The sequence below is a fragment of the Pongo pygmaeus genome, chromosome 6 (assembly GCF_028885625.2).
Source record: "Pongo pygmaeus isolate AG05252 chromosome 6, NHGRI_mPonPyg2-v2.0_pri, whole genome shotgun sequence".
Classification (NCBI taxonomy): Eukaryota; Metazoa; Chordata; class Mammalia; order Primates; family Hominidae; genus Pongo; species Pongo pygmaeus.
The window spans coordinates 10,486,832-10,550,832 of record NC_072379.2 but is presented as its reverse complement, the minus strand read 5'-3'; the positions used below and the strand labels follow the sequence as shown (position 1 = coordinate 10,550,832).

At 49.5% G+C, this 64,001-nt stretch overlaps 2 protein-coding genes and 1 non-coding gene across 5 annotated transcripts; all 3 read left to right on the top strand.

Moving 5' to 3' along the window:
* Positions 1 to 7,127: 7,127 nt before the first annotated feature.
* Positions 7,128 to 15,282, top strand: IFT22 (intraflagellar transport 22). 3 transcript variants are annotated; one of them, XM_054496467.2, is made up of 5 exons: positions 7,128 to 7,296; positions 9,919 to 9,995; positions 10,738 to 10,827; positions 12,426 to 12,628; positions 13,682 to 15,282. In XM_054496467.2, exons 1-5 carry the CDS (start codon positions 7,258 to 7,260, stop codon positions 13,828 to 13,830), a joined length of 558 nt encoding a protein of 185 aa, XP_054352442.1. In that variant the 5' UTR covers positions 7,128 to 7,257; the 3' UTR covers positions 13,831 to 15,282. The 3 variants fall into 3 exon arrangements, with proteins under 3 accessions (XP_054352442.1, XP_054352443.1, XP_054352444.1); XM_054496468.2 differs by lacking the exon at positions 10,738 to 10,827 and having other exon boundaries at positions 7,140 to 7,296; XM_054496469.2 differs by lacking the exon at positions 9,919 to 9,995 and having other exon boundaries at positions 7,166 to 7,296.
* A 26,772-nt stretch (positions 15,283 to 42,054) lies between these two features.
* LOC129040900 (zinc-alpha-2-glycoprotein-like) lies at positions 42,055 to 45,848 on the top strand. The gene is made up of 2 exons (XM_054495786.2): positions 42,055 to 42,149; positions 44,083 to 45,848. The coding sequence occupies exons 1-2, from the start codon at positions 42,074 to 42,076 to the stop codon at positions 44,352 to 44,354; spliced, it is 348 nt and encodes a 115-aa protein (XP_054351761.1). The 5' UTR covers positions 42,055 to 42,073; the 3' UTR covers positions 44,355 to 45,848.
* A 15,213-nt stretch (positions 45,849 to 61,061) lies between these two features.
* On the top strand, positions 61,062 to 61,165 carry LOC129041747 (U6 spliceosomal RNA). The gene has a single exon (XR_008503903.1). It is a non-coding gene; the product is annotated as a U6 spliceosomal RNA (small nuclear RNA).
* The last annotated feature ends 2,836 nt before the right edge of the window (positions 61,166 to 64,001 follow it).

Sequence of the window (64,001 nt, the reverse complement as noted above, 5' to 3'; positions counted from 1 at the left end):
CCCAGCACTTTGGGAGGCCAAGGCAGGCGGATCGCTTGAGTTCAGGAGTTAGAGACCATCCTGGGCAACATGGCAAAACCCCATCTCTACAAAAAATTTAAAAATTAGAGGCTGAGGCGGGCGGATCACGAGGTCAGGAGATCGAGACCATCCTGGCTAACATGGTGAAACCCCATCTCTACTAAAAATACAAAAAATTAGCCAGGCGTGGTGGCAGGCGCCTGTAGTCCCAGCTACTTGGGAGGCTGAGGCAGGAGAATGGCGTGAACCCGGGAGGCGGAGCTTACAGTGAGCCGAGATTGCACCACTGCACTGCACTCCAGCCTGGGGGACAGAGTGAGACTCCATCTCGAAAAAATAAATAAATAAATTAGCTGGGCATGGTGGCACGTACCTGTGGGAGGCTGAGGCACAAGGATTGCTTGAACCTGGGAGGTGGAGGTTGCAATGAACTGAGATCATGCCACTGCACTCCAGTCTGGGTGGCAGAGACAGACCCTGTCTCAAAAAAAAAAATGCAATGGGAAAATTCTGTGGGTGTGGAGACATTAGTCAAAAGCATCATGAGGCCGGTCATGGTGGTTCACACCTGTAATCCCAGCACTTTGGGAGGCCACCTGGGGCAGATCACCTGGGGTCGGGAGTTTAAGACCAGCCTGACCAACATGGAGAAACCCTGTCTCTACTAAAAATACAAAATTAGCCAGGAGTGGTGGCACATGCCTGTAATCCTAGCTACTCAGGAGGTTGAGGCAGGAGAATCACTTGAACCCAGGAGGTGGTGGTTGCAGTGAGCAGAGATCGCGCCATTGTATTCCAGCCTGGGCAACAAGAGCGAAACTCCATCTCAAAAAAAAAAAAAAAAAGCATCACAAAAATATTCTAAAGGCCTGTGAGTGCTATAAGTGATCATAGCTATCAGATATCAACCATCTGTCACATGCCGGGAATTAGACTAAGTAACTTGCATGCTTCAGCACATTCAATCCTCGTAACCATCCTATAGGATTTGTTTTAGGAGCCTCGTTTTACTTTATTTTGTTTTATTTTATTTTTGAGACAGAGTCTCTCTATTGCCCAGGCTGGAGTGCAGTGGCACGATCTTGGCTCACTGCAACCTCTGCCTCCTGGGTTCAAGCAATTCTGGGATCCCCATTTTAGTGAGAGAAAAACTGAGGCTTGGCTAATTTTATAATTTTTTTTTTTTGAGAGGAAGTTTTGCTCTTGTCGCCCAGGCTGGAGAGTGCAGTGGTGCAATCTTGGCTCACTGTAACAGTTACCTCCTGGGTTCAAGAGATTCTCCTGCCTCAGCCTCGCGAGTAGCTGGGATTACAGATGTGTGCCACCACGCCCGGCTAATTTTTGCATTTTTAATAGAGACGGAGTTTCACCATGTTGGCCAGGCTGGTCTTGAACTGCTGACCTTGTGATCTGCCCGCCAGCCTCAGCCTCCCAAAGTGCTAAGATTATAGGTGTGAGCCACTGTGCCAGGTGTAAACCTCTTTTCTTTATAAATTACCCAGTCTCAGGTATGTGGTTGTTTCGTTTGTTTGTTTGTTTTGTTTTGTTTTGTTTTGAGACAGGGTCTCGCTGTTGTTGCCCAGGCTGGAGTGCAATGGTGCAATCTCAGCTCACTGCAACCTCCACCTCCTGGGTTCAAGTGATTCTCCCGCCTCAGCCTCCCGAGTAGCTGGGATCACAGGCATCTGCCACCACACCTGGCTAACTTTTGTATTTTTAGTAGAGACGGGGTTTCACCATGTTTGCCAGGCTGGTCTTGAACTGCTGGCCTCAAGCGATCTGCCCGCCTTGGCCTCCCAAAGTTCTAGAATTACAGGTGTGAGCCACCACACCCGGCCTCACTCACCTAATTTCAAATTGTCTTACTCCAAAATTGGTACTCTTACCATGGCACAACACCGCCCCCCAAAATCCCTTCTACAGGACACGGCCAAAAGCAGGCTATAGGCTGCTGGTCCAACCATATCCCTGTTTCGCTGCTTTGCCAAAAGCTTTATCTTCAGTAGGCTGGGAAATATTTTTTATATTCAAAGCATAACTCAGGCTTTCTAATGAGAATTGATGAAAAGTAATTTTTACATCATTGATTTTGTCCTAAACCAAACTTGCTGGGCATCATCTCTGGCTAGAGCTTTATTCGTTTTTTTAAATTAAAAAAAAAAAAAGATGACAGCATTCATAGGGGACAAAATATTTCCAGGTTACAAACCATTTTGTGAAATTCCTGTCTTCAAGAGTTGAACGGAAAAGGTTCAAATCCTCCCATTGCAGGAGAAGGTAATTGAAGGGCATTTGATTCCCTTGAGTCACGGGAAACCCACAATTTATTCTTTAGTAATAAAAACTGCATGTGTAAGCATTGAGACCATGGACGGTCAACTCAAATTAAAGATTTTATGGCTGGGGGTTATTAAATCTTTTCAACAATTTATAGAAGGGATTTGAAATATGTCAAACTTGTTTCTTTAGGGTTTTTGCAAGAGAAAGATTTTATTGCATTGAATCACAGAAGGAGGAGAAAAATGACTCTGAGTTCACCCAGTTCTCACCCCCGCTAATGATCTATTGCTCACTTTACAATCAAAGCCTGGGTATTAAGCTGAGGTCTGAAGTCAACCTCTTCCAATTAAAATGAAAGTCATAAAGCAAAAGTATTTCAATAATTTACAATAATCATCCCAAATATATACGGCACATATATTGAAGAAATGTAAAGCATTTCATATTTTTTATTTCTCTCACCTGGACCAAAAACTAAAGGTTCTTAGCAAGATTAAGGGAACATTCATTAACTTAAATATTTATAGAGTAAATGAATATGTATGTGTTTCTATGTGTGTGTTATGAAGGGGAAGATGAAACTGGCACTTCTTTAATCTTTTTTTTTTTTTTTAGGTGGAGGCTCGCTCTGTTGCCCAGGCTGGAGTGCAGTGGCATGATCACAGCTCACTGCAAACTCTGCCTCCTGGGTTCAAGTGATTCTCCTGCCTCAGCCTCCTGAGTAGCTGGGACTACAGACGTGCACCACCACACCCAGCTAATTTTTGTATTTTTAGTAGAGACGGGGTTTCACCATATTGGCCAGGCTGGTCTCGAACGCCTGACCTCAGATGATCCACCCACCTCAGCCTCCCAAAGTGCTGGGATTACAGGCATGAGCCACCGCACCTGGCTTTATCTTATTTTTTTGAGTCAGAGTCTCGTTCTGTCGCTGAGGCTACAGTGCAATGGCACGATCATGGCTCACTGCAGCCTCAAGCTTCTAGGCTCAAGCGATCCTCTCACCTCAGCCTCCCCAGTAGCTGGGACTACAGGCATTCCACCATACCTGGCTGATTGTGCGTGCGTGCATGCGTGCGTGCGTGCGTGCGTGCGTGCGTGCGTGCGTGCGTGCGTGTGTGTGTGTGTAGAGACAGGGTCTTGCTTATTGCCCAGGCTGGTCTCAAACCCCTGGTGTCAAGTGATCCTCCCACCTCAGTCTCCCAAAGTGCTGAGATTACATGCGTGAGCCACTGCACTGGCCCAGAACCAACACTATTGAGCGCCTGTGGTGTACCAGGCTTAGCGTTGTGATCAGTGGACCCAAACACCAATGAGACCCTTCAGTGAAGGCGTGTGTTTTTAAGAAATGTAGCACACAAACTACCTCCCAGTGCAATGAAGTAAACGGTGAGGTGAGGAAGCCTGGACTCTGGACCTGGCAAGAGGCAAAACCATTACTGTACATAGAGGGGAAATGGCATCTTTACACATAGAAAGGAGAACCAGGCTGGGCGCGGCGGCTCACGCCTGTGATCCCAGCACTTTGGGAGGCCAAGGCGGGCGGATCCCATGAGGTCAGGAGTTTGACATCAGCCTGGCCAACATGGTGAAGCCCTGTTGCTACTAAAAATACAAAAATTAGCCAGGCATGGTGGTACGCGCCTGTAATCCCTGCTACTCTAGAGGCTGAGGCAGGATAATCACTTGAACCAAGGAGGCAGAGGTTGCAGTGAGCCGAGATCTCGCCACTGCACTCCAGCATGGGTGACAGAGTAAGTCTCCATCTCAAAAAAAAAAAAAAGAAAAAAAGAAAAGAAAGGAAAACTGGAGCTGCTGAAAGCCCATGGTTCCTGCCTCCTCCCTAATATCATTTAGTATACTCATCACTTTGCCTTACCGTAATAGCTCCATTTGCAAATGAAAATTAAACTGTACATGGGGCTGGGCTCAGTGGCTCAGGCCTGTAATCCCGGCACTTTCAGAGGCTGAGGCGGGCAGATCAGAAAGGACTTGAGGTCGGGGGTTCAAGACCAACCTGGCCAACATGACGAAACCCCGTCTCTACTAAAAACACAAAAATTAGCTGCGCGTGGTGGCACGTGCCTGTAATCCCAGCTACTCAGGAGGCTGAGGCAGGAGAATCACTTGTACCTGGGAGGTGGAGATTGCAGTGAGCCGAGATCACACCATTGCACTCCAGCCTGGGCAACAGAGCGAGACTCCATCTCAAAAAATAAAATAAATAAAATTAAAATAAAAATAATTTAAAAACCTGTGTATGGGAATGTGCATGGGAAAACACTTGACAAGCTGCACTCTGCAGGTTGGTCTCCCCATCTGGCCTAGAATCTACCAGGACGAAGAGACTGTGCAGAACCACCTCCAGAACCCAGCACCTACCTCTGTGTCTGGCACCAGTTCTCTCAAAGCCAGAGCCAGAGACCTAAGAGTGTATGTCTCCTGCCAAAAGTAGGAGGGGCAAAATTTCCCCCAGTTTTCCCAGGTGTGAAAAGGAACAACTTTTTTTTTTTCATTTCCTTGGATTTCTGATACTTTAATTTTTTTAATACATAGAAAAGAATGTATACAATATATGGTGATTATGAAGCAATAGTAATAAAATAACCCCCTGGGAACACGTAGGGGCGCCAAAAAAGAAAGGAAGGGCTCACAGAAAGACAGATATTTCAAAAAGATGCAGAAACCGGCCTGAAGACATTCCCAGTGGCCATATCAACAGCAATTTGAGGATCAAAGTGAACCCAGATTGTAAACCAGTGTATAAAACAGGAAAGCAGACCCAGGCGAGTTGGCTCACACCTGTAATCCCAGAACTTTGGGAGGCTGAGATGGGAGGATTGCTTGAGGTCCAGGAGTTCGAGACCAGCCTGGGCAACATGACAAGACCCTATCTCTACAAAAAATAAAAACTTAACCAGATGTGGGGCACGTGCCTGTAGTCCCAGCTACTTGGGAGGCTGAGGTGGGAGGGTCTCTTGAGGCAAGGAGGTCGAGACTGCAGTGAGCTATGATTGCACCACTGCACTCCAGCCTGGACGACAGAGCAAGACCCTGTCTCAAAAAAAAAAAAAACAACAGGGTACATTTTAAAATGAGGACTGGCCGGGTATGGTGGCTCACACCTGTAATCCCAGCACTTTGGGAAGCTGAGGCAAGTGGATCACAAGGTCAGTAGTTCGAGGCCAGCCTGGCCAACATGGTGAAACCCCATCTCTACTAAAAATACGAACATTGGCCTGGCATGGCAGAGTGTGCCTGTAATCTCAGCTACTCGGGAGGCTGAGGCAGGAGAATCGCTTGAAACCAGAAAGCAGAGGTTGCAGTCAATCAAGGTGGCGCCACTGCACTCCAGCCTGGACAACAGAGCAAGACTTTGTCTCAAAAAAATAAAATAAAATAAAATAAATAAAATAAAATAAAAATAAATATATATATAAATTTAATCAATCAACAACGACATCTTGAAATTGAGAACTCTTCCTTACTGTTCACTCAGCAGTTATTTATTTTTATTTATTTATTTATTTAGAGACAGAGTCTTGCTCTGTCACCCAAGCTGGAGTGCAGTGGTGCCATCTCGGCTCACTGCAACCTCTGCCTCCTGGGTTCACGTGATTCTCCTGCCTCAGCCTCCTGAGTAGCTGGGATTACAGGTTCGTGCCACCACACCCGGCTAATTTTTGTATTTTTGGTAGAGACCGGTTTCACCATGGGAATGTGCATGGGAAAGCACTTGACAAGCTGCACTCTGCAGGTTGGTCTCCCCATCTGGCCTAGAATCTACCAGGACGAAGGGACTGTGCAGAACCTCAAGTGATCCACCTGCCTCGGCCTCCCAAAGTGCTGGGATTACAGGCCTGGGCCACCGCGGCCAGCCAAGCAGTTCTTTTCAATACAAAGACTATGTTACTATGTTACCGAAGGTTAAAGATTTGATAGGGAGTTGATGACTAGAAATTTTTGTCATTTCAGCCCTTTTGTGGGCTAGCATATTTTGTACCGGCACTCTCGGCACACAGACATTTAATATCATGGCTTATCCGAAATTCTGACTTGACTCTGTATTTTCAGACTGACCTAACTAATTGAATTCAGCAGAAATGTTTCTAGACACCTGCACTGACTAAACGATTCCAGTCATCATCTCTGGTTTCTCCTAGGTCAGACGAATTGATAGTGAGTGGTGAATCCTTTTACAGAAACCAGACTTTCACCTGATTTTTTCTAAGCTGTGCCACGGCAGTGATAAATTGGCTCCCAAGTGGACGGCCACAGTGATATCATGCCACAGTGATAAAGGAGTCAAGGCCTGGTTCCAAGGCCAGCTTGGCACTTGTATGGCCTGTCTGAGCTCTCGGGATTATTGGGAGAAACAAAGGTTTGGAAACGGCCATTCCGCCCCCTCCTGGAGTCTTGCTTTCCGCGTCTCTACCGAGACTGGTGGAACGGGCCTGCAGTCCCAGAATTTTGGGAGGTGGAGGTGGGAGGATCATTTCAGCCCAGGAGTTCGAAAACAGCCTGGGCAACAGCAAAACCCAGTCTTACAAATACAAAAATTTTAAAAATTAGTCGGACGTGATGGCGCGTGCCTGTAGTGCCAGCTACTCGGGAGGCTGAGGCAAGAAGGATCGTTTGAGCCCAAAAGTTGGAGGTTGCAGTGAGCCGAGATCGCGCCACTGCGCTCCAGCCTGGGCGACAGAGTAAGACCCTGTCTCTGAAATACAGGCCAATCCCGCAGAACCGCGTCTGCAGCCCGGGCTTTGTGGCTTCTTTCCGACCCCCTCCCAGTCGCAGACGCGCCCGCTTTCCGCCCCGCGCGCCGGAAGTGGCCGAGTCCCGTCGGCCCCTGCGGGCCGCTCGCCGTCGCCGTGGAAACGAAAGAGGCCAAGTAGCGCTCCGCCCTGACACGCCGGCTCCGGTGGGCTCCAGCCGGCTACGCCGCGGCGGACAACGATGCTGAAGGCCAAGATCCTCTTCGTGGGGCCTTGCGAGGTGAGTCCGGGCCCGGCGCGGCAGAGGGAGCGGGGAGCAGGCCTCGGGGCCTGGGCGAGCGCAGGTCCCCACCCGTCTGATCTGCGGCTTGCTCCAGGAGGCGGGAACCTGGGCCCACCGCGCCCATCCCGGCTGGCGCCCCTGCCCTTTCTGTGAACTCCGTGCTTTCAGACCTTGATTCCAACCACTGCCCGGAGGAGGTAGTGGAGGCGAGCCCGGTGTTAATGAGCCCCGAAGGCCCAAGGTACTGAGTGGCATCATTGGAACCACAGCCTAGGTTAACAGAAAGAGTTGCCCCCGGGATCCCCCTAATGAATGCGTCTGTGGGTCTGGACTTTTGTTTGAGACAGGTTGTCGCTGTGTCATCCAGGCTGGAGTGCAGTGGTGTGATCATATCTCACTGCAGCCTCGACTTCCCTGGGCTCAAGCAGTCCTCCTGCCTCAGACTCCTGAGTACCTGGGACTACAGGCGTGCACCACCACGCCCGACTAAATTTGTTGTTTTTGTTTTGTTTTGTTTTTTTGAGACAGAATAATCTCGCCCTGTCACCCAGGCTGGAGTGCAGTGGCATGATCTTGGCTCAGTGCAAACTCCGCCTCCCGGGTTCAAGCGGTTCTCCTGCCTCAGCCTCCTGAGTAGCTGGGATTACAGGCCCACACCATTACCCCTGGCTAATTTTTGTACTTTTTGTAGAGCTGGGTTTTCACCTTGTTGGCCACGCTGGTCTCTAACTGCTGACCTCAAGTGATCCGCCCGCCTCGGCCTCCCAAAGTGCTGGGATTATAGGGATGAGCCACCGCGCCTGGCCTTGATTTGTTAATTATTAGTAGAGACAGGATCTTGCTATGTTGCCTAGCACCTAGGCTGGTTTCCAACTCTTGGGCTCAAACAGTCCTCCCGCCTCAGCCTCTCAAAGTTCTGGGAATACAGGCGTGAGCCATTGCTCGAGGCCTGGGCGTTGTACTATATGGTCCTGGAACCATTGGCTATTAATGTGTGTGTTGGGGGCCCGGTAGTGGGGATCACATCTACATGTATACTTCACATCATCCACAGAAATAAAGCTCAGATGGACTACAGCTAAATGCGTTTAAAACAAACAAACAAAAAAGCCCGGGCACGGTGGCTCATGCCTGTAATCCGAGCACTTTGGGAGGCCGAGGCGGGCGGATCACGAGGTCAGGAGATCGAGACCATCCTGGCTAACACGGTGAAACCCCGCCTCTACTAAAAATACAAAAAAATTAGCCGGGTATGGTGGCGGGTGCTTGTAGTCCCAGCTACTCGGGAGGCTGAGGCGTGAACCTGGGAGGTGGAGCTTGCAGTGAGCCGAGACTGTGCCACTGCACTCCAGCCTGGGTGACAAAGCAAGACTCCGTCTCAAAAAATAATAATTAAAAAAAAACGCAGCTGGGTGCAGTGGCTCATGCCTGTAATCCCAGCACTTTGGGAGGCCAATGCAGGTGGATCATCTGAGGTCAGGAGTTCGAGACCAGCCTGAGTAACATGGTGAAACCCCATCTGTACTAAAAATACAAAAATTTGCTGGGCTTGGTAGTGCATGCCTGTAATCCCAGCTACTCGGGAGTCTGAGGCAGGAGAATCGCTTGAATCCAGGAGGCAGAAGTTGCAATGAGCCAAGATCACGCCATTGCACTCCAGCCTGGGGAACAAGAGCGAAACTCCATCTAAAAATAAAAAAATAAAACCTGTAGAAGTCTTAGGCCAGGCGCAGTGGCTAACACCTGCCAGCACTTTGGGAGGCTGAGGTAGGGAGACCACTTGAGCTCAGGCATTCAAGACCAGCCTGGGCAACATAGGGAAACCCCATCTCTACAAACAATACAAAAATTAGCCAGGCGTGGTGGTGCACACCTGTAGTCCCAGGTGGCTCAGGAGGCTGAGGCAGCAGGATCACTGGAGCCCTACAGATCAAGGCTGCAGTGAGCTATGATCACATTGCTGTACTCCAGCCTGGGCAACAGAGCAAGACCTTGTCTCAAAAAAAAAAAAAAAAGCAATGTGTATTACTCATATAATCGAGATGGACAAACAGCTCCATGTGAGATTATGAGACAGCTAGCCACAAGTCCCCAGGCTGACTTTGATCCTCTCTGTGACCTAAAAGAACTCCTTGGCTGGGTGCAGTAGCTCATCCCTATAAACCCAGCACTCTGGGAGGCCCAGGCAGGTGGATCACCTGAAGTCAGGAGTTCGAGACCAGCCCGAGAAACCTGGTGAAACCCCGATTTCTACTACAAATACAAAAGTTAGCCTTGCGTGGTGGCAGGCGCCTGTAATCCCAACTACTCTGGTGGCTGAGGCAGGAGAATCGTTTGAACCCGGGGGTTGCAGTGAGCCTAGATCACAGCCTGGGCAATAAGAGTGAAACTCTGTCTCAAAAAATAAAATCTCCTTAATCTCATGCTTCCGGGGCCCCAGACCAGGCTGTGCCCACTGCACTAGAGCAAGACAGTGAGGTCGTAACCACCCTAGTGATCTCAGGGTGCCCATGACCTATGACTGCACCACACCGGGTTCCAGGCCACCTCTTGGGGTCATTTTTTCGGTTTCCTTTTCTGCCTTTCAGCAAAGACCTTTATTTGCACTCATTTTCACAGAGTGGAAAAACTGTTTTGGCCAACTTTCTGACAGAATCTTCTGACGTCACTGAATACAGCCCAACCCAAGGAGTGAGGTGAGCCCTGACAAATCTGTGTCCCAAAGAGTGTCCAACTGGCTGGGCAGGGAGGCTCATTCCTCTAATCCCAGAGCTCTGGGAGGTCAAAGCGGGAGGATCTCCTGAGGCCTGGGCAATATAGGGAGACCCCGTCTCAACTAAAAATAAAACATTAGCCAGGTGTGTTGGCATGTGTCTGTAGTCTCAGCTACAGGGTAGGTTGAAGCAGAAGGATCATTTGAGGCCAGGAGTTGGAGGCTGCAGTGAGCTATGATTGTGCCACTGCACTCCAGCCTGGGTGACAGAGTGAGACCCTGTCTCAAAACAAAATTAATAATAAAACAATTTTAAAAGACTGCCCAACCATCACCCACCTCCTACTTTTGTTGCTGTTGGCATTCCAAAAGTGTAATGCAGCCTCATTATTGGTGCTGCTACTGTTCTTTTTTTTTTTGAGATGGAGTCTCATCCTGTCGCCGAGGCTGGAGTGCAGTGGCACGATCTGGGTTCACTGCAACCTCCGCCTCCCAGGTTCAAGCAATTCTCCTGCCTCAGCCTCCCCAGTGGCTGAGATTACAGGTGCACACCATCATGCCCGGCTAATTCTTTTATTTTTAGTGTAGCAAGGGTTTCACCATGTTGGCCAGGCTGGTCTCGAACTCCTGACCTCAAGTGATCTGCCCGCCTTGGCCTCCCAGACTGTTGAGATTACAGGCGTGAGCCACTGCACCCAGCCTACTGCTCTTCTTTTTCCTTTTAGGATCCTAGAATTTGAGAACCCGCATGTTACCAGCAACAACAAAGGCACGGGCTGTGAATTCGAGCTATGGGACTGTGGTGGCGATGCTAAGTATGTTTCCTTTAAAGAAAGTCACTTCATCAAATGGTTTAAAAATTAGCTGCCCAAGCCAGGGGCGGTGGCTCACACCTGTAATTCCAGCACTTTGGGAGGCCAAGGTGGGTGGATCACCTGAGGAGAAGAGTTCAAGAGCAGCCTGGCCAACGTGGCGAAGCTCCATCTCTACTAAAAATACAAAAAATTAGCCAGGCTTGGTGGCGGGCACATGTAATCCCAGTTGGGAGGCTGAGGCAGGAGAACTGCTTGAACCCAGAGGCGGAGGTTGCAGTGAACCCAAGAAGTTCAAGCAGAGGTTGCTTGAACCCGAGAGGCAGAAGTTGCAGTGAGCCGAGATCGCACCATTGTACTCCAGCCTGGGCGACAGAGCTGGATTTCTAGCTCAAAAAACAAAACAAAACAAAAAAATCAGCTGCCCACCAGGCACCATGAAGTTGGGCCTAGCATGTTTCCTGGCACGTATGAGGAGCTTGATAAATTATTTGCTGCCATGCATTGCTTTATACGCTTTAGTGATTAGGTTATGATGCAGTTAGAAGTCATCAACCTTGGCCAGGCGCAGTGGCTGACGCCTGTAATCCCAGTACTTTGGGAGGCTGAGGCAGGCAGATCACCTCAGGTCAGGAGTTCAAGACCAGCCTGCCCAACATGATGAAACCTCATCTTTAAAAAAAAAAAAATAGGGGCCAGGCACCATGGCTCACACCTGTAATCCGTTGCTTTGGGAGATCACCAGAGCTCAGGAGCTTGAGACCAGCCTGGCCAACATAGCGAAACCTTGTCTCTACTAAAAATACAAAACTTAGCCCAGTACAGTGGTGTGTACCAGTAATCCCAGCTGCATCAGGAGACTGAGGCACGAGAATCGCTTGAACCTGGGAGGTGGACGTTGCGGTAAGCCAAGATTGTGCCACCGCACTCAAGCCTGGGCGACAGAGCCAGACTCTTGTCTCAAAAAATAATAATAATAATAATTTTTTTTTAATGAAGAAATCATCAACCTTTACAAAAAATAAAATTGACCTGATGTGGTGCACACCTGTAGTCCTAGCTACTCAGGAGGCTGAGGCAGAAGGATCACTTGGGCCCACATTGGAGGCTGCAGTGAGCTATGATCCCACAACTGCACTTCAGCCTGGGACACAGAGCAAGACCCTGTCTCTTAAAAAAAGTCATCTACCAATTTTTTTTTAAATTTTTTTTATTTTTTTGAGATGGAGTCTCACTCTGTCACCCAGGCTGGAGTGCAGTGGCACGATCTCTGCTCACTGCAAGCTCTGCCTCCCGGGTTCACGCCATTCTCCTGCCTCATCCTCCCGAGTAGCTGGGACTACAGGCACTCACAACCACACTCGGCTAACTTTTTTGTATTTTTAGTAGAGACGGGGTTTCACCATGTTAGCCAGGATGGTCTCGATCTCCTGACCTTGTGATCGCCTGCCTCGGCCTCCCAAAGTGCTGGGATTACAGGTGTGAGCCGCCACGCCCAGCCGTCATAGACCAACTTTTAATACTAAGATATTCTTTTTAAAGTCCACAGTTAGAAACCAGAATGACCTAACTTTCCCTCTTGTTCCTTTTCTTCCTCGCAGGTTCGAGTCCTGCTGGCCAGCCCTGATGAAGGATGCTCATGGAGTGGTGATCGTCTTCAATGCTGACATCCCAAGCCACAGGAAGGAAATGGAGATGTGGTATTCCTGCTTTGTCCAACAGCCGTCCTTACAGGACACACAGTGTATGCTAATTGCACACCACAAACCAGGCTCTGGAGATGATAAAGGAAGCCTGTCTTTGTGTAAGGAAACTGGAATTTCTCTTCCTCTTTTGTCTTGAATGTTTTGGACACCTACATATTGTCCGATGTCCTAGAAACCAGCAGCTCTGTCCAGTTACTGAGCACCTACTGTACCCTAGACAATTGTTGCCCTCTCCATGTGAGTCCACTCTGTCTCTACTAAAAATACAAAAATTAGCCAGGCATGATGGCAGGCGCCTGTACTCCCAGCTACTCAGGGGGCTAAGGCAGGAGAATTGCTTGAGCCCAGGAGGCGGAGAATGCAGTGAGTTGAGATCTCACCACTACACTCCAGCTTGTGTGACAGGGCGAGACACCATCTCAAAAAAAAGAAAAAGAAAAAGGCCGGGCGCGGTGGCTCACGCCTGTAATCCCAACACTTTGGGAGGCCAAGGTGGGCGGATCACTTGAGGTCAGGAGTTCTAGACCAACCTGGCCAACACAGTGAAACCCCATCTCTACTAAAAATACAAAAATTAGCCAGGGGTGGTAATGCATACCTGTAATCCCAGCTACTCAGGAGGCTGAGGCAGGAGAATCACTTGTACCTGGGAGGTAGAGGTTGCAGTGAGCTGAGATTGTGCCGTTGCACTCCAGCCTGGACAACAAGAGTGAAACTCTATTTCAAAAAAAAAAAAAGAGTAGAATACAGAGTGGGAAAATCCTTGTAGCTATTCTTGGGTACAACTAGGGGGGCACTCTTTCTGAAAGAACTTTTCTGGAAAAAACCTCCAATTCACATAACACACATCCCAGAGGTGACACAGTCATCCTGAAAAAGAACTCACAAAATATTCAGAAACAAAATGAGAATAATAGAGAATCTATTCCTTTCTGGTTTAAGAACAGAAGACCTGGAAAGTGGTTCGTAAGGTTTTCATCCTGTCGCCAGGGGGCAGTATAGCAAACCCGTTCTCTGTTCTCTGGTGTCAAGGAAGACAACTTGATCTGTGAACTTCAGAAAGTTAAATTTCTTCTAGAAGTTTCATTGGGAGCTGTAAAGGGCCCCTCATGGAAACTCTTTGCCTAATTAACCTTATCTTCATTTTCAAGCGCCACCCTTGAACAAGCTGAAGCTGGTGCACTCAAACCTGGAAGATGACCCTGAGGAGATCCGGATGGAATTCATAAAGTATTTAAAAAGCATAATCAACTCCATGTCTGAGAGCAGAGACAGGGAGGAGATGTCAATTATGACCTAGCCAGCCTTCACCTGGGACTGCCACATCCCCAGTGAAATCAGCATGTTTCTCGGTGCAGATCTGAAATCACATCCAGCTCCTGATGTTTTCTTCTCCCTCTGACTGCAGAGGAAGTGTTCCTACCTGCAGGAAGGCACCTGTCACGCAGGGCGTTCACTCAGACCATCTGTGCTCTGTCCTGAGTTCAGTTGAGAAAATCCTATTATCGAATTTGGATTTCCTGGCCCCAGAACTTCCCAAAGACCTGTAAAATGGAGGGATTTACCGCCTCACATATGTCCAGTTATACAGTTTGTGGAATTGTAACCGTCGCAGCCCAATGATACAACAGTAGTTTAATCGTGTATTGGCTTGAATGTGATTTTCATTCCTTGATTCACCCAACAAATGCCGACTGGCTGAGCACCTGCTGTGTGTGCACTGCTGTTCTAGCTGCTGACCGTAGACAGCATAAATGAAAAAGACAGAAATCCCCACCGTCGTGGAACTCATTCCATTTTCCTAAATGTTAGTTTGGTGCAAAACTAATCGTGGTTTTTGCCATTTTTAATTTTTAATGGCAGAAGCCACTATTACTTTTGCACCAACCTAACAGGCTGATTCAGAAACTTGAGTGCAATGTCTTGGATATGCAAAAAAGAAAATCAAAATGCATTCTTCATTCTCTGTAAGAGTTCTAGGCGGGGCGTGGTGGCTCACACTTGTAATCCCAGCACTTTGGGAGGCCGAGGTGGGTGGATCATGAGGTCAGGAGATTGAGACCATCCTGACCAACATGGTGAAACCCCATCTCTACTAAAAATAGAAAAATTAGCTGGATGTGGTGGTGTGTGCCTGTAATCCCAGCTACTTGGGAGGCTGAGGCATAAGAATTGCTTGAGCCTGGGAGGCAGAGGTTGCAGTTAGCCAAGATCACGCCACTATACTCCAGCCTGGGCAACAGAGCAAGACTCCATCTCAAAAAAAAAAAAAAAAAAGAGTTCTAGCCCAGGAGCGGTGGCTCACACTTGTAATCCCAGCACTTTGGGATGCCAAGGCAGGCAGATCACTTGAGGCCAGGAGTTCAAGACCAGCCTGGCCAACATGGCAAAACCCCATCTCTACTAAAAATAGAAAAATTCACAGGGTGTGCTGGCACACGCCTGTAATACCAGCTACTCAGGTGGCTGAGGCATAAGAATTGCTTGAGCCTGGGAGGCAGAGATTGCACGGAGCCGAGATTGCGCCACTATACTCCAGCCTGGGTGACAGAGACCTTGTCTCAAATAAATTAAGTTATATTAAATGTTTAAAAAGAGGTCTAAGTAAGTTTCATATGCTGCCCTCCCTCAGATAATGAGGGAACCTGGGGTACTTAAAATGCCAAATGAACGTATACTTGATCTTTATTCATAGATTTTGTATTTGAGAATTTGCCTACTCATTAAAATATGTTTGTAACCCCCAAATCAATACTGTGGCACTTTCTCAGTTATTCGCAGACACACAGAGTGACAAAAACTTTGAAGTGCCTGGCTGGGCGTGGTGGCTCACACCTGTAATCCCAGCACTTTGGGAGGCTGAGGCAGGCAGATCACAAGGTCAAGAGATTGAGACCATCCTGGCCAACATGGCGAAACTTCGTCTCTACTAAAAATACAAAAATTAGCTGGGCATGGTGGGGCGTGCCTGTAGTCCCAGCTACTTAGAAGGCTGAGGCAGGAGAATTGCCTGAACCCGGGAGGCGGAGACTGCAGTGAGCCGAGATCGCACCACTGCACTCCAGCCTGGTGACAGAGCAAAAAAAAAAAAATGAAGTGCCTGGCCAGTTGCAGTGGGTCATGCCTGTAATCCCAACACTTTGGGAGGCTGAGATGGGAGAACTGCTTGAAGCCAGGAGTTCAAGAACAGCCTGGCCAACGTGGTGAAACCCCATCTCTACTAAAAATACAAAAATTCGCCAGGCGTCTTGGCACACACCTGTAATACCAGCTACTCATGTGGCTGAGGCATAAGAATTGTTTGAGCCTGGAGGCCGGGCGCAGTGGCTCACGCCTGTAATCCCAACACTTTGGGAGTCTGAGACGGGTGGAAATCCTGAGGTCAGGAGTTCAAGACCAGCCTGTCCAACATGGTGAAACCCTCTCTACTAAAAATACAAAAATTAGCTGGGCGTGGTAGCGCGTGCCTGTAATCCCAGCTACCTGGGAAGCTGAGGCAGGAGAATCGCTTGAACCCGGGAGGCAGAGGTTGCAGTAAGCCGAGATTGTGCCATTGCACTCCAGCCTGGGCAACAAGAGCAAAACTCCATCTCAAGAAAAAGAAAAAAGTGCCGAGCGCAGTGGCCAATGCCTGTAATCCCAGCACTTTGGGAGGCCAAGACAGGTAAATCACAAGGTCAGGAGTTCGAAACCAGCCTGTCCAACATGGTGAAACCCCGACTCAACTAAAAACACAAAAACATTAGCTGGGCCTGGCGGCGGGCACCTGTAATCCCAGCTACTCAGGAAGCTGAGACAGGAGAATCGCTTCAACCCAGGAGGCAGAGGTTGCAGTGAGCCAAGATCGCACCACTGCACTCCAGCCCCGGCAACAGTGCGAGACTCCGTCACACACACACACAAAAATCTCTCCAAAACATTATATTTATTTAGATGACCTTGATATGGACACTATATCCAGTTGGAAAGTGGAGTACAGACACAATTTTTTGTTTGTCTTTGTTTTTTTTGAGACACGGTGTCACTCTGTCATCCCAGCTGGAGTGCAGTGGCATGACCACGGCTCACAGCAGCCTCAACCTCCTGGGCTCCACTGATCTCGCCAGCTCAGCCTCTGAGTAGTTGAGACTAGAGATACACACACCAGTAATGGTCCAGCCCACTAATTAGTGCACGCCTGGCTAATTTTTGTGCTTTTTGTAGAGATGGGGTTTTGCCATGTTGCCCCAGCTGATCTCGAACTCCTGTCCTTGAGTGATCCACCCATCTCAGCCTCCCAAAGTGGTGGGATTATAGGCATGAGTCATTGTGCCCAGCCCATACACAACCTCTAAAAAATTTTTCATAACACCAAATTGGTAAACATGTTCAAAAGATTTAATGTACAGAATCACTAGATATGGTGAGTTTATGGTTTATTGTAGAAGCAAGTTTGTTTTAATCATCTTAGGAGATTTTTTTGTGTTGTTTTGTTTTTTTGAGAGTCTCACTGCAATCTCCACCCTCCGGGTTCAAGCGATTCTCCTCCCTCAGCCTCCCAAGCAGCTGGGATTACAGGTGCCTGCCACTGCACCCGGCTAATTTTTGTATTTTTAGTAGAGACGAGGTTTCACGTCTTGGCCAGGCTGGTCTTGAACTCCTGACCTTGTGGTCCACCCGCCTCAGCCGCCCAAAGTGCTGGGATTACAGGCGTGAGCCACTGCACCCGGCCATGGAGTTATTTTTCATTCATAATTGTTATGTTTGTAATTTTTTAACATAGCCAACAAGAAAATACACTAAGTAGATCAAATGGTAGATGTAGCTCTTTTCAGCTGAGAGTGGGAGAAAAAGTTGAGGCACCTAAGGGAGATGAATAAAAATGCTAGGGTGTCTGTCACTTTCACAGTGAGGAGGGCTGACATGTAGCTGTGTGAGCAGTCTACTGGAGAGAGTGGCTTTTCTAGACCATGACAATTCCCTGGCAATTTAGTTTGAACCACATTCACCTGTTAGGATTACCATGCATACTATTAACGTCAACTGAACTAAATCATCTTTCCATGACTGCTGCCTAACAAGAATCCATCTCGCAAAATTGACCGCCTCTAAAGGAAATTATTTTCATTTCACCTTTAATGATTATTCAAGACCCCAGTATAACAACCCAAGGCCAGGCACGGTGGCTCATGCCTGTAATCCCAGCACTTTGGGAGGCTGAGGCGGGTGGATTAGGAGGTCAAGAGATCGAGACCATCCTGGCTAACGATGAAACCCCATCTCTACTAAAAATACAAAAAATCAGCCAGGCGTGGTGGCAGGCACCTGTAGTCCCAGCTACTCGGGAGGCTGAGGCAGGAGAATGGCGTGAACCTGGGAGGTGGAGCTTGCAGTGAGCCGAGACCGCACCATTGCACTCCAGCCTGGGCGACAGAGTGAGACTCCGTCTCAAAAAAAAAAAAAAAATTAACCCAGCAGATTTTGTTCACATGAATGGCCAGAGTACAACCCATTAAATATTTGAATTGAGTAAAAGGCTTCAGATTTTAAGTTTTGAGAGTTTTCTTTCTGCTTGATCTAGTCTATCTTTGAAGCTTTTGAGTGTACTTTGTATTTCATCCAGTGATTTCTTCAGTTCCACATTTGCCATGTGCTCTGGAAAATTCTGTATCTGGTTGGTAAATACCTCAACCATATCCAGAATTGCTGTTGACATTTCCTTACTTTCTTTTTCAGAAGTCTCTTGAATCCCCCTAATCTTGGTTAAAATCAGTTTCCACAATTCTCTATATGACATTTCTTGAATTTCTTTTGGATGGGGATCTGTTGCTGGAGAATTACTGGGTTCCTTTGGAGGCGCCCCACTTCCTTGCTTTTTCACGTTTCCTGTGTCCTTCCGTTGAGATCTGCGCATCCTGTGTAAATTGCTTCTTCCAAGTTTGTGAACTCGCTTTGTAGGGGAGGACTTATTCCTGAAAATGTAGATAGGGTGTTGGTTAGGTGGGGCACTTTGGCTTTGATTGGGGTAGTACTGTAGGCTCTGTATGATTTCTTGGGTGGCTTAGGGTGTGGTTATTAGTGGAGGGTGTCGTTGCTGGGGACTAGGAGGCTAAGGTGGGCCAGTCTTTGAGCCCAGGAGCGGTGTAGGCTGGCTCTGGCATTAATGGGTTCAGGGGAGCTATTTGGAGTCCTCTAGGTGCGCTGCTCAAATCCTGGTAGTAGCAGCCCCTATGCGCGGCAAGCCACCCAGGCGCCGAGGCAAGAGACTGAGGACACGAGCTGTTCCAGTATAATAAAATATAAAACAAGAATAGTTATACCAGATATAGATCTTAGAGATGATTATATATGAATATCATTAATCATTAGTTGGTAGTAATTACTCTTTATTCCAATATTATAATAATCCTCGCTCTACAATCATAACCTAGGAAAAACCAGGCCATACAGAGATAGGAGCTGAGGGGACATAGTGAGGTGTGACCAGAAGACAAGAGTGCAAGCCTTCTGTTATGCCCAGACAGGGCCACCAGAAGGGCTCCTTGGTCTAGCGGTAACGCCAGCGTCTGGGAAGACGCCTGTTGCCAGGCGGATGGTGGTCTAGCGGTAGCCTCAGTGTCAAGGAAAAACACCTGCTACTTAGCAGACCAGGAAAGGGAGTCTCCCTTTCCCTGGGGGAGTTTAGAGAAGACTCTATTCCTCCACCTCTTGTGGAGGGCCTGACATTAGTCAGGCTCGCCCGCAGTTATCCGGAGGCCTAACCGTCTCCCTGTGATGCTGTGCTTCAGTGGTCACGCTCCTAGTCCGCCTTCATGTTCCATCCTGTACACCTGGCTCTGCCTTCTAGATAGCAGTAGTAAATTAGTGACAGTACTAAAAGTCTCTGATATGCAAAAATAATGGCGCAAGCTGTCTTTCTCTTTCTCTCCTCTCTCTCTTTCTGCCTCGGCTGCCAGGCAGGGAAGGGCCCCCTGTCCAGTGGACACATGACCCACGTGACCTTACCTATCATTGGAGATGACTCACACTCTTTACCCTGCCCCTTTTGCTTTGTATCCAATAAATAACAGCGCAGCCAGACATTCGGGGCCACTACCGGTTTCCACGCATTGGTGGTAGTGGTCCCCCGGGCCCAGCTGTCTTTTCTTTTATCTCTTTGTCTTATGTCTTTATTTCTACACTCTCTGGTCGCCGCACACAGCGAGAAGCCCACCGACCCTGTGGGGCTGGTCCTTGCAAGCCCCAGCTAAGCTCGTGGTTGATCCCAGGCCCTGGAGCAGTGGGTGTGATGTGGATGAGGACAGTTGCAGTTGGGTGGTATCCCACAGGCTGGGTCCCTGACCCCAGACCCCGGGGAGGAGTGTTCAGCCGCCAACGGTGGCGGAAAGGGCAGAACAGCCACCAATCCCCAGGCCCCTGGCCCGCGTGCTCAAGGTCCTCAGGGGACGGAGCCGCCAGCGGACTGTCCTCAGGCCCCCGGGGTTTGGGCTGTGGCTGTGACAGACAGGGAAGGCTGGGCCCCAGGCTGCCGGCGGAAAGCTCAGGCGGGGCAGGGCGGGTGCGCAGTTGGCTCGTGTCTGGGTCCCGCGGCAGCGGCGGGGTTATTTGTCCTTTGGGACTCCTGAGAGCGCCCGGCCTCCCCTCTCGCTCCCTGGCCCTCAGCTGGCGGCGGCGGTAACCGCAGGCAAGGCAGGAGCTGCCCTCGGGGCTGGACTCTCGGGGTGGCGGGGGCTGCAGCTGCAGCTGCAGCTGCTCAGGGCAAGGAAGCCTGTGGGCTCCACGTGGGCTCCTGCCACGCCGCTGGGGAATCTCTCGCCCGCTGCCCCCTATTCTGGAGGCCCGCGAGGGTCAGGGGGCTGTGGAAGTCCGTGGGGGGACTGCAGAGCCCCGGGGTCTCTCACTCACCCTTTCCCCGCGCGCGGGAGCTGCAGGCCGTCCCCGCCGATCCGATTTCTCCGCGCAGGCTGCCTGGGTGCCTCTGCTCCGCTCCTCGGGCTCCCCGTGGCTTCTCCGCTGAATCCCGCGTTCTCTTAGCGGATCTGCTGCAAATGTGAAAACCTACCGGCTCCTTCGGTTCCCGTCAGAGGAGAGGCGCGTGCCGGCTGCATCTACCAGGCCATCTTGAGCCTGTGGTCCTAGGTGGAAACGGGGTCCCAAGTGCGCGAGTTACTCAAGGGCGTTCCCTGGAGGGTCTGGGTCGGCCCCGCCCCCTTCACTCCCGGGAAGGCCCCGCCCTCCCCTTCCAGACCGGACGGAAAGCTCCGTGTGCACACAGGTGTGTTAGCTAATAGAAATGGGAGCAGACTATTCACACTTTTCCACAAAAGTGTTCATTTTTCACTTTTTTTTTTTTTTTTTTGAGACGGAGTGCAGCGGCGCGATCTCGGCTCTCTGCAACCCGGGTCCAGGGTCAAGCAATTATCCTGCCTCAGCCTCCCGAGTAGCTGGGTTTACAGGCAAGCGCCAGCACACCCAGCTAATTTTTGTATTTTTAGTAGAGACGGGGTTTCACCATGTTGGCCAGGCTGGTCTTGAACTCCTGACCTCGTGATCTGCCCGCCTCGGCCTCCCAAAGTGCTGGGATTACAGGCGTGAGCCACGGCGCCCAGCCATTTTTCACTTTTTATACTGGGGATTTGTGTTAGTACTCACAGAGCCACCTTATTCTTTTTTTTTTTTTTTTTTTCTTTTTGAGATGGAGTCTGGCTCTTGTTGGCCAGGCTGCTGTGCAACGGCGCGATCTCGGCTCACCGCAACCTCCCCCTCCCGGGTTCAAGCGATTCTCCTGCCTCAGCCTCCTAAGTAGCTGGGATTACAGGCGCATGCCACCATGCCCTGCCTAATTTTGTATTTTTAGTAGAGATGGGGTTTCACCATGTTGGACAGGCTGGTTTCAAACTCTTGACCTCAGGTGATCCACTCACCTTGGCCTCCCAAAGTGCTGGGATTACAGACATGAGCCACCTTGCCTGGCCTGTCTTATTCTTTTTTATAGCTAAATAATATCAACGTAATCATCTATATTGGAATGTCACATATTGTTAGATGTTTGAAAAATCTTTTATGTTGAAATATGCATTTTTATAGATGGCCTTTGAACAGTATTGAAAAACATGATTTGGGGGTGTAAATATGTTTAAATGTGAAATTTCAGAGAGATTATTTCAACAATCATTCCTTTCAAAGGTAAAGATGGGGCTGAGCACAGTGGCTCACACCTGTAATCCCAGCATTTTGGGAGGCCAAGGCGGGCAGATCACCTGAGGTTGAGAGTTCGAGACCAACTTGACCAACACGGTGAAACCCCCATCTCTACTAAAGACGCAAAATTAGCCGGGCGTGGTGGCGCATGCCTGTAATCCCAGCTACTTGGGAGGCTGAGGCAGGAGAATCGCTGTAACCCAGGAGGTGGAGATTGTGGTGAGCCAAGATGGCACGTTACACTCCAGCCCCGGCAACAAGAGTGAGACTCCATCTCAAAAAAAAAAAAAAGAAACGTTTTGTTTTTATATTATAAACCTAAAAATTTTAGTCACTCAGGATTTTTTCAAATTTAATAATATTGCTATCTTGTGACAAACTATCCATAACATAAAATTTGCCAATCTAACCTTTTTTTTTTTTTTTTTTTTTGAGATGGAGTCTCGCTCTATTGCCAGTCTGGAGTGCAGTGGTGTGATCTTGGCTCACTGCAACCTCCACCTCCTGGGTTCAAGCCATTCTCCTGCATCAGCCTCCCAAGTAGCTGAGACTATAGGCGTATGCCACCACGCCCAGCTAATATTTGTATTTTTAGTAGAGACAGGGTTTCACCATGTTGGCCAGGATGATCTCAATGTCTTGACCTTGTGATCTGCCTGTCTCAGCCTCCCAAAGTACTGGGATTACAGGCATGAGCCACTGTGCCCAGCCTGCCTTTTTAGCCTAGGCTGGAGTAGAGTGGTGCCATCTGGGCTCACTTCATCCTCCATCTCCTTGGCTCAAGCCATCCTCCCACCTTAGCCTCCTGAGTAGCTGAGACTACAGGTTCGCACCACCATGACCAGCCAAATTTTTATTGTAGAGACGGGGTTTCACCATGTTCCCCAGACTGGTCTCAAACTTGTGAGCTGAATCCATCCACCCACCTCTGCCTTCCAAAGTACTCGGATTACAGGCGCGAGCTACCTGGTAGGACCAGCCCATTCTAACCATTTGGAAGTATACGGTTCAGTAGCATTAAATACACTCACGTTGTTATGCAACCATCACCACCATCCATCTCCAGAACTTTCTATGATCCCTAACTGAAACTCTATAAACATTGAACAACTCCCCTTTCCTCCTTCCCCCAGCCCCTGGCAACCACCATTCTATTCTATTTTTTGTCTCTGATGTTGCCTCCTCTAAGTCCTTTATACAAGAGAAATCATACAGTATTTGTTTGTTACTGGTTTATTCCAGGTAACCTAATGATCTCAAGGTTCACCTGATTGCAGCGTGTGTCAGAATTTCCTTCCTTTTTAAGGTGGAATACATCTGAGCACGGTGGCTCACGCCCGTAATCCCAGCACTTTGGGAGGCCAAGGCAAGTGGATCACCTGAGGTCAGGAGTTCAAAACCAGCCTGGCCAACATGGCAAAACCCTGTCTCTACTAAAAATATAAAATTAGCCAGGTGTGGTGGCACATGCCTGTAATCCCAGCTACTCGGGAGGCTGAGGCAGAATTGCTTGAACCCAGGAGGCTTGAGGTTGCAGTGAGCCAAGATCACACCATTGCACTCCAGCCTGGGCAACAAGAATGAAAATCCATCTCTAAATAAATAAGCCAGACATGGTGGGGCACACCTGTAATCCCAGCTACTCAGGAGGTTGAGGCATAAGAATCACGTGAACCTGGGAGGTGGAGGTTGCAGTGAGCCGACATCTCACCACTGCACTCCAGCCTGGGTGACAAAGAGAGACTCTGCCTGGAAAACAAAACAAAAAACCTTCCCTCCTTAAGAAGGTAGAATAATATTCCATCATATGGCCAGACCACATTTTGTTTATCCATTCATCTGTTGGCTATTTGGATGTTTCCAACTTTTGGCTTTAGTGAGTACACTGTAGCAGCCTGGGTGTACAGCTCACCCAGGATATTTTGGAAGATTGTTGGCATTTATCTCCAAAAGTTTATTTATTTATTTATTTATTTTGAGACGGAGTCTCACTGTCATCCAGGCTTGAGTGCGGTGGTGCGATCTCAGCTCACTGCAAGCTCCGCCTCCTGGGTTCATGCCATTCTCCTGCGTCAGCCTCCCGGTAGTTGGGACTACAGGTGCCCACCACCACGCCCAGCGAATTTTTTTTGTATTTTTAATAGAGACAGGGTTTCAGCATGTTGGCCAGGCTGGTCTCGAACTCCTGACCCTAGGTGATCCACCCTCCTCGGCCTCCCAAAGTGCAGGGACCAGCCCCACAGGGTCGGGGGGCTTCTCCCTGTGTGCGGCAACGAGAGAGTGTAGAAATGAAGACACAAGACAAAGAGATAAAAGAAAAGACAGCTGGGCCTGGGGGACCACTACCACCAATGCGCGGAGACCCGTAGTGGCCCCGAATGTCTGGCTGCGCTGTTATTTATTGGATACAAAGCAAAAGGGGCAGGATAAGGAGAGTGAGTCAGCTCCAATGATAGGTAAGGTCACGTGGGTCATGTGTCCACTGGACAGGGGGCCCTTCCCTGCCTGGCAGCCGAGGCAGAGAGGGAGAGGAGACAGAGAGAAAGACAGCTTACGCCATTATTTCTGCATATCAGAGACTTTTAGTACTTTCACTAATTTTCTACTGCTATCTAGAAGGCAGAGCCAGGCGTACAGGATGGAACATGAAGGCGGACTAGGAGCGTGACCACTGAAGCACAGCATCACAGGGAGACGGTTAGGCCTCTGGATAACTGCGGGCGGGCCTGACTGATGTCAGGCCCTCCACAAGAGGTGGAGGAACAGAGTCTTCTCTAAACTCCCCCGGGGAAAGGGAGACTCCCTTTCCCAATCTGCTAAGTAGCAGGTGTTGTTCCTTGACAGTTTTTGCTACCGCTAGACCACGGTCCACCTGGCAACGGGGGTCTTCCCAGACACTGGCGTCACCGCTAGACCAAGGAGCCCTCTGGTGGCCCTGTCTGGGCATAACAGAAGGCTCGCACTCTTGTCTTCTGGTCACTTCTCACTATGTCCCCTCAGCTCCTATCTCTGTATGGCCTGGTTTTTCCTTGGTTATGGTTATAGAGCGAGGATTATTATAATATTGGAATAAAGAGTGATTACTACCAACTAATGATTAATGATATTCATATATAATCATCTCTAAGATCTATATCTGGTATAACTGTTCTTGTTTTATATTTTATTATTGAAGGGGTGGGTCGCCCCTCCACACCTGTGGGTGTTTCTCGTTAGGTGGAACGAGAGACTTGGAAAAAAAAAAGACACAGAGACAAAGTATAGAGAAAGAAATAAGGGGACCCAGGGGACCAGCGTTCAGCATATGGAGGATCCCCCTGGCTTCTGAGTTCCCTTAGTATTTATTGATTATTTGTCGGTGTTTCTCAGAGAGGGGGATGTGTCATGGTCACAAGACAATAGTGGGGAGAGGGTCAGCAGAAAAACACGTGAACAAAGGTCTTTGCATCATAGACAAGGTAAAGAATCAAGTGCTGTGCTTTAGATATGCATACACATAAACATCTCAATGCTTTGCTAAGCAGTATTGCTGCCCGCATGTCTCACCTCCAGCCCTAAGGCAGTTTTTCCCTATCTCAGTAGATGGAATGTACAATCGGGTTTTATACCGAGACATTCCATTGCCCAGGGACGGGCAGGAGAGAGATGCCTTCCTCTTGTCTCAACTGCAAGAGGCATGCCTTCCTCTTATACTAATCCTCCTCAACACAGACCCTTTACGGGTGTCGGGCTGAGGGATGGTCAGGTCTTTCCCTTCCCACGAGGCCATATTTCAGACTATCACATGGGGAGAAACCTTGGACAATACCTGGCTTTCCTAGGCAGAGGTCCCTGCAGCCTTCTGCAGTGTTTGTGTACCTGGGTACTTGAGATTAGGGAGTGGTGATGACTCTTAAGGAGCATGCTGCCTTCAAGCATTTGTTTAACAAAGCACATCTTGCACAACCCTTAATCCATTTAACCCTGAGTTTGACACAGCATATGTTTCAGAGAGCACGGCGTTGGGGGTAAGGTCACAGATTAACAGCGTCTCGAGGCAGAAGAATTTTTCTTAGTACAGAACAAAATGGAGTCTCTTATGTCTACTTCTTTCTACACAGACATAGTAACAATCTGATCTCTCTTGCTTTTCCCCACAATTATACTGGAACAGCTCGTGTCCTCGGTCTCTTGCCTTGGTGCCTGAGCCACCTCACCTGGCAGAGTGTCTTTTCCAGACTATGACAATTGCCTGGTAATTTAGCTTAAGTTACATTCACCTGTTAGGATTACTGTGCGTACTGTTAATGTCAACTGAATCAAATCATCTTTCCATGACTGCTGCCTAACAAGAATCCATCTCAGCCAGCCTGGTGGCTCACGCCTGTAATCCCAGCCCTTTGGGAGGCCGAGGCGGGTGGATCACCTGAGGTCAGGAATTTGAGACCAGCCTGGCTAACATGGTGAAACCCCATCTCTACTAAAAATACAAAAATAAGACGGGTGTGGTGGTACACGCCTGTAGTCCCAGCTACTCCGGAGGCTGAGGCAGGAGAATCTCTTGAACCTGGGAGACGGAGGTTGCAGTGAACCAAAATCATGCCACTGCACTCCAGCCTGGGCAATGGAGCAAGACTCAGTCTCATTTAAAAAAAAAAAAAAAAAAAAAAAAAATCGATCTCACAAAATTGATCATCTCAAAAAGAAATTATTCTCATTTCACTTTAATGATTATCCAAGACCCCAGTATAAGAATTAACCCAGCAGATTTCATTCACATTAATGGCCAGAGTATAATAACCCTTTAAATCTTTAAGAAACATGCTTCAGATTTCAAGTTTTGAGTCTTTCTTCTACTCGTTCTAGTCTATCATTGAAGCTTTTGAGTTTACTTTGTATTTCATCCAGTGATTTCTTCAGCTTCAGAAGTGTCGTTAGGTTGCATTTAAGAATATCACTGGAGTTGATCATTTTTTCCTGCAGAACGATAACTTCTTCCATCTTCTCTGTTCTTTTCCAAATGATGCTTGAATTATGCCATCAACTGTATAATATGTATGTTCAATTCTCTCTCCAAAATATCTTCTGTTTTTTTTGGATGGGGATCTGTTGCTGGAGAATTACTGGGTTCCTTTGGAGGCGCCCCATTTCCTTGCTTTTTCATGTTTTCTGTGTCCTTCCGTTGAGATCTGCGCACCCTGTGTAAATTGTTTCTTCCAAGTTTGTGAACTCGCTTTGTAGGGGAGGACTTCTTCCTGAAAATGTAGATAGGGTGCTGGTTAGGTGGGGCACTTTGGCTTTGATTGGGGTAGTACTGTAGGCTCTGTATGATTTCTTGGGTGGCTTAGGGTGTGGTTATTAGTGGAGGCTGTGGTTGCTGGGGACTAGGAGGCCAGGTGGGCCAGTATTTGGGCCCCAGTGGTGGCCTGATCTTACCTATTCTTTAGCCTCAGAGCAGTGCATGCTGGCTCTGTTATTAGCGGGTTGTGGGGAGTGATTCGTGTGCCTCTAGGTGCCCTGCTCTAATGCTGGTAGTGGCAGCCACTGGCTGGGGGTGTGGCTCATCTCAGGCGTTGGGGCAGTGCGTGTGATGTGGGCAGGGTAGTTGCAGTTGGGGGGGGCAACCCTCCGGAATCCAGGCGGTCCCTGCTGGTGTTGGAGGTGGCTGCCCAGGTTGGGCGGGCACGCGAGTCCCCGGGCCTGCAGGTAGCCTGAGGTGGTATCCGCAGGCTGGGCCCCTAAACTCAGACACCGGGGAGGAGTGTTCAGCCGCCAACGGTGGCGGAAGAGGCAGAATAGTCACCAATCCCCAGGCCCCTGGCCCGCGTGCTCAAGTCCTCAGGAGGCAGAACCACCAGCGGACTGTCCTGAGGGCCCCGGGGTTCGGTGGCTGGCTAGGACGTACGGGGAAGGGCTGGTCCCCAGGAAAGCTCAGGCGGTGTAGAGCAGGCAAGCGGTTGGTTCGCGTCTGAGTACCGCGGCGGCGGTGGGGTTATTAGTCCTTTCGGACGTATGAAAGCGTCTGGCCTCCCCGCTCCCTCCCTAGCCCTCACCTGGCGGCGGCGGCTGCAGCTGCAGCTGCTCAGGGCAGGGAAGCCCGTGGGCTCCACGTGGGCTCCTGCCACGCCGCTGGGGAATCTCTCGCCCGCTGCCCCCTACTCTGGAGGTCCACGAGGGTCAGGGGGCTGTGGAAGTCGGTGGGGGGACTGCAGAGCCCCAGGGGTCTCTCACTCACCCTTTCCCCGCGCGCGGGGGCTGCAGGTCGCCCCCGCCGATCCGATTTCTCCGCGCAGGCTGCCTGGGTGCCTCTGCTCCGCTCCTCGGGCTCCCCGTGGCTTCTCGGCTGAATCCCGCGTTCTCTTAGTCGATCGGCTGCAAGTGTGAAAACCTACCGGCTCCTTCGGTTCCCGTCGGGGAAGAGGCTCGTGCCGGCTGCATCTACAAGGCCATCTTGAGCCTGTGGTCCTAGGTGGGAATGGGTCCCAAGTGCGCGAGTTACTCAAGGACGTTCCCTGGAGGGTCCGGGTCGGCCCCGCCCTCCCCTTCCAGACTGGTCCGCAAGCTCCGTGTGCACACAGGTGTGTTTGCTAATATAAATAGACTATTCGGCCGGGCACGGTTGCTCACGCCTGTCATCCCAGCACTTTGGGAGGCTGAGGCGGGTGGATCACCTGAGGTAGGGAGTTCGAGACCAGCTTGGCCAACATGGGGAAACCCCGTCTCTGCTGAAAATAAAAATATCAGCCGGGCGTGGTCGCGGGCGCCTGTAATCCCAGCTACTTGGGAGGCTGAGTAACGAGAATCGCTTGAACCCAGGAGGCGGACGTTGTAGTTAGCCAAGATCGCGCCACTGCACTCCTGCCTGGGCGACAAGAGCGAGACTCTATCTCACACACACACACACACACACAAAATCCTTTACGTTGATGTATGCATTTTTTGGATGCTTTTTTTATTATTATTTTTAATTTTTTTTTGAGATGGATTCTAACTCTGTCGCCCAGCCTGGAGTGCAGTGGCGAGATCTCGGCTACTGCAAAGCAAAAACTCCGTCTCCAAAAAAAAAAATGATGAATTAACATGCTAGGGTGCACTTGGCACAGTGTGGTTCACCCCTGCAATCACAGAACTTTGGGAGGCTGAGGCAGGCGGATCACTTTGAGTTCAGGAGTTCAAGACCAGACTAGGCAACATGGTGAAACACCATTTCTACCGAAAGTTTCAAAAATTAGCCAGGAGGCTGGGCACGGTGGCTCAGCCCCTGTAATCCCAGCACTCTGGAAGGCCCAGGCGGGAGGATCACCTGAGGTCAGGAGTTCAAGACCGCCTGACCAACATTGGGAAACCCCATGTCTACTAAAAATACAAAAATTAGCTGGATGTGGTGGCGGGTGCCTGTAATCCCAGCTAATCGGGAGGCTGAGGCACGAACCTGGGAGGCGGAGGTTGCAGTGAGCCATGATCGCACCATTGCACTCCAGCCTGGGCAACAAGAGCAAAACTCCGACCAAAAAAAAAAAAATTAGCCAGGCCTCATGGCTCATGCCTGTAGTCCCAGCTACTTGGGAGACTGAGACTGGATAATTGCATGAGCTCGGAAAATGGAGGCTGCAGTGAAATTGCACTACTGCATTCCAGCCTGGGTACAGAAAGACCACGTCTCTAAATAAATAAATAAATAATAAAATGCTACAGTGTTGTCAGGTTTGCAGTGAGGAGGGCTGACATGTAGCTGTGTGGGCAATCTGTTAGAGAGAGTGGCTTTTCTTGACCATGACAATGTACTTCAGCTACATTCACCTGTTAGGATTACTGTGCGTACTGAATTCAGTACTGATCAGATTCAGTAACTGCATCAGATCATCTTTACATAACTGCTGGATGATAACTAATCTTGCAAAATCGACCATCTCTAAGGGAAATTATTTTTATTTCGCTCTAACGATTACCCAAGACCCCAGAATAAGAATTAACCCAGCAGGTTTTGTTCTCATTAATGGCCAGAGTACAACCCATTAATCTTTAAAGTGAGAAAAATGCTTCAGATTTTATGTCCTGAGAGTTTTTCTTCTATTTGTTCTAGTCTATCATTGAAGCTTTTGACTGTACTTTGTATTTCATCCAATGATTTCTTCAGTTCCAGAAATACTCTTCTGTCGAATTTTAAAACCTCTTTCTGGCAGGTAATCATCTCATATGTCTCCCCAACTCTTTTCCTCATTTCTTTATGTTCTTGTTCAAAAGACTGTTCCATGTTGATGACCTTCTTTACAATCAGCCGGGTCAATTCTCTGCTCAATTCTCTGTTTGAGCTTTCCTGAATTTCTTTTGGATGGGGATCTGTTGCTGGAGAATTACTGGGTTCTTCTGTAGGGTCACATTTCCTTGCTTTTTCATGCCTCCTGGGTCCTTCCGTTGAGATCTGCGCATCCTGTGGAATAGTCACTTCTTCCAAGTTTGTGAATTCGCTTTGTAGGGGAGGACTTCTTCCTGAAGATGTAGATACGATGTGGTTAAGTAGGGGACCTTGGCTTTGGTTTGAGGTAGAAGTGTAGGCTCTGTACTTGCTTGGGTGACTTAGGGTGTGGTTATTAGTGGAGGCTGTGCTTGCCTGTTCTTGAGCCCCAGAGCAGTGTACGCTGGCCCTGGTGTTAGTGGGTTCAGGGGAGCGATTTGTGGGCCTCTTCGTGGGTCTCTAGGTGCCCTGCTCGAATGCTGGTAGTGACAATCCCTGGCTGGGCATGTGGCTAATCTCAGGCCCGGGGGCAGCAGGTGTTGATGGGCGGGAGGGGCAAGCGAGTCCCCTGGCCTGTCCGTGGTGGTATCGGCAGGCTATGCCCCAGACCTCAGACCCCGGGAAGGAGTGTTCAGCTGCCAACGGTGACGGACAAAGCCCGCAGCCACCAATCCCCAGGCCCCTGTGCTCCAGTCCTCGGGCGACGGAACCGCCAGCGGACTGTCCTCAGGCCCCCGGGGTTTGGGCTGTGGCTGTGACAGACAGGGAAGGGCTGGGCCCCAGGCTGCGGACCGAAAGCTCAGGCGGGGCAGGGCGGGTGCGCAGTTGGCTCGTGTCTGGGTCCCGCGGCAGCGGCGGGGTTATTTGTCCTTTGGGACTCCTGAGAGCGCCCGGCCTCCCCTCTCGCTCCCTGGCCCTCAGCTGGCGGCGGCGGTAACCGCAGGCAAGGCAGGAGCTGCCCTCGGGGCTGGACTCTCGGGGTGGCGGGGGCTGCAGCTGCAGCTGCTCAGGGCAGGGAAGCCCGTGGGCTCCAAGTGGGCTCCACGTGGGCTCCTGCCACGCCTCTGGGGAATCTCTCGCCCGCTGCCCCCTATTCTGGAGGCCCGCGAGGGTCAGGGGGCTGTGGAAGTCCGTGGGGGGACTGCAGAGCCCCGGGGTCTCTCACTCACCCTTTCCCCGCGCGCGGGAGCTGCAGGCCGTCCCCGCCGATCCGATTTCTCCGCGCAGGCTGCCTGGGTGCCTCTGCTCCGCTCCTCGGGCTCCCCGTGGCTTCTCGGCTGAATCCCGCATTCTCTCAGCCGATCTGCTGCAAGTGTGAAAACCTACCGGCTCCTTCGGTTCCCGTCGGAGGAGAGGCGCGTGCCGGCTGCATCTACCAGGCCATCTTGAGTCTGTGGTCCTGGGTGGAAACGGGGTCCCAAGTGCGGGAGTTACTCAAGGGCGTTCCCTGGAGGGTCTGAGTCGGCCCCGCCCCCTTCACTCCCGGGAAGGCCCCGCCCTCCCCTTCCAGACTGGACGGAAAGCTCCGTGTGCACACAGGTGTGTTTGCTAATAGAAATGGGAGCAGACTATTCACACTTTTCCACAAAGGTGTGCATTTTTCACTTTTTCTTCTTTTTTTTTTTTTTTTTTTGAGACGGAGTCTAGCCCTGTGGTCCCAGGCTGAAGTGCAGTCGTGTGATCTCCGCTCACTGCAACCTCCGCCTCCTGGGTTCAAGCGATTCTCCTGCCTCAGCCTCCCGAGTTGCTGGGAATACAGGCACACGCCACCACGCCTGACTAATTTTTTTGTATAATATTTTTAATAGAGACGGGGCTTCGCCATGTTGGCCTGGCTGGTCTTAAACTCCTGATCTCAAGTGAACTGCCCACCTTGGCCTTCCAAAGTGCTGGGATTACAGGCATAAGCCACCAGTCCCGGCCTGCCTTGTTCTCTTTTACAGCTGCGTAATATCAACATAATCATGTATATTGAAATGTCACATATTGTTAGATATTTGTAATAATCATTTATGTTAAAATATGCATTTTTTGTGGATGGAGTTTTGCCCATCCTGTTGCCCAGGCTGAAGTGCAATGGTGCCATCTCTGCTCACTGCAACCTCTGCCTCTCAGGTTCAAATGATTCTCCCGCCTCAGCCTACGGAGTAGCTGGAATTACAGGTATCTGACACCATGCCCAGCTAATTTTTGTATTTTTAGTAGAGACGAGGTTTCACCATGTTGGCCAGGCTGGTCTCAAACTCCTGACCTTGTGATCTGCCCGCCTCAGCCTCCCAAAGTGCTAGGATTACAGGTGTGAGCCACTGTGCCTGGCCTGGATGGACTTTTCATGATATTGAAAAACATGAGTTGAGGTACAAATATGTTTAAATGTGGAATTTCAGAGTCATCGTTTCAACAATCAGTTCTTTTAAAGGAAAGATCCTGACCTCAGGTGATCCTCCTGCCTCGGCCTCCCAAAGTGCTGGGATTACAGGCATGAGCCACTGCGCCCAGCAGCAGAACCATTTTCTATTCCATGCTGAACAAACCAGTTTTTGCCACACATGTGTTGAGATGAAACACCTTTCTTTCTATGAGAGATGTTGCAGGAGCTCGTGAAACTCACAGAAGCTAAAACAGCCCAATCACAGGAACTCTGTAGTGCAGCATGGCTCAGGTGAGTGTGAGTGTGTATGTGAGAGCGATTGTGAAAATAGGAGGATCAATGTGTGCATATATATTTGTGTATTTGAGCATGAGGGAGAAAATGAGGGACCAGACGGTGAAGGGCACCTCAGGCCACGCAAGGAGTTGGCATCATCTTACAGGCATTAATGTGCCACTGACAGATTTTTTCACGGAAAATTAATGTGGCCAGATCTGTGTTTTATTTTATTTTATTTTATTTTTGAGACAGAGTTTCACTCTTGTTGGCCAGGCTGGAGTGCCATGGAGCAATCTTGGCTCACTGCAACCTCTGGCTCCTGGGTTCAAGAGATTCTCCTGCCTCAGCCTCCCAAGTAGCTGGGATTACAGGCGCCTGCCACCATGCCTGGCTTTTTTTGTATTTTTAGTAGAGACGAGGTTTCACCATGTTGGCCAGGGTGGTCTCGATCTCTCGACCTCTTGATCCACCCACCTCGGCCTCCGAAAGTGCTGGGATTACAGGCGTGAGCCACCGCGCCCGGCCTTATTATTTTATTTTTGAGACAGAGTCTTGCTCTGTTGCCCAGGCTACCATGCAATGGTGTTTTCCCAGCTCATGGCAACCTCTGCCCCACGGGCTGTCAAGCAGTTCTCATCCCTCAGCCTCTTGAGTAGCTGGGATTACATGTGCCCGTCACCACACCTGGCTAATTTTTGTATTTTTGGGGGTTTCGCCATGTTGGTCAGGCTGGTCTCGAACTCCCAACTTGAGGTGATCCATGTGCCTCAGCCTCCCAAAGTGCTGGGATTACAGCATGAGCCACCATGCCCAGCTCCCACATTGCCTTCTCTAGGTATCTGTCTCAGATCTCCTTCTCGCTCTCTTATACTGACACTTCTAATTGCATCTTCTAGAGCCCACTTGGATACTCCAGGATTATCTTCCCATCTAAAGATACTTAATCGGGCCAAGCGCAGCGGCTCACGCCTGTAATCCCAACACTTTGGGAGTCAGAGGTGGGCGGATCACCTGAGGTCAGGAGTTCGAGACCAGCCTGGCCAACATGGCAAAACCCTATCTCCACTAAAAATACAAAAATTAACCAGGCATGGTGGCACATACCTGTAATTCCAGCTACTCGGGGGGCTGAGGCAGGAGAATCACTTGAACCCAGGAGGCGGAGGTTGCAGTGAGCTGAGATGGTGCCACTGCACTCCAGCCTGGGCGACAGAGTGAGACTCCATCTCAAAAAAAAAAAAAAAAAAGATCCTTGGCCGGGCATGGTGGCACACGCCTGTAATCCCAGCACTTTGGGAGGCCGAGGCGGGCAGATCATGAGGTCAGGAGATCGAGACCATCCTGGCTAGCATGGTGAAACCCCGTCTCTAATAAAAACACAAAAAAATTAGCCAGGCGTGGTGACAGGTGCCTGTAGTCCCAGCTACTAGGGAGGCTGAGGCAGGGGAATGGCATGAACCTGGTAGGTGGAGCTTGCAGTGAGCCGAGATCGCGCCACTGCACTCCAGCCTAGGTAACACAGCGAGACTCTGTCTCAAAAAAAGTAACACTTACAGGTTCTGGGGATCAGGACCTGATATCTTTGGGGGGCCATTATTTAGCCTTCCTTAGATGTACACACTTAGGCCTTGATGGAGCAGGAAGAGCAGAATTGGGGAGAAGATAAAAAATGACTAGGTTTACCCTGCAAGTTAGAGGAAGGGACAGACCTGGACCCCATGCCACAGCTCTTTCCACTGTTTTATAGTAGCTGAGCCAAGAATTTCACAAATTATAATAAAATTTAAAAAAAAAGAATTTCACAAATGAACATGGCTGAGAGTGTCGCCCTCTGAGACGGAAACTGATGAGGCCACAACAACCACAGCAACAACAGCTGGGCGGGTAAAGGAAGTGTTATCCATTTTAGAAGTGGAGCCACCCACGAGATGCTGGGCAAGTATGTTGCAGACAGAATGCGCCTCAAAGATCTTTGGACCAGGTGACCAGGTAGAATACTGAAGACCTGTGCATTGGAAAGAAAACCATGACTCATTCACTTACATTGCAGCTTGAATGTGCATGTCTCAGAACTGTTCAAGCAAAGCCCCCGGACAACATTATACTCTGTGGAACACCGGAAGACCCTTATTCTGTGAAAACCGGAAGACCCTTCTATTGGTAAGGCAGGCTACTCTGCTATAACAAAAGGCTTCGCTGGTAACTAAGGGCATACAGGAGTTAAAAAAAAGACAGCACTCCTGGCCGGGCACAGTAGCTCACGCCTATAATCCCAGCACTCTGGGAGGCCAAGGGGGGTGGATCACGAGGTCAAGAGATTGAGACCATCCTGGCCAACATGGTGAAACCTCGTCTCCACTAAAAATACAAAAATTAGCTGGGCGTGGTGGCAGGCGTCTGTAGTCCCACCTACTCAGGAGGCTGAGGCAGAAGAATCACTTGAACCCAGAGGAGGAGGTTGCAATGAGCCGAGATCGTGCCACTGCACTCCAGCCTGGCAACACAGCAAGACTCCATCTCCAAAAAAAAAAAAAAAAAAGGAAACTACTCAAGTAGGCTGGGTGTGGTGGCTCACGCCTGTAATCCCAGCACTTTGGGAGGCTGAGGCGGTAGATTGACTGAGGTCAGGAGTTCAAGACCAGCCTGACGAACATGGTGAAACCCCATGTCTACTAAAATTACAAAAATTAGTCGGATGTGGTGGCAGGTGCTTGTAATCTCAGCTACTCAGGAGGCTGAGGCAGGAGAATCACTTAAACCTGGGAGGTGGAGGTTGCACTGAGCCGAGATTGTACCACTGTACTCTAGCCTGGGTGACAGAGTAAGACTCTTGTCTCAAAAAAAAAACAAAAAAAGATAAAATGAAATAACAAATATGGAATTATTTTATAAACTCTAAACTGTCACATATATTAGAGATTGTTTCAACTACCTTCTTCATCAGTTTATTGAGTACTGCATTTTAAATCAGAGCTTCTTGGGCTGGGCACAATGGCTCATGCCTGTAATCCCAGCACTTTGGGAGGCCAAGATGGGCGGATCATTTGAGGTCAGGAGTTCAAGACCAGCCTGGCCAACATGGTGAAACCCAGTCTCTACTAAAAATACAAAAATCAGCCAGGCATAGTGGTGGGCACCTATAATCTTGGAGCTACTTGGAGGCTGAGGCAGGAGAGGCACTTGAACCTGGGAGGCAGAGGTTGCAGTGAGCTGAGATCTCGCCACTGCACTCCAGCCTGGGTGACAGATTGTGACTTCGTCTAAATAAATAAATAAATCAGCTTCTCAAAGTTCAGTGTGCACACAAATGACCTGAGATCTCGTTAAAAATGCGGACTCCAAGGCCAGGCACGGTGGCTCACGCCTGTAATCCCAGCACTTTGGGAGGCTGAGGCGGGTGGATCACGAGGGCAGGAGATCGAGACCATCCTGGCTAACACGGTGAAACCCCGTCTCTACTAAAAATATAAAAAAATTAGCCGGGCGTGGTGGCGGGAGCCTGTAGTCCCACCTACTTGGGAGGCTGAGGCAGGAGAATGGCATGAACCCGGGAGGCGGATCTTGCAGTGAGCCGAGATCGTGCCACTGCACTCCAGCCTGGGTGACAGAGCGAGACTCCGTCTCAAAAAAAAAAAAAAAACAAAAATGCGGACTCCAGACCGGGCACAGTGGCTCAGGCCTGTAGTCCCAGCACTTTGAGAGGCCGAGATGGGCAGATTCTTGAGTTCAGGAGTTCTAGACCAGCCTGGGCAACATAGCAAGACTGTCTGTACTAAAACTACAAAAAATAAAAATAAAAAAATAGTCAGATGTAGTGGCATGCGCCTGTGGTCCCAGCTATTTGGGACTCCTGAGGCTGAGGTGGGAGGATCCCTTGAGTTTGGGGGGTAGAGGTTACAGAGTGAGCCAAGATCGGGCCAGGCCACTGCACTCCAGCCTAGGTGACAGGGTAAGACCCTGTCTCAAAAATCAAAGAAAAAAAAATCAATGTTTTAAAGAAAAGGAGTTATGGCAGAGTTAAAGGCCTAAATTGGCTGGGCACAGTGGCTCACGCCTGTAATCCCGGCACTTTGGGAGGCCGAGGCAGGTGGATCACAAGGTCAGGAGTTCAAGACCAGTCTGGCCAAGATGGTGAAACCCCATCTCTACTAAAAATACAAAAATTAGCTGGGTGTAGTGGCGGGCAACTGTAATCCCAGCTATTCAGGAGGCTGAGGCAGGAGAATCGCTTGAACCCAGGAGGCGGAGGTTGCAGTGAGCCGAGATCATGCCACTGCACTCCAGCCTGGGAGACACAGCAAGACTCCGACTCAAAAAAAAAGAAAAGAAAGGCCTAAGTCTTGTGTCCCTGTATTCAGGGGACTTTGGAGAAGCAGTACGCATGCCTGAAACTCAAGGACATGTAGGAAATGAGAGTTGCTTTTGTGTCATCATCCATGTCCTTCCTCGGGCGCCCCAGCCTTGAAGAAAGAGGACCCCCAGGTGAGGATAAGTGGGGGCGAGGCTTGTTATGCTTAGGATAGCCAGAGGCCAGCCCTCACAAGGCCATGTCTAAATGGGGCACTCCTCTGTCCTGGTCTCCAACCACCCACCCCAAGAATAGAGGCCTCACTCTAGCCTGAAAGACCCTTCTCTGATACCCAACCTTCCCTTTCCACAACCCCTGGTGGGAGAACAGTGAAACCGCCTTTGCAAAATTATAACTAAGGAAATTGTAACAGCGAAACACATCAGACCTAACCAACCCCATCTTTCTTCTAACGTCTAAACTGTCCTCATCCATTCCTGGGTGTAGGCGGAACTAGCCTTGGGAAGGAATTTAGTTTGTAGTTTAAACTAAATATAATAGCCCTTCCCCAAAGCTAAATTGTTCTTGTAAAATGAAAGAAAGGCCACCAGCCATCGAGTTACAATAAGAAGGGCTGGAATTCTAAGTATTACCTGCCATTATTCTGGAGGTAATAAGATTTGCACCTTCCCCAATCACTCTTGAAGGTGACATCACTATTGTGAACCTAAGATCGGCCTTTTGAGATGGCTTTTCAGGTTTTTGCATTTCTATTAACCAGATGGCCCCATCTGGACTTGTCAACCAGATCTGTGGCCCCCACCCAGAGTCAGAACAGCTTCTGACTCCCTGTGATTTCAACCCCCAGCCAACCAGCCAGCACTCCCCATTTACTGGCCCCCTACCCACCAAATTATCCTTAAAAACTCTGTAAAAGCTCACGCCTGTAATCCCAGCACTTTGGGAAGCTGAGGTGGGTGGGTCATTTGAGGTCAGGAGTTCAAGACCAGCCTGGCCAATGTGGTGAAACCCTTTCTCTACTAAAAATACAAAAATTAGCTGGGTGTGGTGGTCGGCATCTGTAGTCCCAGCTACTAGGGAAGCTGAGATAGGAGAATCGTTTCAACCTGGGAGGTGGAGGTTGCAGTGAGCAGAGATCGTGCCACTGCACTCCAGCCTGGCCAACAGAGCGAGACTCTGTTTCAAAAGAAGAAGAAGAAAAAAAACAGTCCGATCCCCAACTCAGGGAGACTGATTTGAGTAATAATAAAACTCCAGTCTCTGGCACAGCTGGCCCTGGGTGAATTATCTTTCCCTATTGCACTTCCCGTGTTTTGATCTCTGTCTAGGCTGCGGGCAAGGTGAACCCCTTGGGCAGTTACAATAGGAGGAAGGATGTTCCGAGGTGGCAGCTCTATGCAAACCTATCCCCAAAGTCCAAGGAAGCTGAGGGGCCCAAGGAAGAGTAGAACTGCCCAACGGGTTCACCTTGTCCGCTGCCTAGACAGAGCCGATTTATCAAGACAGGGGAACTGCCATGGAAGATAATCCACACGGAGGCAGCTGTGCTGGAGACCTGAGTTTTATTATTACTCAAATCAGTCTCCCTGAGCATTCGGGGATCAGGATTTTTAAGTATAATTTAGTGTGTGAGGGAAGGCCAGTGAGTCAAGAGTTTTGATTGGTTGAGTTGGAGATGAATTCCCAGTGAGTTGAAGCTGTCCTCTTGCGCTGAGTCAGTTCCTGGGTGGTGGGGCCACAAGATGGTTGAGCCAGTTTATCCATCTGGGTGGTGCCAGCTGATCCATCAAGCGCAGGGTCTGCAAAATATCTCAAGCACTAGGCTGGGCGCAGTGGCTCACACCTGTAATCCCAGCACTTTGGCCGAGGCGGTCAGATCACCTGAGGCAAAACCCTCTCTCTACTAAAAATACAAAAATTAGCCGGGCATGGTGGTGGGCGCCTATAATCCCAGCTACTTGGGAGGCTGAGGCAGGAGAATTGCTTGAACCCGGGAGGCAGAGGTTGCAGTAAGCTGAGATCACACCATTACACTCCAGCCTGGGTGACAAGAGTGAAACTCTATCTCAAAAAAAAAAAAAAAAAAAATTTCAAGCACTGATTTTAGGAGTGGGTTAGGAAGGGTCAGAATCTTGTAGCCTCCAGCTGCATGACTCCTAAACCATAATTTCTAATCTTGTGGCTAATCTGTTAGTCATACAAAGGCAGTCTAGGGCAGGCACGGTGGCTAATGCCTGTATTCCCAGCACTTTGGGAGGCCAAGGCAGGCGGATCACCTGAGGTCCAGGAGTTCAAGACCAGCCTGGCCAACATGGTGAAACCCCTTCGCTACTAAAAATACAAAAATGAGTCGAGCGTAGTGACGGGCGCCTGTAATCCCAGCTACTCAGGAGGCCGAGGCAGGAGAATCGCTTGAACCCGGGAGGCAGAGGTTGCAGTGAGCTGCTTTCGGGCCACTGTACTCCAGCTGGGATGACAGAGTGAGACTCTATCTCAAAAAAATAAAATCTTAGAGGCCTTCCCAGAACCAGGGTTAATAAGTCAACATGGCAGATCAGCATCCAAGATGGAGTTGCCTTCACCTCCACAAAGGGATTGAGGAATCTGCCTGGCCTGCCCCAGTCCCGGGAGCTGCCACTTTGCCGCTGCTCCCACCACAGTCCTGGGGGCAGCACAGGACTGCTCCTTAACCCAATCTCTGGAGTCTTTGGCCTCAGAAGCTGCAACGCTGTGATTCCCATCACTTTATTTTTCTACTAGTGTGTGCACCTGCTGTTTCCTCACTGGGTCTCACTGTAGATGAATCTACTTTTTACTGCATTTGGGGTCTTGCCTGAGGGGACCTGTACTGTGAGAGCCAGTGAAGCCAATCGGAGTGAGGCCACTATGGCTGTGCTGTGCTCTGTCCTGCAGCAGCCACCTCCAACCCCACACAAATCCCCTCCCTTACCAGCTTCCTCTGTGTTGGCTCTGCCTCAAAAGCATAGGCTCTAGGACTCAGCCCAAATATAGACCTCCCGGCCGGGCGTGGTGTCTCACGCCTGTAATCCCAGCACTCTGGGAGGCCGAGTCGGGCAGATCCTTGAAGTCAGAAGTTGGAGACCGGTTTGGCCAACATGGCAAAACCCCATCCCTACTAAAAATACAAAAATTGGCCAGGCATGGTGGCAGGCAACTGTAATCCCAGCTACTCAGGAGGCTGAAGCAGGAGAATCACTTGAACCTGGGAGGCAGAGGTTGCAGTGAGCTGAGATTGTGCCAATGCATTCCAGCCTGGGCAACAGAGCAAGACTCCCTCTTAAAAAAAAAAAAAAAAAAAAAAAAAAAAAAGACCGAGCCTCACTCTGTCACCCATGCTGCAATGCAGTGGCACCATCATAGCTGGGTGGGTTCCAGTGATCCTCCTGCCTCAGCCTCCTGTGTAACTGCAACTACAGGCACACATCACCATGCCTGGCTAATTTTTTTTTTTTTGGTAGGGGTGGTGTCTTGTTGCCATGCCCAGGCTGGTCTAGAATCCCTGGCCCCAAGAGATCCTCCCACTTTGGCTTCCCAAAGCGCTAGGATTACAGGTATGAGCCACTGAGCCTGACCCAAGCTCTCCTTTTAAATTAAATAACCCATTTTGTGACTTTTTTTTTTTGAGACGGAGTCTCACTCTGTCACCACTCTGGAGGGCAGTGGCACGATCTCGGCTCACTGCCACCTCCGCTTCCCGGGTTCAAACGATTCTCCTGCCTCAGCTTCCAGAGTAGCTCAGATTACAAGCACGCGCCATGAAACCCAGCTAATTTTTGTATTTTTAGTAGAGACGAGGTTTCACCATATTGGCCAGGCTAGTCTCGAACTCCTGACCTTGTGATCCGCCCACCTCGGCCTCCCAAAGTGCTGGGATTAGAGGCTTAAGCCACCGCACCTGGCTTTGTGACTTTTTTTTAAGTCAACACCTTCAATGGGCACTTCGTTCCAATCTACCACAACAGATACCTCAGCCAGCTGTTGAAGTTATCACTGCACACCAGGCCTGCCAGGATCCCCCAAGACCCCTGTGTTTTCACTGCGTTCAGCCCCAATCTGGCCCCGTAACCAATCTCAGCTTCCCAGCCCTCCATTTCCCTGAGTAACTATTGCCTGGAAACAATCCTTGTACCAATCTCTGCATCCGCCAGAAGCATTTGTTACTAGAAACGTAATGCAGTTCTGACCTTAAGCAGAAAATAAACGTATTTATTGGTTAGCTCTCAGAATCCACAGAAAGGATGGAGAATCCAGGCTCAGAATTCCAGAGGAGCGGAACAGTCAAAATCACACCAGCAACCGGCCCAGTAAATACACAGAAGCTACCAGCAGGGGACAGCAGAGGCCACAGCAAGGGATCTACAACATCCCCAGGGACTGGAACTCAGGCGCCCCCGCAGCTACTGCAGCCCCCACTGCCCCCCCAGGGAGCTGGCAGTTGCAGACCCTGCCAAGCCCACTAGAAAACATTGTCCACTGTGCTCCCCTCTTTGTTTTCCTAACACTTGACCCGATATCCAAGGCAGTAGCTTCGGCTTGCTAAGCGTAAACACCATGCACACCTGCTCGTTCTATTGCCAGGGAGGCTGCAAAAGGAGGATGCGGCTGTTTCTGCTTCCATCATGGAAGGCTGGGATTCCACAGGCACAGAAAGGAAGGAGGGAGAGATGGGAGTGTGAATGTCCTCCAGACAGCTCTGGCAGGATCGGGTGTGGGAGGGTGAGGGTCCCACCCCAGCTGGGGTCTACCCAGGTCCATGTCCTGGACATGTTGAGAGTTTTTCTGGAAGGCAGGGATGAAGTGTGATCCAAAAACATGCAAATGCCCCTACTGGCCCAGGGGTTGTCATAATAGACTGGAAGGGCGACACATCCCAGGCACCTGCCACCCATCACACACACCTCCCACACACTGGCATCCTTCCGCCCCAGGCACACACAAAGCCTCAGTCCAGAGATCAACCATCTCAGCTCTGAATTTGCATATCCTGTGTGTAGACTCACTGATCACAACCTCTGCCCAGCCTGGCTTGTGCATATTTCTTTCTTACTGTCAGGGGAGGAGTCCGTCCTGGCACTCCCATTGGCCTGTACATTCACCTCCCCTGGGCAGGACCCCAGGACCCAGGATAATACCTGTGCCTCCTGCCCAGAACCCTCCAAGCAGACACAATGGTAAGAATGGTGTCTGTCCTGCTGTCTCTGCTGCTGCTTCTGGGTCCTGCTGTCCCCCAGGAGACCCAAGATGGTGAGTGGGGAAAGCAAGGGATGGGTGCTGGAGAGGACTGGAAGGAGGTGAGGAACAGGACATGTGGCTGGGAGAAGGGCTGGATGCAGCTGGGATTCCCTGGCATATGGCAGGAACAGGTGCCCAAGGCTGTCAACTCCCTCAGCTCACACACTTCCAGGAGCATTCAGGGAGCCTCTGCCCTCAATCGAAATAAGCCCTTCAGGAATCTGAATCTAAAACCCTTAGTTTACAGTGAAAACAAAGACTCCAAAGACCAAGCGACCTGCTTGGGGTAGACAGCCAGGACGGAGCAGGAACCACATGCCTGGAGCTGCTTCTGCTCCTGTTCCTTCCCTCCTTCCGATGGCTGGGTACACCTGCCTAATGCTGAGGGAAAGAGAGAGCAGCCCCAAAGGGAAAGTGGGAAGGCAGGTCGGCTGGAGGGATGGTGCTAGAAGGAAACCCGTGCCCTCACCCCACACTCAGACACAGCTGCAGTGGGTCTGGAAGGCGAGTGGCCAGAAGAGAAGACAGTGGGAGCTTAGGGAGATCAAGAGTCACTTCTAGGACAGGGGAAGGAGGCTGTTTGTGGCATGAGAATGTGCAGGATAAAGACATGGAAGCGAATGGCTTCTCAGTTGTGTGAGTTAAAAATTTATGACATTTACAAGTTGTCAGAATAGGTGTTTCATGTTAGTTTTATAATAATCACATTTATAATTTAATCCCATTCTGCACCAAAATCTTAATTATTCGGGGTTCTCCAGAGAAACAAAACTAATATACATTATATACACACGCATATATGTATATATGAATATACACTGTGTATATACACTAAATATATACGTGTATGTATACAAAAGAGAGAAAGGGAGGAGTTTTATTTAATATTTCTTGTGGCTCACACAATTCTGAGGGCTAAAAGTCCTAAATCAGCAAAGCAAGCCAGCAGGCTGGAGACCCAGGAGAGAGTTGGTGTTGTGGTCCTGAGTCCAAGGGTAGTCTGGAGGCAGAATTCTTTCTTCTCTGGGGGACCTCAGCCTTTTCTCTTGATGCCTTCCACTGATTAGATGAGGGTCACCCACACTGTAGAGGGTAATCTGTTTTACTCAAGCTCCTACTGATTTAAAAGCTAATCACATTCAGAAACTCATGAGCAAGAATGGCTTCAGTACTTAAATAAGAAATCTGCCATATGACCTCCAACATTACTAACACTAGTGTAAATTATATTCTAAATTAACTATGGAACTAATTGTGGAAATGTCCCACTCTCTCAGCTTCCGTCTTGTACCAACTGCAAGGTACAATGCCAGGAATTCTGAGAGGTATCCTAGCCTTACCCTATGCTGATCCATTCTGGGTCACTTCTTGAGTTTTCTAGTAAATCCAACTTCCTACACTTTCTAACTATATGTATTTGTCTGGTTAGACTAGAAATGTTTATTTCTCATGTCAAGTTCAATGCAGATTGGCAAGGTTCCTCTCCTCCACAGGGTGACTCAGGGATCTGGGCTGTTTGCATCTTGGGACTCTTCTGTTTCATCCTGTGGCTTCCATAGTCAACGAAAAGGAAAAGAGACCGTAGGGGCAAGCCAGGTGGTAGGGCCTTGGACCAGAAGAAAGACATCAGTCACTTCCACCCACATTCTTGTTTGACAAAACTCAGTCACATGGTTCCAATCTATCTATAAGGAGGCTGAGAAATCTGCTGTGCCGAGCAGATTAAACTCTGTAGTGAAGACACACAATGGTCTCTGAAATATCATCCCCAGCATGAAAGTAGAACCTGTTTCCTTGAGTGAGGCTCCAATGGTGTGAAGCTGATGGCAGAGGAGAGAGCTGGGGAGGAAGAGGCCAGTGGCCAGGCCCCCCTCCTGGCCCTCTGCAGCCCCACAGTGGGACACCCTTGCATGGACCCTAGCCCTCAGAGTCTTTTCTTCTGCAGGTCATTACTCTCTGACCTATCTCTACACTGGGCTGTCCAGGCCTGGCAAAGGCACCCACAGGCTGCTGCAGGGCACTGTCTTCCTCAATGACCGTGCCTTCTTCCACTACAACAGTGAAGACAGGAAGGCTGAGCCCCTGGGACCATGGAGACACGTGGAAGGAGTAGAGGACTGGGAGAAGCAGAGCCAAGTTCAGAGGGCCAGGGAGGACATCTTTATAGAGACCCTGAACAACATCATGGAGTATTACAACGACAGTAACGGTCAGTGAACAACAGACTGCGGGGGTGGAAGGTCTAACCCAAGAGGCAGCCCCCAAGTGTGAGTGGCAAGGGGTCAGCAGGATGGAAATAGTCCCAATCCCAGGGGAGGAACAGGAGACACAGCAGAAACACAGACATGTCCGCATCCCACCCACCCCACGGCACAGTGCCGTCCCCTTCCCCATCGATTGCCCCATCCTCATCCCAGGCCTCAGCTCACACAGGAAGTGATGGCAGAGTCACTTCCTATCCAGGCACCTCTGACCTCTCACCTCCACACCCACCCATCGGAGGCTGATTCTCCGGTGAGAAGGCATCAGACTCACCCCTGTCCAGGGAGGGTGCCTGGAGAGTGAGCCACTCTCAAAGTCACTCAGACCTGGGCTCACCTGGTGGCTCTGCCAGTCCTACCTGTTGACAGTGAAACGTTCCCAAAATATCTGGCCGAAATCTGCAAACATTGGAGCACTGAGACCTACCTCCAAACAAGTTTGTAATATTTAACTATGTCTGTTCTATGAAGGATGTCACAGTCTGTCTTCATCTCCCTTTCAGCTCCATCGTGTAGGACAGGGTGCAGCCAATATTGGCTCAATTGAAATTTGTGGAATCAACAGAGAAAAGCACCTGCCACACACCATAGCCCATGCTGGGGGCTCAGGAAGTGCTGGATTCAAAACCACGGGCTGTTAGAGTTCCCTGCAGCCCTAAAGTTCCTCCTCACCATAAGATGCAGACCCAGGAAGGGCCACCTGCACTGTGGTCAGAGGAGCTGGTGGCAGAGCCCGGGCAGAGACGGTCCCTGTGCCCCCGGCCCAGCACTCTTTCTCCTAAACCACACTGCCGGCCCCAAGGCAGCCAACCCCAGGTCTGGTGAACTGCTGGTGTTAAATTATCATGGAGTGGGTGTCAAAAGATGGGTTTCTAAGTACAAAACTGCCCAAGCTGCTACATGGGATCTGAAGGTTTCCAAAAGGAGGCAAGAGACAAGCAGACGTTTGAAGGATGAGGGATGGGAGGTCTTGGTAAGGAAAATGGCCCGGGCTGTGTGTCAGCAATTGGAGAGGAGGGGGCACAGGTGATCAGGAAAGGCACTGGGAGAAGCTTTGATGGACAGGAATAGAAATGGCAAAGTGGATAATTACAAGGAAGGAGGATGAAGAGATGAACACAGGGTATTAGGAAATAAGAGTAGCTGACATTTACTGAGCACTTACTTTGTGCCAGGCCCATCTATGAGCATATATAATGCTCCAGAATAGTCCCCTGAAACCGTGCTGTTGGCATTGCTGTTTCAGAGCTGAGGAAATAGAGGCCCAGGGAGGTGACTGGCTCCCGTTCACGCAACACACCAGGTGGGGGTGGGGAGAAACCTGGGACGTGAGCCCAGACAGCTTGAGAGCTGTCAGTGTCTATGCCAACAGCACCAACCAGTGCTGAGTAAACACCTGCTTTTATCATCAGAACAAAGAGGCTGTGTCCCCTGCCCTATGAGGTCCATTTCTGAGAGCTGTGGCTAATGGGCAAGAAGGTTGGGAATTTAGAGATTTGGGATAAAGATATCAAACACCAGAAAGGAAGAAAGAAGTGATCAGGTCGGGCATGGTGGCTGTTGCTTGTAATCCCAGCACTTTGGAAGGCCAAGTGACCTCGGATCACCTGAGGTCAGGAGTTCGAGACCAGCCTGGCCAACATGGTGAAACCCCGTCTTCACTAAAAATACAAAAATGAGCGGGGCATGGTGGCACATGCCTGTAATCCCAGCTACTCGGGAGGTTGAGGCAGGAGAATCACTTGAACCCGGGAGGTGGAGGTTGCACCAGCCTGGGCAACAGAGCAAGACTGTCTCACGAAAAAAAAAAAAAAAAATAGAACTCTAGATCGCCCAGAACCGGAGGTCAGGCCCACCAGTGTGACCAGGTCAGAGGGCTTTGACTTTGAGGGGAAGGGGAGCACGTGAGAAAAAGGCCTAGGGGCAGGGACTGCCAACGTCATGGCCAAGAGAGGCCACATATGTGTGAGCTGAAGGGACATGAAGGATGTGTCTGGAGAGGTGCACGGGGAGGGTGTCCTTCGGGAAGCCTGGCGTGGTGTTGTCACCACCAGGTTTGGAAGAGTGCGGGAGCTGGGCAGGCAGCGGCTCCTCACCAGGACCTGCCTCAACCTTAGTCCCCTCTCGGGCAACTTGTCTGTCACTTCTGCTCTTTTTTCATTTTCTTTTCTTTTTCTTTCTTTCTTTTTTTCTTTTGAGACATGGATCTGGCTATGTTGTCCATGCTGGTCTCAAACTCCTGGCCTCATGACATCTTCCCCACTCGGCCTCCCAAAGTGCTGAGACTACAAGCATGAGCCACCATGCCTGGTCTCTTTTCTTTCTTTCTTTCTTTTTTTTGGGGGGTGGGGGTGGTGGGGGGTGGAGTTTCACTCTTGTTGCCCAGGCTGAAGTGCAATGGGACAATCGGCTCACCGCAACCTCTGCCTCCTGGGTTCAAGTGATTCTCCTGCCTCAGCCTCCCGAGTAGCTGGGATTACAGGCATGTGCCACCATGCCCGGCTAATTTTGTATTTTTAGTAGAGACGGGGTTTCTCCATGTTGGTCAGGCTGGTCTCGAACTCCTGACCTCAGGTGATCCGCCTGCCTCGACCTCCCAAAGTGCTGGGATTACAGGCCTGAGCCACCGCACCCAGGCATTTTTTTTTTTTTTTTTTTTTTGAGCAGAGTCTCGCTCTGTTGCCCAGGCTAGAGAGCAATGGCGCGATCTTGTCTCACTGCAACCTCTGCCTCCCGGGTTCAAGCAATTCTTCTGCCTTAGCCTCCCAAGTAGCTGGGATTATAGGCATGTGCCACCAAGCCTGACTAATTTTTGTATTTTTAGTAGAGAGATGGGATTTCACCATGTTTTTCAGGCTGGTCTCAAACTCCTGACCTCGTGATCCACCCGCCTCGGCCTCCCAAGGTGCTGAGATTACAGGTGTGAGCCACCGCGCCCAGCCTCTTTTCTTTTTTTTCTTTATTTTATTTTTTATTTTATTTATTTATTTTGAGACGGAGTCTCGCTCTGTCGCCCAGGCTGGAGTGCAGTGGTGCCATTTCGGCTCACTGCAAGCTCCGCCTCCCGGGTTCACGCCATTCTCCTGCCTCAGCCTCCCGAGTAGCTGGGACTACAGGCGCCCGTCACCACGCCTGGCTAATTTTTTGTATTTTTAGTAGAGACGGGGTTTCACCGTGTTAGCCAGGATGGTCTCGATCTCCTGACCTTGTGATCCGCCCGCCTCGGCCTCCCAAAGTGCTGGGATTACAGGCGTGAGCCACCGCGCCCGGCAATCAGCTTTTTCTTAAAAAGAAGCGGCAAATCTCGTGGGGTCCACAAAATAGATGCGGCCCCTGGCCTATAACTTGAGGTTTTCACGTTGAGAGCCTGGAGGAGGTCCGCAGACGGTCTCTTCAGCGGCAATATCTCTCTCGACCACAAGAGGGGGATATGTGCTCAGGAACGTCGGCCCCAAAGCTGGAAACCGCAGCCCTGGCACCTGGTGCTGGCAGTTCCCACTCAGATCACCCTTAGTCACTCCTAGCTTTACTGCTCACTGCTCAGTGCGCCTCTTGGAAACCTTGGTTCATGAGGGAAAAAAGACAGAACTCACATGCTCACTGTTGCACCGTTCTGCCCAAATTTGGCAAATCTTTGGACAGCTCTGCCCTCGTGTTGCAGCCTCGGGCTTCGCAGGGCACGCCCCCAGCCTCACACCCTTCACCAATATCCCATCATTGCCCAGGACCCATAAGGCCTGTCGGGCCCAGGATGCCCTGGTCCAGCTTCCGGTCTCCTTCCCTGCCGCCTGCCACCCCACAGACTCTGTTTTTGGACAGCAGTGGGCTTATGTCAGCTGTGATTGCGATCACTCACCTCTGCCACCCGCAGACCTTCCTGCATACTGCTTTTTCTTTTGTTTTTTTGTTTTTGTTTTTGTTTTTGAGACGGAGTCTTGCTCTATTGCCCAGGCTGGAGTGCAATGGTGCAATGTCGCCTCACTGCAACCTCCGCCTCCTGGGTTCAAGCGATTCTCATGCCTCAGCCGAATAGCTGGGATTACAGGCACCCACCACCATGTCTGGCTAATTGTTTTTTGTTTGTTTGTTTGTTTGTTTGTTTGTTTTTGAGACAGTCTCACCCTGTCACCAGGCTGGAGTGCAGTGCAGTGGTGCGATCTCAGCTCACTGCAACCTCTGCCTCTTGGGTTGAAGCGATTCTTCTGCCTCAGCTTCCCGAGTAGCTGGAACTACAGGCATGTGCTACCATGCCCGACTAATTTTTGTATTTTTAGTACAGATGAGGTTTCACCATGTTGGCCAGGCTGGTCAAGAACTCCTGACCTCAGATGATACGCCAGCCTCCGCCTCCCAAAGTGCTGGGATTACAGGCGTGAGCCGCTGCGCCCGGCCAGAATTTGGCGAACCTTTGGACAGCTCTCCAGTTGTGTTGCAGCCTCGGGCTTCACAGGTCATCACCCCCAGCTTCACACCCTTCACCGGTTTCCCATCATTGCCTAGGACCCAGTCTGAACTCCTTATAAGGCCTGTTGGGCCCCGGATGCCCTGGTCTCACTTCCGGCCTTTTTCCCTGACACCCACACCTACATACTGTTACCAGACAGCACTGGGCTCATGTCAGCTGTGATTGCTATCACTCAGCTCTGCCACCAGCAGACCCTCCTGCATGCACCTTTCCAGAAGGCTCTTCCCAGCATTCATTTTCTTTCTCTCTCTTTCTTTCTCTTTCTTTTTTTCTTTTTTTTTAAAAAAAAAAAAAAACGGAGTCTTGCTCTGTGGCCCAGGCTAGAGGGCAGAGTGGCACGATCTCGGCTCACCGCAACCTCCGCCTCCCAGGTTCAAGCGATTATACTGCCTCAGCCTCCCGAGTAGCTGGTACTACAGGTGTGCACCATCACACCCAGCTAATTTTTGTATTTTTAGTGGAGACAGGGTTTCACCATGTTGGCCAGGATGGTCTTGATCTCGACCTCATGATCTGCCCTCCTCAGCCTCCCAAAGTGCTGGGATTACAGGCGTGAGCCACCCCGCCTGGCCTTCCCAGCATTTCATAAGCAGTTATCTCTTCCCAGAAGTCTCCCTCCACCCTGCGAGTCTGTGTTATGTCATTCTCTGAGCTTCCATGGTGCCCAGTGAGCCCCTGTCACACCACTTAGCATGCTGGACTGCCTGCCTGCCTTCTCAGATGGAAGCCCCATGAGGGTAAGCACGTGTCAGCCTCATGCAGGCAAATCCCCAGCACCTTAACACTGTGCTTGGCACCCCATAGGGCTCAGTAAGGATTTTACTAAATATGGCCAGGTACAGTGGCTCACACCTGTGATCTCAGCACTTTGGGAGGCCAAGGTGGGAGGATCGCTTGAGGCCAGAAGTTTGAGACTAGCCTGGGCAACATAGTGAGACCCCATCTCTTCAAAATCTTAAAAACTTAGCCAAGTGTGGTGGCGTGGCCTGTAGTCCCAGCTACTCAGGAGGCCTAGGTGGGACAGTCGCTTGAACCCAGGAGCTCAAGGGTGCAGTGAGCTATGATTGTGCCACTGCACTCCAGCCAGGCTGACAGAACGAGATCCTGTCGCTGCAGAAAACTGACTAAATGTGTGAATGAAGGAATGAATGAGTGTGTTTTTCGCTGTTCCCTGAGGAGGGTCTGCAAAAGCCAGTACATTTCCTTCCACCCCCTTTCCTCCCTGTTCACTGGATGCCTCTCATTGTCTCCCTAGCCTCTGCAGACACATCCCAAGGAACAGTGCTGCTGAAGGACCAGTTCTGTCCCTTGTGATGGTAGAAAGAAATGGGATTTGGGCCAGGCGCGGTGGCTTACGCCTGTAATCCCAACACTTTGGGAGACTGAGGCAGGAGGATTGCTTGAGGCCAGGAGTTTGAGGCCAGCCTGGGAAAAATAGTAAGACCCCCATCTCTACAAAAAACAAAGATTAGCCAGGTGTGGTGGTGCATGCCTGTAATCCCAGCTGCTTGGGAAGCTGAGGCAGGAGGATAGCTTAAGCTCAGAAGGTTGAGGCTGCAGTGAACCATGATCATGCCAGTGTACTCCAGCCTGGGTGACAGAGTGAGACCTTGTCTCTAAAAAATTAAAAAAAAAAAAAAGAGGCCGGACGCAGTGGCTCATGCCTGTAATCCCAGCACTTTGGGAGGCCGAGGCGGGTGGATCATGAGGATCAGGAGTTCGAGACCAGCCTGGCCAATATGGTGAAACCCAGTCTCTACTAAAAATACAAAAATTAGCCAGGCTTGGTGGCACGCACCTGTAATCCCAGCTACTTGGGAGGCTGAGGGAGGAGAATCGCTTGAACCCAGGAGGCGGAGGTTGCAGTGAGCCAAGATCACGCCACTGCACTCCAGCCTGGGTGACAGAGCAAGATTCCATCTCAGAAAAAAATAAAAAGTAAAAATAAATAAATAAATAAATAAGAGAAATGGGATTTGGAGTGAGGCCGACCCAGCCTCAGTACCTGCTCTACCACTTACCAGTGCCTTATTGTCTCCATTTGCAAAGTGAGGAAAACAGGATCAAGCTTGCAGGGTTGCTGTGAGACATCACCTGCCAGCCTGACATATGGTAGGCAGTCATTAGATCAGGGTCTTCCTCCCTCTTTCCCAGAGCCCCCACCTAAGCTCCCTCTCCTCTGGAACCTTGGGACACACACACCCCTGTAATTTCAAGTAGCAGCCACTACTTCCCTTACCCATCTCTGTCCTCCCCAAGGTTGCCCTGTCCTCTATCCCCCCACAAAGAGTAGTGCCAGGCACAGAACAGATGCTCCAAGGATATGAAAAGAATGAAAGAATGAACGAAGCAGCCACTGCAGTTTCCCATGGGGCATGTTCCCCAGTAGCCACCAGCCTCTTTTTTTTTTTTTTTTTTTGAGACAGATTCTCACTCTGTCACCCAGGCTGGAGTGCAGTGGTGTGATCTTGGCTCACTGCAACCTCCGCCTCTGCCTCCTGGCTTCAAGTGATTCTCCTGCTTCAGCCTCCCAAGTATCTGGGACTACAGGCACACACCATCACGCATGGCTAATTTTTGTATTTTTAGTAGAGACGGGGTTTCACCATGTTGGCCAGGCTGGTCTGGAACACCTGGCTGGCCTCAGGTGATCCGCCCGCCTCGGCCTCCCAAAGTGCTGGATTACAGGCGTGAGCCACCGCGCCTGGCCTGGGCCTGGATTCTTGTGCATGGCATTAGGGCACCCCTGTGAGTTGCCCCAAGGATCACACGTGCACGACTGTGTCATCTGAGCAAACTCCCCCAAAGGGTGTCTGCATTCCCACAGCCATTGCTGGTGCTAACAGGACAAGTTCCAAAAAAGAAAAGCTTTTTAAAATGTTTTATTGATTTATGTTTGATTTTTGATAGAGATGGGGTCTTGCTATGTTGCCCAGGCTTGTCTTGAACTCCTGGCCTCAAGTGATTCCCCTTCCCCACCCCACCTCAGCCTCCCAAAGTGCTAGGATTACAGGTGCGAGCCACAGTGCCCGGCCCGAAATCACTTTCTAAATTTGCCCCTTTCATCATGTTTTCTTCTTGTAAACATTTTATGTCACGTGTACCCTGTGGCCCCCCTGATAGCCCTCCTCGGGCCCCCTCTGCAGCTTCTTGTGTTATATGTGATTGGAGCACCCCCAGAGCTTCGTCATCCATGACGAGCACCCGCCCTCTCTCCAGTTGGAATCATCAGCTGATGAATAAGGGCTGATTTCTTCTCAAATGATCACCACCCCCAATTCATTACATTCCAAAGACTGAGCTCAGAATGGCTTATCTGATGCTTGGTGCGGTTGTGCTTTTTTCGAACGCCGTTCATTGAGGACGCAGGTTCTCTCCCGTGTGATGCTCTCGGGCACAAGCTGTGACGTGGGTTCCATGCTCTTCTGTGCCACGTCCTCCCCTGTGATTTTCGCATCTCCGATAACTGCTTGCCTCCGTCTGAGGATTTTCCTCCACTGGTGCCATTCATTGGGAGTCTCTCTAGTATGAATTATGAGATGAATGGAAATTTTCCCTCATTCATAATATTCAAAGCTTTCCTCCGCCCTGTGAATTCTTTGATATTCTCCCAGAATCCTGACCAAATGTTTTGCCATGTGTATCAGGCCAGTAGAGTTTAGGCTTAGAGTCTGCAATTTCCCCAAAGTGGTAACTTTTTTTTTTTTTTAAGAGATGGGGTCTTGCTCTGTTGCCCAGGCTGGAATGCAGTGGCACAATTATAACTCACTGCAGCCTTGACCTCCTGGGCTCAAGTGATCCTCCCATCTCAGCTTTCTGAGTAGCTGGGACTACAGGCCAGGCACACACCACCACACCTGGCTAATTTTTTTTTTTTTTTTTTTTGAGACGGAGTCTTGATTGTTGCCCAGGCTGGAGTGCAGTAGCATGAACTCAGCTCACTACAGCCTCCACCTCCCGGGTTCAAGTGATTCTCCTCCTGCCTCAGCCTCCCAAGTAGCTGGGACTACAGGTGCGTACCACTATGCCCAGCTAATTTTTTGTATGTTTGGTAGAGATGGGGTTTCACCGTGTTAGCCAGGATGGTCTCGATCTCCTGACCTCATGATTTGCCTGCCTTGGCCTCCCAAAGTGCTGGGATTACAGGTGTGAGCCACCGTGCCCAGCCCCATTGAGGAATTTTAAAATTCCATTTGCTGGAAGAACCAGCCCGTTTTCTGTCTGTTACATGGCCATCTTGAAATAGTCCTGCCTGGAATCGCTTGAACCTGGGAGATGGAGGTTGCAGTAAGCTAAGATCGTGCCACTGCACTCCAGCCTGGGTGATAGAGCGAGACTCCATCTCAAAAAAAAAAAAGAAAGAAAGAAAGAAAGGAAAAAGAATAAGAAAAAAATAGTCCTGCCTCCACAGTCCCTTCTTCAGCTTGTCAAAGCCAAAAAGTTTCCCAAGATCCTAAGTCTAGTAGGCAAGAAACACTTCCAATCCCTATTAAAGCCATGTTTGTGAGGGAACTCAAACTTTCTACCCACAGACACTGGAATTTCTGCTGTGGGAATTGGGGGACATTCTTGAGCCATGGAAACCTTGAGGCCGTTGGGACTCAAGAATGTGTGATGATGCCCTCAGTTCCGTGAGTCTTGTATTCTGGTTTATTTCTGCTCCACTATGTCTGAGGCCTCCTCTTCTCGCAGCAGCTATTGGGGCTGAAATGTCCAAAGTGGCTTTTGCAGTCACGTGACTGGTGCCTCATGTTCTTCCACTTTGTCTCTCTTCCCGACAGAGCAGCCTCATCATCTAGTACAGTTGTTGGGCTCTGAGAACCCTCTATGGATGCTCTACGCCATTGCGCCATTTCCTCTATGGCAACTCTCTATGGATGCTCTAGGCCATTGCACCATTACCTCTATGGCAACCCTGTATGGATGCTCTAGGCCATTGCGCCATCACCTCTATGGCAACCCTGTATGGATGCTCTAGGCCATTGCGCCATCACCTCTATGGCAACCCTCTATGGATGCTCTAGGCCATTGCGCCATCACCTGTGCTACTCCTGGCCCCTCCATGGAAACCGCTGCCCAGGCAGCTGTGTCACACCATGTGAACCTGCCTCTCTTCCACCCCCCACAAGCCCCCAAATGTACAGTTCACTGGACCAGGATCCCATATAGGCTGACTAACGATTTTTGAAGTCATCTGGCTCAAAAATGTAGGGAAAGGCAGCTAGGCCGGTCAGATGGCCCCTTTTGGAAATTGGAGCGGAAAAAGCAGACAGTAGAATCAGTAAGCCACAAGATGTCCTGAGGGCAAGTAGGGCCCGGTCAGACCAGTGTGCTGGCCAAAATTACACTGGAGAAGAAACTTGGCTGTTGAAGCAAAACCAAAATCAGCTATGCCATGGAGAAAATCCCCTCATTGTGGAGGGAAAATGAGCTTCGCTTTGGCAAGAGGATAAAGGAGGAGAGGGTGACAACAGAGCTGGGACTCCACAAAAGGCTGAGAGAAGCCAACCCAGGGCTACCTCCTGCCTGTGGGTGTCACTGCTGCCAGTTTGCTGCTCGTTCCCTTTGCTGTCAGTTGGCTTAAAAGTGGGCAGATGACTTAGCCATGCTGGTAAAACATATGGGGATTCCCGGCCCATGCAGCACGCTGTCCCATTTGCCAGGCGTGGTGGCTCACGCCTGTAATCCCAGCACTTTGGGAGGCTGAGGTGGGTAGATCACCTGAGGCCGGGAGTTCGAGATCAGCCTGGCTAACATGGTGAAACCCCATCTCTACTAAATATACAAAATTAGCTGGGCATGGTGGCACATGACTGTAATCCCAGCTACTCAGGAGGATGAGGCTGGAGAATCACTTGAACCTGGGGGGTGGAGGTTGCAGTGAGCCGGGATGGCGCCACTGCACTCTAGCCTGAGTGACAGAGTGACACTCTGTCTCCAAAAAACAAAAACAAACAAAAAAACAACAAAAATTAGCTGGGTGCAGTGGCAGGCGCCTGTAATCCCAGCTACTTGGGAGGATGAAGCAGGAGAATCACTTGAACCCCGGGCGGCAGAGGTTGCAGTGAGCTGAGATCATGCCACTACACTCCAGCCTGGGCAATAGAGTGAGACTTTGTCTCAACAACAACAACAACAAAAGTATGGGGAGATGGCTGGGATCTGGACCATCTTGAGACCATGAGGCAACAAGACCAAGGGGAAAAGCTCAAACACTAAGGATGGCAGAGCCTATGTCCTCTATGACAGTGTTGAGCCGCCATACCTATCCTGGAACCCCCACTTCCAGTCTCATTGATCTGTAAGTCACGTGTCTTTGTTTTCTAGGCAGATTTCTGCTACTTGCAGCCTAAAGCATTCCTCACCCCTTCTCAGAAACCCGTGGCTCTTGCTATAACTGCCAATGGAAAATCAACCTAAGTTTAGACATTAGAAATTGAATTATTGCTTATATGGAAGGAATAAGAATCAGGATTGGTCCTAGCCTACAGAGGAATCCCAGCTCTGAGTCCTAACCCCAAGGCCTAGGGTACACAGATAAGGAAAGAAAGAGATATCTGGGAAAGTTCCAGACATTTTCTTTTTTCTTTTTTTTTTTTTTTTTGGTCTCACTCTGTCGCCTAGGCTGGAGTACAGTGGCATGATCTTGGCTTACTGCAACCTCTGCCTCCCGGGTTCAAGTGATTCTCCTGCCTCAGTCTCCTGAGCAGCTGGGATTACAGGCATGCACCACCACACCCAGCTAGTTTTTGTATTTTTAGTAGAGACGAGGTTTCACCATGTTGGTCAGGCTGGTCTTGAACTCCTAACCTCGTGATCCACCCACCTCAGCCTCCCAAAATGCTGGGATTTCAGGCATCAGCCACTGTACCTGGCCTCTTTCTGGCTTCTCTAAGCAGAGCGAGGAGGCAGAAATCTACAAAACCTGACTCACCTCTATTAAGAACTCAATGGGAGAGTTACTGTAGGGAGAGGCAAGGATGTATTTTGGAAGACTTAGAATGCTGGTCCAAGGACAAGGAACGAGGCTGGTAGGAGAGAAGCAATCAGTTGATGAGGACCAGAGAAAGTTTTCTTCTGGTCCAACTTTCGCTAAACAACATGGTGTGTGTGTGTGTGTGTGTGTGTGTGTGTGTGTGTGTGTGTGTGTGTGTGTTGCTTCAACACAAGACATATGCCTGATTCTTCCCTTATGAAATGAGAAGCTGAATGCAAGAGCTCTAGTCCGTCCTCTTTAAATCTCTGTTTTTGAAAATATAAAACAAAGAGAAACTGGCATCCTCCTAATGTATCTTCGAAATACACATTACTAGCTGGGCGTGGTAGCTCATGCCTGTAATCCCAGCACTTCGGGAGGCAGAGGCGGGTGGATCACGAGGTCAGGAGATCGAGACCATCCTGGCTAACACAGTGAAACCCCATCTCTACTAAAAATACAAAAAATTAGCCGGGCGTGGTGACGGGCGCCTTTAGTCCCAGCTACTCAGGAGGCTGAGGCAGGAGAATGGTGTGAACCTGGGAGGCGGAGCTTGCAGTGAGCTGAGATTGCGCCACTGCACTCCAGCCTGGGCGACAGAGCGAGACTCCGTCTCAAAAAAAAAAAAAAGAAAGAAAGAAAGAAATACACATTACTTCATTTTACTCAAACCTGGAGAAAAAGCACCCCCAGCCCCATTTTCCCATCTCCAAATAATCTTCAGCATTTGTAGAGATGTGGCCCCTGGAAGTTTATCAGCTATATGGGGCCCACCCAGGAGTGTGTTGCGATGATATTAGAATTTGCAACTGCCAGATTCTGGCACCAAACCCAGCACCTCTCAATGCTGTCCTTCTGCACCCCACATATTGTATGATTTTTTGGTTGTTTTTTTTTTTTGAGATGGAGTCTCGCTCTGTTGCCCAGGCTGGAGTGCAGAGGCACGATCTCAGTTCACCACAACCTCCGCCTCCCAGGTTCAAGAGATTCTCCTGCCTCAGCCTCCTTAGTAGCTGGGACTACAGGCATGTGCCACCATTCCTGGCTAATTTTTGTATTTTTAGTAGAGACGGGGTTTCACTATGTTGGCCAGGCTGGTCTCGAACTCCTGACCTCGTGATCCGCCCGCTTCAGCCTCCCAAAGTGCTGGGATTACAGGCATGAGCCACCACACCTGGCTTGTATGATGTTTTGAAGGGGAAAGCCAGTGCACCATTGATGTTTGTTTGCCTGTTGCTTCATTCACTCAATAGAGACGTAAGGAATGAAAGCTTTGATTGGGATGAAAGAAGCAAAAAAGTTTAAACCCCTACTTTAATGGGATTAATGCTTTAATGTGAATGTTAATAAACCCTGAATTCCCCCAGCAAGTTTCTCTATATATCACTGAGGATTCTCTGAAATCCAATAAGGAAAAAAACTGGAAGACTCTTTCCCCTTCTTCGTCATCAAGGTTTTTCTCGGGGATGAATTGGCCTGATTAGTGCCTGAAAGTTCTCCCACGATCTGTCCAAGCTCATTCCTTTTTTTGTGTGAATTCTCCAATGATGAAAAAGCTAAGCTTGTCCCCAAGTGATTTTCCACACTAATTATACTCCCGAGGCTTGTCTCCAGTGTGGATGATCTCACATTCCGTATTCTCCACGCTTCCCCGAGTTTTCCGTCTTCATTACGTATGACCATTTTAAGTCCCAACCAAATTAGCTGATATTGTCTAAGTATGGAACTCTGATTGAAGGTTCTTCCTCATCCATTATACTCACAAGGCCCCTCCCTGCTACAAAATCCCAGATGTCTGATTAGCTCTGGGCACCATCTCAAAGCATTTTTACATCCATTACGCACATATGATTTTCCTCCATTGTGAATTCTCCGATGTTGAATGAGCTGTACTTTCCCGAAAGCTCTTTGCACGTTTCTGCATTGATAGAGTCTTTGTTGCATCTGAATTAGCTGATGCTGCATTGGAATGTTGACAATGCCTCCCCCATCCCCAGGGATTCTCTCCAAAATAAATGTTAGTGTTCAATAGCATGGAAGCCCCAGAGAAAATTGCCTATATAAACGACAAAGATGTTCTCTGTGATACAAACCCTGTAATATTGAATAAATTCTAAATTCTGTTGCACAACTTGGCCATATCTTATTTGGAGTTTCTCTCACTTCTAAAACATGTAAATGGGATCGTGGATTTTTTTCTGTATTCATGGCACTCAATGGGATGGGGTCCCTAAAATGGTTCTCCACAATGTCCCCATATTTGTAATGGCCCGAGGGGTCCTTCTTGACCGCCACACAAACAAAGTCTACTCAAGACCATAGCATTAAAGAGTTTCATTGATGTGAAGCCAGCTGTGCCACACGGGAGGTGGAGATATTACTCAAATCAATCTTGCCAATGGCTTGGAGATTAGGGATTTTTCCAAGATAGTTTGGTGGGCAGGGGCTACAGTAGGGGGCCTGCTGACTGGTTGGGTGGAGGAGTTGAAATCATAGGGAATTAAAGCTGTCCTCTTGGGCTGAGTCAGATCCTGGGTGGGGGCCACAAGACTGGTTGGCAGGTGGGGACATCTAGTTGTCAGAAATGCAAAATTTTGAAAAGCATTTTTTCTTTTTCTTTGAGATGGAGTTTTGCTCTTGTTGCCCAGGCTGGAGTGCAATGGCGCGATCTCGGCTCACCACAATGTCCGCCTCCCAGGTTAAAGCGATTCTCCTGCCTCAGCCTTCCCAGGTAGATTACAGGCATGCACCACCACTCCCAGTTACTTTTGTATTTTTAGTAGAGACAGGGTTTCTCCATGTTGGTCAGGTTGGTCTCGAACTCCCGGCCTCAGGTGATCCACCTGCCTCAGCCTCCCAAAGTGCTGGGATTGCAGGCGTGAGCCACTGCGCCCAGCCCTGAAAAGCATTTTTTTTCTAAATATATATATAGATTTTCCCTATTAATCAGATTTTTGTTTTCTTTATTTATTTATTTATTTTTATTTTGAGACAGTCTTGCTCTGTCACCTAGGCTGGATTGCAATGGTGTGATGTCGGCTCACTGCAAACCCCACCTCCCAGGTTGTTCAAGCGATTCTCCTGCCTCAGCCTCCTGAGTAGCTTGGACTATAGGCACCCGCCACCATGCCCGGCTAATTTTTGTATTTTTAGTAAAGATGGGGATTCACTGTGTTCGCCAGGCTGGTCTCGAACTCTTGACCTCAGGAGATCTGCCCCCCTCAGCCCCCTAAAGTGCTGGGATTACAGGCGTGAGCCACTGCGCCCAGCCTACTCTGATTTTTCAAAATGCTGTGGTAAAAACAAGATAGATATGTTAGAGTTAGTAGTCACTGAGAGATTGAAAAATGTCTTCAAGATGGGTTAAGTGTTGTCAGTTGTGTCTGCATGGCCAAGAACTTAGATAAAATGAAAAAGGATGAAAGAAAAATCATGTAACATAATCACAAAAGGTTGTGTTCACAATGATGTCGGGGATCTCACGAAGGTTCCTTAATATAGATAACATTTTAACAATAGCCCTATTTTAAGCAGTCATCTTTTTTCTCTACAATGTATTCCTGGAACTGCTTTGTTAAAAAGTCATATTTTCTCTTAATAATTACTCATATCCTGCAGCAGCATTGAATTCTAATTATAATAAACACATCATAAAAGCAAAAACATGGCCAGGTGTGGTGGCTCACGCCTATAATCCCAGAACTTTGGGAGGCTGAGGCGGGAGGATCATCTGAGGTCAGGAGTTGAAGACCAGCCTGACCAATATGGTGAAACCCCGTCTCTACTAAAAATCCAAAAATTAGCCAGGCATGGTGGCACTCTCCTGTAGTCCCAGTTACTTGGGAGGCTGAAGCAGGAGAATCGCTTGAACCGGGAGGCGGAGGTTGCAGTGAGCCGAGATCATGCCACTGCACTCCAGCCTGGGCAACAAGAGCGAAGCTCTGTCTCAAAAAAAAAAAAAAAAAAAAAGGCAAAAACATAACAATAGGGTAGTCTTTAGTAATATACAAGGGTCATACTATGCTTGGAGTCATATGACTTTGGATATAGATGTGTAACAAGAGTGGTTATTTTACAGGCTTCAATGTACTCTGAAGTCCACACAAAACACAAACTATTCTGCTATTCTGTCCAGTCTAAAAATAGCCCTATGAAAAAAATATGTAACATTAACAATGTGCTTCCCTTTTAGAATTCTGGAGAATCATGAGGAAATTATGTATAAGATCTAGGGCTCTTTTCAAAATAAGCTTTTCAGAGAAAACTAAAATAATCCTTTCTCTTTCTTCAGATAAATCTCCCTGAAAGAAACAGAAACACGCCAAGTAATCCCATTGATCTTTTTCTTTTCTTTCCTTCTTTTTTTTTTTTGTTTTTTGAGACGCAGTCTTGCTCTGTTGCCCAGGCTGGAGTGCAGTGATACGATCTCGGCTCACTGCAACCTCTGCCTCCCAGGTTCAAGCAATTCTCCTGCCTCAGCTTCCCGAGTAGCTGGAATTACAAGCATTCACCACCAAACCTGGCTAATTTTTGTATTTTTAGTGGAGATGGCGTTTCACCATGTTGGCCAGGCTGGTCCCAACCTCCTGACCTCAGGTGATCCACCCACCTCTGCCTTCTAAAGTTCTGGGATTAGAGACGTGAGTCACTGTGCCCAGACTCAGTTTCGGTTCTTTTTTTTTTCTTTTTTTTTTGCTCTTGTTGCCCAGGCTGGAGTGCAATGGTGCAACCTTGGCTTACCACAACCTCCACCTCCCAGGTTGAAGCAATCCTCCTGCCTCAGCCTTCCGAGTAGCTGGGATTACAGGCGCACACCACCACACCCAGCTAATTTTGCATTTTTACTAGAGACGGGGTTTTGCCATGTTGGCCAGGCTGGTCTTGAACTCTTGACCTCAAATGATTCACCCACCTTGGCCTCCCAAAGTGCTGGGATTGCAGGCATGAGCCACTGTGACTGGCCAGTTTGAGTGCTTTCTATCAATCCACCTTTGTCTACTGATTCTTCCTCACCTTCATATTGTTACTGAGTCCATCTAGTGAGTTTTAAATTTTTGTTGTATTTTTGTTTTAAAATTTCCATTTGAGGGTAAGTGCTGTGAATCATGCCTGTAATCCCAGCACTCTGGGAGGCTGAGGTGGTCGAATCACTTCAATTCAGGAGTTTGCGACCAGCCTCGGTGACACGGCAAGACCCTGTCTCCACAAAAAATACAAAACTTGTGCTCGCTTCGGCAGCACATGTACTAAAATTGGAACGATGCAGAGATTAGCATGGCCCCAGCGCAAGGATGGCACACAAATTCATGATGCATTCCATATTCTTGCTATAGTCCACTGCCCGTTACCTCGCTTTGCTTCCCTTCCCGGTATCCTGCCATAACTCACAGGGCCCGTGACGTCATAGCCTTCCCACGTCCATCTCCCGTTGCACCATTGAGGTTGGCGATTGGAGAACAATCTCACCATCTCCACTCAGGCGTGGTGCCTTGCCACCTGCCGCTGTAGCCCTCGTGAAACAATAAATAAATAAAAATAAAAATACAAAACTTAGCCAGGCATGGTGGTACATGCCTTTAGTCCCAGCTACTCGGGAGGCTGGAGGTGGGAGGATCACTTGAGTCTGGGAGGCAGACGCTGCAATGAGCTGAGATCATGTCACTCCACACCAGCCTGGGCAACAGAATGAGACTCTGTCTTTAAAAAAGAGGGCCGGGCGAGGTGGTACATGCCTGTACTCCCAGCTACTCGGGAGGCTGAGGTAGGAGAATCGCTTGAACCTGGGAGGCAGAGATTGTAGTAAGCTGAGATCCGTGCCACGGCACTCTAGCCTGGGCAACAAGAGCGAAACTACATCTCAAAACCTCAAAACAAAACAAAACAAAACAAAACAAAAAAAACAAGGCCAGGTGCAATGGCTCATGCGTGTAATCCCAGCACTTTGGGAGGCCGAGGTGGGTGGATCATCTGAGGTCAGGAATTCGAGACTAGCCTGGCCAACATGGTGAAACCCTGTCTCTACTAAAAATACTAAAATTAGCTGGGTGTGGTGGTTCACGCCTGTAATCCCAGGTACTCGGGAGGCCAAGGCACTAGAATTGCTTCAGGAAGGCAGAGGTTGCAGTGAGCTAAAATTGCACCATTGTATTCCATCCTGGGTTACAGAGCGAGACTCCATCTCAAAAAAAAAAAAAAAAAAAAAAAAAACCCCAAAAAACTAATAAAAGGACAGTAAGGATACCAAACAACTCTACCCATATAAATCCAACAAGCTGGAAGAAATGGACCAATTCCTTGAAAACTACAAAGTACCAAAAAACACTCAATATGAAACATAATTTTTAAAGTCTTGTAACTATTTTAAAAATGGAATTCATGGTTTTTTATTTTATTGTATTTCAAGACTGCGTCTCACTTTGTCACCCACACTGGAGTGCAGTGGCATAATCACGGCTCTCCACAGCCTTGACTTCCTGGGCTTAGGCGATCCTCCCACCTCAGCCTCCTGAAGAGCTGGGACTACAGGTGCCCGCCACCACACTCAGCTAATTTTTTAATTTTTTGTAGACATGGGGTTTTGCCAAGTTGCCCAGGCTGACCTCCAACTCCTGGGGTCAAGCAATCCACTTGCCTTGCCTCCCAAAGTGTTACGATTACAGGTGTGAGCCACCATGCCCAGCTGAATTCCCTTTTTTTTTTTTTTGAGATGGTGACTCACTGCATCACCCAGGCTGGAGTGCAGTGGTGCAATCTTGGCTCACTGCAACCTCTGCCATCCAGGTTCAAGCGATTCTCCCACCTCACCCTCCTGAGTAGCTGGGATTACAGGAGCCCACCACCTGTAATCCTAATTTTTTGTATTTTTAGTAGAGACAGGGTTTCACCATGTTGACCAGGCTGGTCTCAAACTCCTGACTTCAGGTGATCCACCCACCTCAGCCTCCCAAAGTGTTAGGATTATAGGCATGAGCCACCACACCTGGCCTTGAATTCACAGTTTTAATAAAACAATTTCTTGTCTTTGTGGTCACATACAGCTAGTTTGGTGATTCCCTGGAAGGACCCACGTGACTGCAGATAAAGTTATGCTCTAGATGAAGATATATTACAGCGGAGGATACAATACAAGAACAGCAGGAAAAAGGGTATTAATAGATGAAGGCTGGAGAGGTCAAGTGCACACTTCTTTATCCTGTCTCTGCAGGAACATACAGACATATCTTTTCCAGGAGCAAACTGCAAGGACTTGTGTGAGATGTCCTTGCCCAGGAAATCCCACTTGAGTTCTGGTGTCAAAATTTGTGTGGTTAGGCCAGTCGCAGTGGCTCACCCCTGTAATCCCAGCACTTTGGGAGGCCGAGGTGGGAGGATTGCTTGAGTCCGGGAGTTTGAGACCAGCCTGGGCAACATGGTGAGACCTCGTCTTTATTAAAAAGAAAAAAAAAAATTAGGCTGGGTGTGGTAGCTCACGCCTGTAATCCCAGCACTTTGGGAGCCCAAGGCAGGCGGATCACCTGAGGTCAGGAGATCGAGACCAACCTGGCCAATATGGTGAAACACTGTCTCTACTAAAAATACAAAAATATTAGCCGGGGCCGGGGGCGGTGGCTCACGCCTGTAATCCCAGCACTTTGGGAGGCCGAGGCGGGCGGATCACGAGGTCAGGAGATCGAGACCATCCTGGCTAACATGGTGAAACCCCATCTCTACTAAAAATACAAAAACAAATTAGCCGGGCGTGGTGGCAGGCACCTATAGTCCCAGCTACTTGGGAGGCTGAGGCAGGAGAATGGCGTGAACCCGGGAGGTGGAGCTTACAGTGAGCTGTGATCATCCCACTGCACTCCAGCCTGGGCGACAGAGCGAGACTCCATCTCAAAAAAAAAAAAAAAAAAAAAAAAAAATTAGCCAGGCATGGTGGTGGGCGCCTGTAATCCCAGCTACTCGGGAGGCTGAGACAGAAGAATCACGTGAACCCGGGAGGCAGAGGTTGCAGTGAGCCAAGGTCGCGCCACTGTGCTCCGGCCTAGGTGACAAGAGTGAGACTCCATCTGGAAAAAATAAATAAATAAATAAAACATTTGTGGGCTGGGCGTGATGGCTCGTGCCTGTGATCCTAGCACTTTGGGAGGCTGAGGAGGGCAGATCACCTGAGGTCAGGA

What these genes read in the sequence shown, in the direction of transcription:
- IFT22 (XM_054496467.2), top strand. Translation starts at nt 7,258, where the DNA reads ATGCTGAAGGCCAAGATCCTCTTCGTGGGGCCTTGCGAG. An exon ending in AGCCCAACCCAAGGAGTGAG is followed by an intron (nt 9,996 to 10,737) that starts GTGAGCCCTGAC and finishes TTTTCCTTTTAG; the next exon opens with GATCCTAGAATTTGAGAACC. An exon ending in TAAAGGAAGCCTGTCTTTGT is followed by an intron (nt 12,629 to 13,681) that starts GTAAGGAAACTG and finishes TTCATTTTCAAG; the next exon opens with CGCCACCCTTGAACAAGCTG.
- LOC129040900 (XM_054495786.2), top strand. Translation starts at nt 42,074, where the DNA reads ATGGTAAGAATGGTGTCTGTCCTGCTGTCTCTGCTGCTGCTTCTGGGT. An exon ending in CCCCCAGGAGACCCAAGATG is followed by an intron (nt 42,150 to 44,082) that starts GTGAGTGGGGAA and finishes TTTCTTCTGCAG; the next exon opens with GTCATTACTCTCTGACCTAT.